At 35.9% G+C, this 72089-nt stretch overlaps 2 long non-coding RNA genes across 5 annotated transcripts; both read left to right on the top strand.

Annotated features, from left to right (window-relative positions):
• Nucleotides 1-17370: 17370 nt before the first annotated feature.
• LOC131651741 (uncharacterized) lies at nucleotides 17371-18216 on the top strand. Of its 3 annotated transcripts, XR_009298489.1 has the most exons (4): nucleotides 17371-17536; nucleotides 17627-17746; nucleotides 17860-17906; nucleotides 17993-18216. It is a non-coding gene; the product is annotated as an uncharacterized LOC131651741 (long non-coding RNA). The 3 variants fall into 3 exon arrangements; XR_009298487.1 differs by having other exon boundaries at nucleotides 17371-17746; XR_009298488.1 differs by having other exon boundaries at nucleotides 17371-17746; nucleotides 17857-17906.
• A 464-nt stretch (nucleotides 18217-18680) lies between these two features.
• On the top strand, nucleotides 18681-57667 carry LOC131651740 (uncharacterized). 2 transcript variants are annotated; one of them, XR_009298486.1, is made up of 8 exons: nucleotides 18681-18819; nucleotides 18954-19032; nucleotides 19319-19428; nucleotides 19592-19653; nucleotides 19760-19859; nucleotides 20050-20181; nucleotides 21206-21350; nucleotides 57461-57667. It is a non-coding gene; the product is annotated as an uncharacterized LOC131651740 (long non-coding RNA). The 2 variants fall into 2 exon arrangements; XR_009298485.1 differs by having other exon boundaries at nucleotides 19569-19653.
• The last annotated feature ends 14422 nt before the right edge of the window (nucleotides 57668-72089 follow it).

The raw sequence follows: 72089 nt of genomic DNA, 5'->3' as shown, positions 1-72089 counted from the left end.
GATAAATCCATTAATTATATAACACAAAAATAAAAATTATAAAATATACATTTAATATATAACATATTATGAATATAATCTATAATTGTCACATATACTTATTATCAAAATATAAAGAAAACCTCATTGGTAGATAGACCATATATGCCAATAATACACTAATCCACTTATAATTTTCCTTTCAATTGTCTACCATATAAATATAAAATAATTCTTACATCCATTTCTTTCAATTGAGTCCTCTTACTTTACCATTGCAATTATATGCTCCATCTCTTCTTTATTTTCTTCCAATCTTTAATCGACTGTCAAGAGTATAGTTAAATATCAATTGTATAATATAGGCTAGCTAAAAAAATAAACTAATCAAATGTAATAATTTAAATATACTAAAATTAATTTTTGTCAAAAAAAAATATACTAAAATTAATCTTCTCAAAAAGCTGATGCCACATTTTTATTTACAAAATAAAAATGCTTCTGTTTTGACAAAAACTTGTGATAATTCAATGCTCATATGTGATGTTATACAATATTAAAAATTTATTATAGTAATATTAGACATTTTAAAAATATATATTTTTATTCTTTTACCATTTATTATTTATTTGGAAGACATCTAAATCTCTCACATTATCTATTACTCTCTCCGTCCCAAATTATTTGTCGCAATGGTCCACTTCACACAGATTAAGAAACAGTAATAAATGAAAGAAAAAAAATGGTGATTTTACCAAATTATCCTGATTAACTAATGGTGTATTTGAAATAACATTAATATTAAATGTAAAAATAATAAATTAAAAATATTTATTAGAGGATACAATTGAAATATTAAATATAAAAGAGCAATGTTATATATTACGAAAATAACAGCTCGCGAATATCACGAATAGTACTTGTTTCTTAAATTGATATTATCAAAATCAGTACTAGCTACTAAATATCCAGATTATTTGACACGTTAAACAAAAAACAAAAAAAAACATCATTTCTATATCACAAACACCTAATAAAAAAGCACCATACTAAATACACCTTTTCAACCACGATGGTCATATATACTCAGTCAAATAATTCAATATTCTCCAATCTAAAAGCATGAGAAATAGATTTAGTTTTATAAAGCTTTGAGAAACATTTTATTTGAGCAAGTTACATGAGAGGTGAAGTTAATTTTGTTGACAAAGGTAGTAGTTGCAATGAAATCATTGCTAAAGTGGTAGTAGATCTAAAACACAGTTAATATAATATTGAGAAATGTAAAGTGACAAGTATTTTGGGACAATTTTTTTTATTGAAATGTAACATTTATTTTAGGAAAGAGGGGATATCTATTAGTCCATAATATTGAGAAAAAAAACAGACCATTATTAATATAATATAATTCTCTTTAATATTAATATATTAACTTAAAATATGAATTAAAATATTTAAATTAATATAATATAAACACATTTAATACTAAGAGTTTATAAAGATATTATAATTTTTTACTCATTATATTAATTTACACCAAATCAATATTTCCATGAGTCGTTGTCACCTTCCCAATTGGATTTAAATTAATAATAAATTGAATTACATCTTATCAATAATATAAATACAATCTAAATTAACAAAAAAAATATATATAATAAAATTACAATAGTGGGAGGGCAAGACCTAACTAACTAAATTAACAAATGAAATAAAAATAAATGACAAAAACAAAACAAAACAATTAAAAATTGAAAACATAAATTATAAATAAGAAAATATAAATTTGGGAGGTCAAAATGGTTCTGGAGAAGTTCTTGAAAATAAAATGTGATTGTGTCTTTTTAAAAGCGGATTGTTTTACCAATTAATAAAAAAATAGTAACTGATAAACAAAAATAAAATATTGTATTAAAATAGAATTTTACGGCACCTTTAATGAAGAGTTAAAACAATTAGAAAAAATTGAAAAATAAAAGGTAGTAGGTGGTTATGGAATAGAAAAGAGATTATTATATATTTATAATAATAATTGATGACAATTTTATCGCTTTATAAAAGTTGATTATTCTATCAATTAGTGAGTCCTATCCTTTGAGGAAGCCACGTGGGAGCTCGAATCAGAGATGCGGGAGTCCTATCCTCACTTGTTTTGGTAAGTTCAAATTCGAGGATGAATTCTATTTAAGGGGAAGAATGTAATACTCGATATTATAACTGTCCAATTATTGTTATTACTGACTTGATTTGTTATAAGTAATGGATAAATATAATACACACTCTTACTAATATGCTCATTATATTAATTAAGCCAATTAGTGACAATGGGGGTAGTTTGGACAATTCCCACTTAATTAATAATAAGGACTTAGCTTGTGGTCCCTCACTCTCACTACTCTTGCCAATTCAGAATTTGAAGGAGAAAAAGAAAGAAACATGAGGAAGGAGGAGAGCAAGAGAAAAGCACCCATTCTCATCAACCATTGCATGCACCCAAGACCGACTCCAAGCTTTGAATTTCGCTCCTCTCATCTTTGTCCCAGCCTTCTCATCCTCCATTAGGTGAGTCCTTAGAGTAGAAGATGGGGAAATTACATGTGGGGAACTTTGGGATTTAGGGTTGAGTGATTTTAGTATGATTAATGATATTAAGTTGCTTAAATTGTTTATCCATGATAATGCATGTGTTAAATCCTGTTGTTTACTGATATAATGAGCTTTGCTTATGAATTAGATGGTCTAAAATTCTATGGTACAGGTCTAGTGCGTTCAGCATAAAACTCAGAATTCGCTACCTCGCTAAGCGGACTTAGGTCGCTAAGCGGGTGCTGTTTGCATTTCGAGAAAATCGCGAGTCCGCTAAGCGAGATTGCATAGACGTGCGCTTCTGGATTTAGTTGTAATTAGCACGCTAGGAGCCCGCTAAGCGGACCCTACTACGCAGAATTTTATTAGTGATTCCCCTGAGTGCAGTTTGGTACCGGAAGCGTAGCCGAGCTCCTCCCCGACTTTTATGATATGCGTAGGGGCTATAATACATGTGATAATGTTATGTAACATGAAACTAAATGCGTATGATCTATTTTGTAATATTAGAATGATGTTAAAGAGTTGGATTTCATAGGTATGCCATGATAGTGAAACTCCAATTATGAATATGAATACGGCTTATTATGCTTGTGTGATACATACGGAGTGCCGTGATTGATCATTGATTGTTTTATCCGCTTGTTTCGGTTGTATGCTCTTTTGCGTATGGATTGTGTGTGGTATGCTAGAATCGAAGTAGTCCAAACTACTAAGTGGTAAGGCACCATTATGTACGGACTAGTTCCGATGATACTATTGAAATGTGCTTGTGAGAGTCTTTACGGTGTGTCTCACCTGGCTATACACACTTGCCATGATTTGGAATGATAAACACACTTGGGCTACCATTGCACGTGTACTTCTGAGAGTCCTTGAGGCGTGTCTCACTTGTGGAATACACCTGGCGTTCTTGGTATGGTGGAGTTGTGATGCCAATTAGGCGATATCACCTGGATAACTCACCTCTAGTGGTGCCATGTAGGCTACATCACTAGACTCCTACCCAGATGGGCTTGTGCAGTCAATTAGGCGTTTTCGCACTTGTGGAAACCATAATGCGTATGGATGTTGATGGGGCCGTGACGCCACATAGGCAGTGTCGCCGCTGTAACTCGTAACAAATGAAATTCCATGTAGGACTCGTCCGGTTAATCTAGCGATGGTCTTGTGCGCGTCTTTTTGACGACAGACACTTGGTGACTCACTGAGGGTGTGTGGTGCAACCTAGGTAGACCGGTTGTTACTACTTCTGGATTCCTCGTACATGGGTATGGGTTTTCATAATTGGTTGTTGTATTATTTCTGTACTAGTGATATGATGAATCCTATGGTGGATGAATCACGTGTTTGTTCCGTACTTGTACCGGATGTGAGGATAAACCCCGGATCAATGTTGGATTCGGTTTTGTGATATATGTTCCCTATAGAACCGAGTGGATCCATAGGATAGGCGGACTCACTGAGATTTAGTAATCTCATCCCATTCCAATTCTTATTTTTCAGGTGGTTCGAGCCAAGACCGAGGTAAAGTCAAGATGGATTAGTCGCTTGATGACTCTTATATGGATGTTCTTATCTTTTGTTCTATTTCGTGTTTCCCAGCTCGTGTATTTTAGATGTTGTACTAGCATGTGATGTATTATTTTGTCCATGATACATTCGGCTTTTGTACGTTGTATCGATGATGTATACTTTCTATTCCACTGCTTATATCTATATGATGATGTTAAGTACCATTATTAGCATTACACGCATATTATTCTAAATACGTATGTGTGGGGTGTTACAGTGTAACTAATTTAGAAATATCTTTTTTATTTTTGTTTAAAATTTTGTTGAGTAGTAATTATAAATACAATTTTGTTTTTGTTTTTAATGTTTATATATTATCAGCAATATAGGGTATTATTTACAATTTTAATATTCATTAAAATAAAAATTAAATTAAATAGAATTAAAAAAGTAAAAATTAAAGTTATGAGACACAAAGAAAAATATTTTATGAGAAAAAATTTATCTAAATAATAACATAAAAAAGAAATATTATGTCAAATTAACAAATAAAATTCCATATCAAGATATTGCAAATAACCAATTCATTTTAATTGAGTTATATAGAGATCAAATTCTTTTATTTGAATTTTATAGAGATCAAATTCTACTAATTCAACTTTCAAATGACCAATTCATTAAATATTTTCAATCCATCTCAAGATAAACATTTCAGTCAACACTCACCTTACTCTCACAACTCTCGTTTTAATACTAAAATCAAATAGACAATGTCAAATATTTTTACAAATCACCTATTACTCCAAAGGTGTAATACCTTACTAATATGCGTCTAGAATTATATCAGTAAAATACTAAATATTGGTACTGGGTACATACAAAAGACAGGAATAATAACATAAACTGTACACATTTCAAAACAATATTGATGATGGATACAATAAGTATGTCTACACAGTGGAAGAAAGATTAGATACGGTTTTCGCGTCAACCGACCATGACGTTCTCGAATCAAGCAACTAGCGAAACCTAAAAACTTGCATAGTACCTGAAAAATAATAAGATGAATTAAATGAGATTACTAAATCCCAATGAGTTCTACTATTTTATGGGTCCACTCGGATCTACAAGGTCTTATGCTAACATTGCTAATGAGAATCCTAATTCCTACCGGTTCCGAAGCATCCCACTCCAACCTGCGAGGAATTCTTATTTCAATCTACAAATGATAAATTAGCATGGACTATAGAGAACCCTGGAATTGACATTGAATCGCATATCATGATTCAACTCCTCAAACCCATGGAATTCAACTTCGAACCGCATTACACGATTCGACTCATCACTAGCACGAGCCATAGGGAAACATGGATCTACATCGAATCGCATATCACGATTTGACTTCACTAAACCCATGGAATCAACATCGAATCGCCTCACACAATTCGACTCCTCCATAATGAGAACGTTAAAGGGGAGGTATTGGTTCACATCCCCGAGAGTTCATCCCCGTATGAATACTCCTGAACTACAGAGCACCATTCAATCCCGAGCGTCACACCCGAGAAGGACCTTCATATGTGGCCTGGGAGTATCCTTGGACATTGCACCTCAAGGACGACCATATATAAGTAACAAATATCGCACTAATTACTACCCTTATACTCATTATGTAACTCTTGTCTATGACACAACCTTGTTAGCTAATCTCTTTTAGTCCTTCAAAATAGGTACCCTAAGGTTTACCTCACTAAGTTTTACTTTTATTAAACAAGATACAAGACATGCTAAGGTTATGGGACCTTATGCATCTCATATCCCTTTCCGTTAGCTTTCCAACGATATAAATTTTGCGTCAATCGGATATACGGAACTCAAGTTATGAATTTCCGAAGTATTTGAAAAACGGCCCAAACAATGATGTAATCGGTTACATGAATCATGTAACGGGTTACATGACCCCAAAAGTGCATTTTTCACCTTTTTTCACACATGTAACCGGTTACATCACTGACAGATCCAAAAATTCTGCAATTTAAAGGTACTAACTCCAATCCAACTTTAATCCAAAAGCTCCCAACATCCCAATATCAATTAAAACATGTTCATACACTAATATAGCAGGATTTTCAACAAGAAGAGCATAGATTAACAACATGCAATAACAATTATCACCAAAATTCCCAAAACCCCATTTCATGCAATTTTCCCCAAAACCTGCATTATATTAGTTCCAATATATTTAAGTTCAATCCCACAAGACCCAACCATGGTAGAATCATACATAGCATAATTTCACAGGTTTCACACATAAGGATTCAACATGCATGTTCATGTAATCAATGATCAAGTAAATTCATGCTTCACACTAACATGCAACATAGAATCGTCAATTCAAATAAGAACATACAATCAATTATCAAAAACCCCGTCCCTTATTCATGTGAAACCCTAACCCTCTACCCAAGAATCTACCTAGAACCCACCTAAAGAGCAAATTGTGAATTGATGGTGGAGATGGAACAAGGATGATGATGATGATTTCTTCAAGAGTTCTCACATGCAAGCTTTGATGATGGTGGACTTGTACTTTTTCTTCCTTTCTCTCTTCATCCACATTTTCCCTTGTTTCTTTCTATCCTCTATTCTCTTTCAAATTCTGATTTTTGAGAGGTGAAAGAAGGTAGAAGTGGAAAAATGAGAGAGTATAGCATGACTTGGGTGGATATAAGGCATAGCACAATCACCAAAATACCCTTATCACTTAACTTTAATTCCTAATCTATGCCACTTCTAGATTCACCCTTGGATTAAGACTTAATCCTCATATGCTAATCATGTTATCTTCACTTGACCAAGTCATTACCTTCTTAATTATACCACTTCAATATAAACAAGATCATTAATATACTAATCAAGGTTACAACTTGCTAACCTTCTCTTAAATCACACTAATATTCCATTAGTAGGTTGATTGTTTAGTGTGTAGGAAGTTGGGGTATTAAAAAAGGGCTTACCTTATTTTTGAATAAAAACTACTTCCGTTGTACGCAATAAAATATTAATAAATGAGACATTTTTTATTCCTAAATTCTTCTCACACTCTCAGTTTTGTTTATCGAAAATCTATAATAATTAAATAAATTAATTTAAATCAAATACACAATTCTCTCAAAGATTGTTGTTAAAATTATACTTACATGAGCTGCGATTTTTCTCAAAATTTTTAAGTAGGAGGGATGTAAAAGTAGAAACAATAAGAGTTTTCTTTATCCTCTTTTTCTCATTCACATAACAAAAATAGTTATACTCAAATAAACAATATAGAGAAGAGAAAATTATAAAAGTAAATAACGAAATAATATATTGATTCTCAAAACAAATTAAACTATTGATAAAAAATTTAAGAATGAAGGCCCATTTTGGTCTCTCACAAAAGTTTTAGAACCCAAATTAGTGCCTTAGAAAAAAAACTCTGTTTACTCCCTTATAAAATAAAACCAGCCAAATTAGTCCCTAAATCATTGAACTATTTCTAAACCTATGACGTGTACGGTTAATTTGTCTATGTGGCATTATATTTTTTTTTCACAAAATAGAAACAGGGAATTAGGGTTTTCTCTTTAGTCTCTCTTCAATCTCCCACAGGGTTTTCTCTTTAGTCTCTCTTCAATCTCCCACTTTCATACAGCAAAATCAATTTTTGACGGGGACGATAATGACAAATAATTCCACCAAAAAAGATGACATACGGCATACCAGAGACAGAGACAAATGTAAGTTTATTTGTTATTATAATCTTAACTTTAATATCAACGTGCAATTCGTTTGAAAGTAAAAAACATCACTACAAGAAAAAAGGTCTACGACCACGCTAAATTTTTCCACAACTCAAAAACTGTGGCCACATATAAGCTTTGGCCAGGGTTTCCAAATCGTAGATATATGTTTAGAAATATTGAATCTGGAGTGTGAAACTGTGGCCTTTTCATCATTTGCCACGGTTAACAAACTGCGGATAGTTTAAGCCGCAATAGTAAAACTGCGGCATTATAATTTTCACTTCAAATTGTGGTCCAAACCCAAAAAAATATAGCCCGCCAGAATTTCCCCCTTTTTTTTTTAGTTTCCCTCCCCTTAATTTTTTTTAGATTAAAAAAAAAGTTGAAAATGTAAATACAATTTCAATGTTAGTTTTCGTTCACAAATGGAAATAGGGTTAGAGATAGTTGTTAGAACAAGATTTGTTCTGATCAATTATCTTAGTTTTGATGATAACAATAATATGAATTTTGCTTAAGATAATATGGTACTCTAATCCAATGCAATTTCCCTTTCAGGAAATATATATAAAGAGTACGCATAATTCAGCGCTCAGAAGCTTTGTCTCAAAGGGTTCAGCATGCAACATCAGAACATGGTCTGGCAAGACATCAGAAGATGGTCGAAGCAGAATCAGAACATGGGTCTATGGAAGCATCAGAAGAACAAGAGATCAGAAGCACTGAAGCTCAGAAGATGGTATCACGCTCAGAAGCACTTCAAGGTCAGAAGATCAGAAGATGCTATGCACCAAGCTGTTTGACTCTGATGATATTCAAATGTTGTATTCACAAACATCAGATCAGAAGGAAGTACAAGTGGCAAGCTACGCTGACTGACAAAAGGAACGTTAAAAGCTACTAAAGGCTACGTCAGTAGACACAGCGTGAACAAGGCTCGAGGTAGTTGACAAAAGCGTATAACATTAAATGCGATGCTGTACGGAACACGCAAAGCATTAAATGCATTCAACGGTCATCTTCTCCCACGCCTATAAATATGAAGTTCTGATGAGAAGCAAGGTTAACTATCCTGAACAATATAATTCAAATTAACTTGCTGAAACTCTGTTCAAATCCAAAACTCAGAATCTTCATCTTCATCAAAGCTCACTACATTGCTTTTGTAATATATTAGTGAGATTAAGCTTAAACGATTAAGAGAAATATCACAGTTGTGATTATCGCTTTTAAGAAGCATTTGTAAACTCTTAGAATTGATTACATTAAGTTGTAAGGAACTAGAGTGATCGTGTTGATCAGAATACTCTAGGAAGTCTTAGGAGTGAACTAAGCAGATTGTAACTAGAGTGATCGTGTTGATCAGTAGACTCTAGAAAAGTCTTAGAGGGTATCTAAGCAGTTGTTCCTGGAGTGATCAGTGTGTGATCAGAAGACTCTGGAAGACTTAGTTGCGGACTAAGTGGAAAACCATTGTAATCCGTGCGATTAGTGGATTAAATCCTCAGTTGAGGTAAATCATCTCTGCGGGGGTGGACTGGAGTAGTTTAGTTAACAACGAACCAGGATAAAAATAACTGTGCAATTTATTTTTATCTGTCAAGTTTTAAAGCTACACTTATTCAAACCCCCCCCTTTCTAAGTGTTTTTCTATCCTTCAATTGGTATCAGAGCGCCGGTTCTAAGGTGCAAGCACTTAACCGTGTTTAGAAAAGATTCAGGAAGAGAAAAACGCTTCAGTAAAAGATGGTTGATGAAAGTGAAAAGACTACACCTACACCTGCATCTACATCTGGCTCTGCTGAGCAATACAACGGTAACAATGGTTATACTAGACCGCCGGTATTTGATGGTGAAAACTTTGAATACTGGAAAGATAAACTGGAAAGTTACTTTCTTGGTCTAGATGGTGATCTATGGGATCTTCTGATGGATGGTTACAAACATCCTGTAAATGCCAGAGGCGTAAAGCTAACAAGGCAAGAAATGGATGATGATCAGAAAAAGCTTTTCAGGAATCATCATAAATGCAGAACTGTTTTGCTGAATGCTATCTCTCATGCTGAGTATGAGAAGATATCTAACAGGGAAACGGCCTATGACATATATGAGTCCTTGAAAATGACTCATGAAGGAAATGCTCAAGTCAAGGAGACTAAAGCTCTAGCTTTAATCCAGAAGTATGAAGCCTTCAAGATGGAGGATGATGAAGACATTGAAAAGATGTTTTCAAGATTTCAAACTCTTACTGCTGGATTGAGAGTTCTTGACAAGGGATACACCAAGGCTGATCACGTAAAGAAGATCATCAGAAGCTTACCCAGAAGATGGGGTCCTATGGTGACTGCATTCAAGATTGCAAAGAATCTGAATGAAGTTTCTCTGGAAGAGCTCATAAGTGCCTTGAGAAGTCATGAAATAGAGCTGGATGCAAATGAGCCTCAAAAGAAAGGTAAGTCTATTGCATTAAAATCCAATATCAAGAAATGCACTAACGCTTTTCAGGCTAGAGAAGAAGATCCTGAAGAATCAGAATCTGAAGAAGAAGATGAACTGTCCCTGATCTCCAGAAGGCTAAATCAACTCTGGAAGACCAAGCAAAGGAAGTTCAGAGGCTTCAGAAGTTCAAAGAAATTTGAACGTGGAGAATCTTCCGATGACAGAAGATTTGACAAGAAGAAGGTCATGTGCTATGAATGCAATGAGCCTGGACACTACAAGAATGAATGTCCAAATCTTCAGAAGGAAAATCCCAAGAAGAAGTTTCATAAGAAGAAAAGTCTTATGGCAACCTGGGATGAGTCAGAAGATGATTCAGACTCTGAAGATGAGCAGGCCAACTGTGCGCTGATGGCGACAGAAGATGACGAATCAGAATCTACATCAGAATCAGATTCTGAAGAGGTATTTTCTGAACTTACTTGAGATGAGTTAGTTTCCGGTCTAACTGAACTTCTGGAACTCAAGTCTCAGATTAGTCTCAAATACAAAAAGCTGAAAAAGCAATTTGAATTTGAAACAAAGAAGCTTGAGTTGGAGAATTCTGAATTAAAAGAAAAACTTTTAAAATTATCCAATAATGTTGGATCTCCTTCTGATTCAGAAAAATCCATTCCCAGTCTAAACCATATTCTGAAAGAATATGATTTAAGTTTCAGGAAGTTCTTGTCTAGAAGTATTGGCAGAAGTCAGCTAGCTTCTATGATATATGCTGTGTCTGGAAACAAAAGAGTTGGCATTGGTTTTGAGGGTGAAACCCCATACAAACTTGAACCTGTTGATGAAATGAAAATCACATACAAGCCATTGTATGATCAGTTCAAGTATGGCCACTCCCATGATATTAGGCACACTTCACATGCTCAAAGTTTTCACATAACACACACCAAAAAGCATGTGACACAACCTAGGAAATATCATGAAACTCACATTAAGAATTATCATGCTGTTCCTCCTATTGCTTACAATGTTAAACCCAAGTTCAATCAGAACTTGAGAAAATCTAACAAGAAAGGACCCAAGAAAATGTGGGTACCTAAGGATAAGATTATTCCTATTGCAGATATCCTTGACTGCAAAAAGGACAAAGCACAACATGTCATGGTACCTGGACTCTGGATGCTCGCGACACATGACAGGAAGAAGGTCTATGTTCCAAGACCTGGTGCTTAAGTCTGGAGGAGAAGTCAAGTTTGGAGGAGATCAGAAGGGCAAGATAATTGGCTCTGGAACTATAAAGTCTGATTGTGATATTGATATATCAGAAGTTGTTGAGCCAAGAAGCAACGCATCAGAAGCAGAGCTTCTCAGAAGCAAAGAATCTGAAGATCAAGTATCAGCTTCTCTGGAGGATCTAAGCATTTCTGAAGAACCATCTGTCAGAAGATCATCCAGACTCATCTCTGGTCACTCAGAAGATGTCATTCTTGGAAAGAAGGATGATCCAATTAGAACAAGAGCATTCCTTAAGAACAATGCAGATTGTCAATTAGGTCTTGTATCTTTGATCGAGCCAACTTCTGTTGATCATGCTCTAGAAGATCCAGACTGGATAATTGCTATGCAAGAAGAACTGAATCAGTTTACAAGGAATGATGTTTGGGATCTTGTTCCTAGACCAGATGGATTCAATATAATTGGTACAAAATGGGTCTTCAGAAACAAGCTCAGTGAGAAAGGTGAAGTGGTAAGGAACAAAGCCAGACTGGTGGCTCAGGGTTATAGTCAGCAAGAAGGGATTGATTATACAGAAACCTTTGCACCAGTGGCCAGGTTAGAATCTATTCGTCTATTAATTTCTTTTGCCACTCAACATAACATCACTCTTTATCAGATGGATGTTAAGAGTGCCTTCTTAAATGGTTATATAGATGAAGAAGTATATGTCCATCAACCTCCTGGTTTTGAAGACTCTATGTCTCCTAATCATGTTTTTAAACTTAAGAAATCATTGTATGGATTGAAACAGGCTCCCAGAGCTTGGTATGAACGCTTAAGTTCTTTCCTTCTAGATAATGGTTTCACTAGAGGAAAAGTGGACACTACTCTCTTTTGTAAAACCTTTAAAAGGGATATTTTAATTTGTCAAATATATGTAGATGATATTATTTTTGGAACATCTAATGCTACACTTGGAAAGGAGTTTGCTGAGTCTATGCAGGCTGAGTTTGAAATGAGCATGATGGGAGAACTCAAGTATTTCCTCGGAATACAAATAAATCAAACATCAGAAGGAACGTATGTTCACCAAACCAAGTATGTGAAGGAACTTCTGAAGAAGTTTAATCTTCTAGATTGCAAAGAAGCCAAAACTCCTATGCATCCAACATGCATCCTAGGTAAGGATGAGGTAAGTAAGAAGGTAGATCAGAAGTTATACAGAGGTATGATTGGATCTCTTCTATATCTAACTGCTTCTAGACCTGACATTCTGTTCAGTGTTTGCTTGTGTGCTAGATTCCAATCAGATCCTAGAGAATCTCATTTAACTGCTGTTAAGAGAATTCTAAGGTATCTGAAAGGTACTACTAATGTTGGCTTAGTTTACAGAAAATCTAAAGAATACAACTTAGTAGGATTCTGCGATGCTGACTATGCTGGAGACAGAATTGAAAGAAAAAGTACTTCAGGAAGTTGCCAATTTCTTGGAAGTCATTTGATCTCTTGGTATAGCAAGAAGCAAGCAACTATTGCTCTATCAACAATAGAAGCAGAATATGTCGCTGCTGCTGGTTGTAGTACACAGATGCTCTGGATGAAGAGTCAGTTAGAAGATTATCAGATATTTGAGAGTAACATTCCTATATTCTGTGATAATACTTCTGCTATATGTTTATCTAAGAATCCTATTCTTCATTCAAAAGCTAAACATATTGAGATAAAACATCATTTCATAAGGGACTATGTTCAGAAGGGTGTTATATCTTTAAACTTTGTTGATACAGACCATCAATGGGCTGATATCTTTACAAAACCCCTGGCTGAAGATAGGTTTAAGTTCATTCTGAAGAACATCAGTATGGATTTATGCCCAGAATGAGAAGATGAGAAGTTCTTATGTATGAGTAACTTCTGAAATGAAAATGGATTATTTTTTATATATCAGAAGTTCTGATTGAAATCTTTTAGAAATTATGATTCGGTTATTACTAACGTTTCAGTGTCTAAGTTGATTCAGAATCTCTATAAAAGCAAAACAGCTGTAACTGGCTATCCAGATGGTAAACACGTGTTCACTATTCCTGGACAAGCATGCGTGCAGTTGAGGGGACGTCTACTTAGGTAACTGTGCAAATCACGTCTTTTGTCATTATTATCTCTCCTCATGTCACGTAACATTAAATGCTTTTCATCATTTACTCTCTTTCAGTTTTCTTTTTATACTCTTCAAACGTTTCTTTTCCCTCTCATATTTCTCTCTCTCTGCATTCGGTTTCTTTTTCGTCTCTCTCTCTTTTCATATCATAAACCCTAGCAGTCTCCAATATCTGAAAATTCATCATGAATCCATCGTCAAGCTCTAGGAATCAAGACAATGATAGGAAACAAAAGAGAAAGGCATCTGCTGAACCAGAAACCAAACCTAAAAGAGTTAGGATCTCCTATGACCCTCTCAAAGTGTATCAACCCCTTGACGGTTCCCCTCAATCACCCCCCTCTTCAAAGACCTCCACCACCTCTTCCTCCTCATTCATCCTCTCGGAACCACCTTCTTCACCATCTGATATCTCCTCTCCTTCAACCCTTCCATCAGATATTTCTTCATCTCTCTCATACCCTTTTCCCACCAGAACACCTAATCCCTATAGTGTTGTTCTTCCCGACTCAAGGTTCACTGTCAACCCTCCAACCCCTACCACTCAAACATATCTGGAGCTTTTACATGCTGATGTAAATGGCTGGTTGGAGATTCTAGGTGCTGCTCACCTTAATCATCTGGATGAGTATGCTACAAACAACCTTTGGAATACCTTTCGTCAGGATTTTCTGGATAAGGCTACAGACACTCAGAGAAGGATTATGTCTGAAGCTCCTGGTGTTCGTGGTCTCCGGTTGGAAGTTGGTGAGAGCAGCCATCACCATCTCATCAGGAACAGAAATGTTCTTGAAAGGAAGATACCAGCAGATGAGTTGGAAGAAGAAAATCTCTGCAGAGACATCGTGGTGTGGAGACCATGGTTTCCTGTGCTGACTGGAGATTTTCAGTGGCTGTTCAACTGGTTCAGAATGAACCCTTCTGAAAAAGCACCTCACATGGTCTTTCCAGTAGTGGTTTATCGTGCTGAAGTTGCTGGTCCTACTCCTCCAACAAACCTAGCAGCTATTCTTCAAGCATTGGAAGATGGAACTTCTGAGCTGCCTGAACCAGAATATGCTAAGGCTACTTCTGAGTCAGACTCAGATGAGGAAATGGAAGATGCACAAGCTGAAGATCTTCCAGAAGATCACCCTGCTGAGATTGCTGTCCCTCTGGGCATAAATACTGGTGCTTCTTCTTCTGGTGAAACCTCAGCTCTGATGGAGACCTTGGAAACTCTTCATCAGAATCAAGCTATGCTGGCTTCTCGTTTGGACGCGCAAGAAGCAGCCAATGCTGAGTTTCGTTCCTTCATGACAAGGCAAGCTACAAGCACTGACGGGATTCATGATGTTCTGGCGCGGATTTTGCGTAGGCTAGGATCTTAGTCTTTTGGTCTTTGTAGTTTCCTTTCCTTGTTGCATCTGTTTTCCTGCATTCCTTTCTTGTAATCCTTTTTTTGATTATCAATGAAAAAGTTTCTTTGCTTTTCCATTCCAGTGACTCTATTTGTCGTTTTATGCATCTGAATCTTTTGAAATATTCTTTTTGATGTTATGACAAAAAGGGGGAGAAAGATAAATGATAAATGATTTGATTTAATCAGTTGCTCTCACTAACAAGAACTGCAAGTTCTACATGGTTTAAGTGTTTTGCAGGTATAAAGAAGTGAAGAGAATCTTCAAAGCAAACACAAGAAGCAAAACCATGGAAACTGAAGCAAGCTGAGTGCTGTCAAGCTTCAGGAATCAGAAGCACTGATAATAGAATTTGATCTATATTTGTCTATTTATTCTGACAAAATTCTATTTGCTCTGATACATATAATGTTATGGCTCTGATACATTATTTGCTCTGATACATTATTTCAGCCTATATGGCTCTGATTCATATAATGTGTTCAAACATGCATTTTATGTTCTAACTCGTTCATGCTGACTTTTGTCGTTTAGTTTTTGTTCTGTAACATTTCAGGATGTAGAGATGCTCAGATGATGCTCTGGTACATTCAACAATGTTCTGATACAAATCTAGCATGAAGTGATGTTGGTAGAAATTCAAAGCTCTGAAGCTATCCAAAGGAAGCAGAAATCAGAAGCTGCGAATGTTCAGAAGATCAAAGAAATTCAAGTTCTGAAGCTGTCCTAGATGGAAGCAGGAATCAGAAGCTGTGAGTGTTCTAGGGATCTAAGGAAATTCTAGTTCTGAAGCTGTCCTATGGAAGCAGAAGTCAGAAGCTATGAATTCTCTGAAGACAAGAAGCTTATATGATCGTCTCTACCGAAATAATCAGGGAAGTCTTTTATTAAAGTTCTTCGAGTATTTATTTCAGGGGGAGATTATTTATCTCAGGGGGAGATTGTTAATCTCAGGGGGAGACATATTCATATGCTTATGCTATAGCTGTGTAATTTGTCTTTTGCCTTCTATTCTTTCTGATCGCAAATTCATATCATTTATATATGTTTTTGTCATCATCAAAAAGGGGGAGATTGTTAGAACAAGATTTGTTCTGATCAATTATCTTAGTTTTGATGATAACAATAATATGAATTTTGCTTAAGATAATATGGTACTCTAATCCAATGCAATTTCCCTTTCAGGAAATATATATAAAGAGTACGCATAATTCAGCGCTCAGAAGCTTTGTCTCAAAGGGTTCAGCATGCAACATCAGAACATGGTCTGGCAAGACATCAGAAGATGGTCGAAGCAGAATCAGAACATGGGTCTATGGAAGCATCAGAAGAACAAGAGATCAGAAGCACTGAAGCTCAGAAGATGGTATCACGCTCAGAAGCACTTCAAGGTCAGAAGATCAGAAGATGCTATGCACCAAGCTGTTTGACTCTGATGATATTCAAATGTTGTATTCACAAACATCAGATCAGAAGGAAGTACAAGTGGCAAGCTACGCTGACTGACAAAAGGAACGTTAAAAGCTACTAAAGGCTACGTCAGTAGACACAGCGTGAACAAGGCTCGAGGTAGTTGACAAAAGCGTATAACATTAAATGCGATGCTGTACGGAACACGCAAAGCATTAAATGCATTCAACGGTCATCTTCTCCCACGCCTATAAATATGAAGTTCTGATGAGAAGCAAGGTTAACTATCCTGAACAATATAATTCAAATTAACTTGCTGAAACTCTGTTCAAATCCAAAACTCAGAATCTTCATCTTCATCAAAGCTCACTACATTGCTTTTGTAATATATTAGTGAGATTAAGCTTAAACGATTAAGAGAAATATCACAGTTGTGATTATCGCTTTTAAGAAGCATTTGTAAACTCTTAGAATTGATTACATTAAGTTGTAAGGAACTAGAGTGATCGTGTTGATCAGAATACTCTAGGAAGTCTTAGGAGTGAACTAAGCAGATTGTAACTAGAGTGATCGTGTTGATCAGTAGACTCTAGAAAAGTCTTAGAGGGTATCTAAGCAGTTGTTCCTGGAGTGATCAGTGTGTGATCAGAAGACTCTGGAAGACTTAGTTGCGGACTAAGTGGAAAACCATTGTAATCCGTGCGATTAGTGGATTAAATCCTCAGTTGAGGTAAATCATCTCTGCGGGGGTGGACTGGAGTAGTTTAGTTAACAACGAACCAGGATAAAAATAACTGTGCAATTTATTTTTATCTGTCAAGTTTTAAAGCTACACTTATTCAAACCCCCCCCTTTCTAAGTGTTTTTCTATCCTTCAATAGTGAAATCCAAAACTCTCTCCCTCCTTCAAGAGAAGATCGTGAATGGTGATGGTGGTGCGGCCAATTCCTCTCCTCCGATCGACAACAACAACTAACATTGCCTTCTTCTCTTTTCATCACAAATGGCAGCGCGACCTCCATCTCCAGTGATATCTCCTTTTCGTCCCCGTTTGATCCTCTCCGTCTCCGATTTTTTCGATTCATGTTAGTTTTTGTTTAATATCATGTTTTAGTAACCTAATTTGTTTGATTTTACAGAGATTAACACAAATTCTAAAAGGGAAAACGAAACCCTAGTTGTAAGCAGAATAGGGTTCGAGAAGAAGAAAGTCGCACTGTAGAGAGAACTAAGGGATTGGGTAGCGCGCCATCTCCCGTGTACGATTCTTCTCCCCAACCTTCACCTTTCTCTTTTCTCTGCGTACAAATCTATCCCTTCTTCGCCTTTTACTTGAATCTTGTGGACTGGTCCTCATAAAATACTCTAGCAGTGGGGCTTGGCACTTGTGTTTATCTATGGAGTGCTTCAAACAGCAAAGTGAGTATGAACCTAAATTGCCAACAATATCACCTATTCCAAACATGTGAAATCATAGTTAACATGTATATTTGTGTGGCTTTCAGGTGACTAAGCTTTGTGACTTGGAGCCTTATGATGGTGTTTGTTTTGTCCAGTGGACCAAGGAGGGTTCTTTCATATCTATTGGTATAAACCTTGGTCAAGTTCAGGTACCTTGTTAGCGATTAGCTTCATTAGATTTTGTTTTATCCATCCATGTATTTGAAATAACAGATTTTGTTTCCAAGAAATCGCCGAAAGGGGTGTCTGGAATCGAGAAAGATTCGTGCGTGATTGATATGAAGTGCAGTAGTCACAAAGGGTTTTCTGAGAATTCACAAGGTGAGAGGATTTGTAGGATTTGTCATCTGGCTTTTGGACCTGCTTCAGATGCAGCAATTGTCGTAAGTGCGAGCGCTACGAGTGGAGATTTTATTCAACTTGGTTGCGTGTGTAAAGACGAGCTCGACATTGCTCATGTTTATTGTGCTGAAGTGTGGTTCAAGCTAAAGGGAAGCAGGTATATATATTTCTGGCCAATTTCAATTTATAGATCAATTATGATAGTTTTGCATCAGCAAATTATTGCATTTGATTGTCATGTTCATGTTTGTTCATATTATTCGAAACCATGCCCTTGTGATTGTCCCGGTGAAGATTCTTGGTTGTTGATATCATCAAATCGATTGTTCATTAGGTGCATTTCTTTTTCTTTAACAGATTATGTGAAATATGTGGCGAGACTGCAAAAAATGTCTCGGGTGTTACTACTAACGGAGTTATGGAAGAGTGGAATGATAGAAGATTCATGGACAACAGCGGTAACTCATCGCGCAGGTTTGGTGGATGCTGGCGAGCACAGTCGTATTGTAATTTCTTGATGGTGTGCCTGGTAATAGCTTTCATTATGCCATGGTTTTTTCATGTAAACATGTTCTAGCATCGGAATCAAACACTTATATATTTTAATGTGAGTTGCTGAACTTTTCTATTCATGTAATGGTTGTATTTTAATGTGAGTTGCAGGAGACTTAGGGAGAAGAAGGAAGCTGTAGAGCTTGAGGCAGATCCAGAAAGGGATCAAAGAATTGTTTCTGCCTATCAGGTAATTTGGTTGGCTCTGTTCTGTTTTTGTCTTGGATTATATTTGAACTACTACTAGAGTTGTATTGTATCAAGTATGAATGACTAATATGCAAATGCTGATGATAGAGATGTTGGTTAACTAACAAAATCATGCAAGTTTTTTCATTAGATTTAGTTTGATTATGCTACTACCTGTTGGTATATATTAATATTACATCTTCGGTGGTGCTTTGCAATTTTCTTGTAATTTTCTTAGTTTATTTGCAATTTCTATTGAGATTTATTATTGATTATCATGATTTCAGGATTTGAATTCAACCTTATTGAAGAGTAGAGGACTTTCTCCGGAGATATTGCTGCTCAAATTAAGCACAATAACAAATCTCTTCATTTCAAAGTTGATACTAAATCAAATGTACATACTCTCTCGATTTTCGAGTGCGATTTTCGAGTGTGATTTTTGATTTTGTTGATTTTAAGTTAAGTTATATATATTTTTCTGCTTTGCTTAGTTGTGTTGTAATGTTGTAATATGTATATGTATATGTTCTTCAGGTGTTGACGATATTTACTCTCAGATTTCGTGACTTCTGCTAAAGCCGTTGCTTTTATTCGATTACCTGATTACAAATCCGGCAAGGTACAGAGGACTGTTTTGTATATGAGATTGGATTTCGTATTTGAAAAATAATCATAGGATTTTATACTTTTGGAGTTTTGATGATTGTGTATTTTGTTTCATGTAGATTGAAGTTCAATATCTTCATGATCATGCTGGTTTTACTACTGCTGTTGATTTGAGTCGCAACCCTGCTATTGATTTTTCTGCGACAATTGGTACTCCTGGTATTCAATTTACATGTTCTGAGTTATGGAATCATGAGTAGTTTATTTAGTACTCTATTCAGTTTGTAACTTGAGTGTTATGATTTATACTGAATAATTGAATGATAATAGATCTTGTATTGTTTTACCGGAGTCCGAACTGAGACTGATGACATTTTTTAATTTGTTGGTATCCTTTTATCTGATCTAGATCTTCAGGACGACTGTGAAGATAGGGATTTATTGAATGGATTTAGTGAAGATATCTTAGAGCTTTCATCGTCTGGTTGAAGAGCTCGTTGTAACTTTAACTGAGTCCAACATTCAAGCAGCAAGCATGAAGGTTAGTCCACTAATCAACCATTTCTAAACATTCTTTTCTAAGGTTTTTGGATACTTGTTTCAAAGAACCTGTGAGAATTGAGACACTAGTAATTTTGTAACCAGGGCAGAATAACATTCCCATTGAAGTCAGAATATATTAATGTCATATAATAATAATTTTAGCTATATTTTCCATTTACATGGTTTTGATCCCAAGCTTCAAGCTTTCCCATGTGGCTCTGTATTAATGTTAAGCTTTGGTTCATAAAGTTACAAAATAAGTGCAGTTTTTTTAAACTTTGGTTCTAAAAGTTGAAAAGAGTTCTGAATCTTAGTTTCTCGAGAATTACCATATTGCATTATCTCTTGCTTTACTTGAAGTATTAAAGAAAACACATGTTTTTATGGAGAAACTTTTGGTGATGGTAAGTTCCTGAAAAATTAAATTTGTTATTATGTTAATTCCAATGTGAATGAACTCTTCTGTGTCTTCTTACATTGTGCATAAAGTCATTTGTGTTAGTTAGTGTTTTAGTGAAATAAATGAAAGCAAGTTCAACCTGTAGAGGATAGAGAATTTTAGGTTCATGAATTTAAAAAAAATAAAGTCACAAATATGGTGTCTTTGTGATTGATTATTTATATGCTACAAGAAAATATGATGAAGTATATAACAATTGTAAAATAAGGATGCTCAACACCTCATAAATCGTGTCAGCTCGCACATTCGGTTTAGTGGTGAATCCTCATGATTGATGCTTTATTTTTAATCAGGTGTTCTTAGACTAGATCTTAGTGTGTGTGCATGTAATTGGGGTTTGAATTGAGGTTCTTCATTTTTTCACATTGTTTGTGTTATAAATAATTTGCATGTGGCTCTAAAGTTTGAGCATAAAAGTAGTAAAGGGTGTAATTATGGACCTCATTTTGAGTGGCAGGTTTACAAGTGAGTGTGCACTAATTTTTTTCCTTTCAAGGTTCAGTAGATTTATTACAGTTGTATGTAACTAAAGTCATGTTTTTGTTTGTTTGTTTGTATGTAGTGTATTAGGTGGTAGTCATGGTGTCCCACGAGTTCATTACAAAGGACGACAAGGTGATTTCTATATTATGTGTTGTGAAAGTTTTTTTTAGAGAGGGGTATGGGTTTATCTCTTGATGTTTTTGTAACCTGGAATTGTTTGGCAGGTGTGGACCTCCGTTTTTTATCTCGGGCCATACCTCTGTTCGGGAGAGATACGTGAACTGACTCTTTTTTATCGCTTAATGCTTTCGCATTTTTGAAAATTCACAGAGTCGCCACCGACCTTTTATTTTATCCAATTAAGGAAAGGTTTATAAAAGAAACAGAAAAAAGACCTTTAAGAAATTCTGGGTAAGGGGGTAGGTTATACAAAGGGAAGGTGTTAGCACCCTTTGTATCCATGGTTATCCATGGGCTCTTAAGTTTGCTTAGCTCACTTGTTTTTCGATCACTTTTCAATTGCTCTGAAATTGCTCATATGTGGTTTCAAATACTTTTGTAAATTGAATTTTGTAATGATCCGTGTGTGGATGTATACAAAATGCTTGTTTATCTTTCGAAAGATGTTTTGAAAAGAACGTTAACTTTGTAATAATCCGTGTTTGGATGTATACAAAGTATTGTCTTTTTTGAAAGTTTTGTTTTGAAAAACAACAGTGTATGAGAATTTTGTTTGTTTTGATTTGAGCAAGCAAACTAGGAGGTCTACCTTGAGTTGTAAGGTCTTTATCCTATTTCCTTTAAAAATCTATCCTTTCACCGGATATAAACGCAAGGTTCGATTTTGTACTCAAAATAGTAGAATTTTGACTTTGATTTTGAAAAGAATGAGAAGGGATTACCTTAAGAGGTGCAAGTGTGATTGTGTTTGAATTCAGATATTTTATCTTTGAAGTTAGTGATCTAACGGTTCAATTTTATCTTTGACATACACGCAGTTTATATTTGCTGGAAATTAAAATGCGGAAATGTAAAGTGCGGAAAGTAAATCTACGCTATTATATCGATTGTGCAGGAAATGTAAACTAGCCTATTTACATGAATTTGACATCCTATACACTTATCTAGGAATTTAAATTGCAAGAAAAATAAAAGGCATGTTTTTGGATTTTTTTATGATTGATTTTAATTATAATTAATGCATGATTAATTAAATTAAAATGAAGAAAAAAGATGAAAATAGATTCAAACCTAGAAATTAAGTTTAAAATATGTACAAAATATTTGTTAATTAATTTTAAAACAAAACTAAATTTTTTTGGATTTTTGAAATTGATTTGAAATTGATTAAGCTAATTAATACATAATTATACAAATAATTAAAACTTAAACAGAAAATTATTCAAAATATGCACAAAATTAGTTTATAATATATAAACAATATTTAACATTAAGAACAATTTTTTTTATGATTTTTTGATTGGTTAGAATAATTAAGAAGCAAATATATAAATATATACTAATTAATTATGCAAAATATTGAAATTTTGAAAGAAAATAAAATATTTTTATTTCAGAAAATAATATATTAATTTGGAAGTCTAAAAATATTTTTTGTATATTTTTTGGATTTTTAAAACTATTTTTAATTAATTTTGTAAAGAAATTAAAATAAAATAGAAAATAAAAGGATACCTGATTAGGTGTGGTATGCATGAGGGAGTATGATGTTCATGCAAAACTTACGACTCTCATGGGACCAAACAAAGAGCTTATTCTTACTCTATGTTGCTTTAAGAGATGATTGGAAGTGATTGTTTTGTATTGATATTGATTGGAAATATGAAAATGAAAATTACATAGTTTGGAGATTTTTGTGAGAATTTTGAGGTTTCTATGCTATGCTTCCTTTTCTATTTCGTTCCCCCCTTGTTTGTGAAGTATGATAAGCTATTTATAAGCCATGGAGTGCTTAAAAACTAAGCTAAGAAGCCTTAATTGTCTTTGTTGAATTTTTGTCTTTCAAGCTTAAAATTTAAGCAACCTTTGCTTAATTCTTCCACACCTCTTGCCATAGACTTTCCTTGCACCTTCCTTGCTGCATAATTAAGTCAATTGTGGAGGCTTTAGCTTAAGATTAAAGCTATGTATTATTCTTCCATTTTTCCTTTTTAATTTAATCTTATATGTGATAAAATTAAACCAAAAATGAATAAAAATGGTGTGGGCTTTGTCTTGGTCGTGGGAGGCCCATAATAACATGGCAAAGATGTTTGAACCATGAAAACTTGGCCCCATTTGGAAAAAATACATTTTTGAGCAATGTTGATTTCATGCATTTTCCCAAAATTTAGCCAACTTCAACAAGGTGTAGATCCCTCAATTTTTGTCATATGAAGGAGATCTTGCACTTTTTGGAAACCTCAAAGAGTCCTCTAACCAATGCCTTTGGTCTTATGTCAAAATTATTTTTGAAGCTCCTTGTGTGTCCTTTGGTTTCATTTTTGACTGTCTGTTGACTTTTTTGGTCAAACGAGTCGTCTGTTGACTGTTTGAGCTGCTGACGGTGCGTCTGAGTGAATTGAAGTTTGAAAATTTGTATGATGGTACTTTGAGATATATGGATGTGTATGAAATCAATTTGAGCTCTCAAAAACTTGTTTCTCCTGTAAAAACAAGAAAACCCTAGTCAGGGACTGTTTATGTAGGAGACAGTTAAGCGTACCTGATTTTTGTGCAGTGTTGAGTCTCTGCTAATCGCGTGATATTCAGAAGACTTCTAGAACAAAAATCTTGGAATTTGGAATTGTAAAAGATTGATTTGATTGATGGTACAAAACACTGAGAATTGTACTGCCAGCAGTTTGGCTGTCAACTGACTGTTCAGGTATTGACGTAGCAGTTAGAGTGAAAAATCAACAGTCAAAGTTAATTTTCTTTTTTGTTGTTTTTTGTTTTATGTTTTATGTGAAAAATGAAAGTTTATTTTCATGACTTGTTAGAAAAACACAGACATAATAAATAACTAATATTTACTGTATGCGGGCAAAATTACCGATAATAACCCTGAAAATCATTTAATGCACAGAAATAGGAATATTTGACTGGCAGAAAACACACAAAATATTATCTTAGTAATTAAGCAATATTATGACAAATAGTACAACATTTAATACTGACAGTACAAATATTACATACTATATTGAACAGTACGACGAATAAACGGTACATTTAAGAAATAAGAAATACTGCAAATTTTAAGAATGACGATTAATGACCCATGCTATGAACAATAACATGTAGATGATTGGGAGTGCAACCATTGCAGGTCAACACTCTTCAGGACTATGCAGGCAGAAGAAAGTCATGATCACCGTAGCAATGGTGATGACTGTAAGAGACAGTGTCTCTATCCACTTTGCCATTCTTGTCAGGGAAGAAGAAAGGATGGATTATGAAGTGGAAATTTGAGAGATGAATTAGAATTTGATGTGAGATTTTATGGAAGAAAATGGGAGGTATTTATAGAATGGAAAGAAGGATAGAGACGTTGGGGAATGATGTGATTCCGTACAAAAGGAAAATTTGAGTGGAAATAAGATTTGAAAGAAAGTGGAGATAGTGTTGGGAAAAAGAGAGATTTGATTTTTGAAAAAGAGATTTGAAAAGATTTTTGAAAATAATGGAATATAGTACAAAATTTAGTGGGAAACAAAAGATAATAATAATCTACTTGTTACCAGTACAGTCTGAGTTTCCTGATTCTGCGCATGCAAAAAGATTTAACTCTGTACCAATTGTGTCAGTACTATTTATCTGTAAATAAATAAATAGCATGTGTGAAGTAATAAACAGTATTTGGCGTTTGCGTAAGAATAAATTCAACTGCAGGCCAAATTACTGTATAAGGAAAATTCTAAAAACTAAGTGTTTCATATGTTAGGATATTTGTTGAAATAATCCATAATTATATGAGACTCTTAATTTTTCAGATTGGAGTTTTCTTGAAAAATAATGCGGGCAAATTTTGGGGTATAACAGTTGCCCCTATTCAATCTTCTTAAACCTGAAGAGATTGTCTGAAATCTGAAGGTAGAAGATGATTGAATATTTAGATGCCCTGAAAATTTGCACTTACCTTGATCAGAAGAGATGTTGGAAGTTGCATTTGAATGTCGTCTGCGAAGTGTTGTTGGCAGATTGGAACATTACCTGAGATGGGCTTTCAGATGCCACCTGGTAAATGGGTTGAGGGTTTGTTCATCAGAATGAATCCATTGATTATATCTTGATGAAGGATTTGAAAGTTTTTGTGTTGACTGTTTCGGAACCGTCCAAGGTTACCGCTTTAAGTCTTGGAGGATGATTGCTACGGAACTTGTCCAAAGTTTTTTCTGCTTTAGATTTTGAAAGTTGATCATTGTGGAACCGTCTGAGGTATCGCTTTAGATCTGCAATGTTAGATCGTTCTGGAACCGTCTGAGGTATCGCTTTAGATCTGCAATGTTAGATCGTTCTGGAACCGTCTGAGGTATCGCTTTAGATCTGCAATGTTAGATCGTTCTGGAACCGTCTGAGGTATCGCTTTAGATATGCAATGTTAGATCGTTCTGGAACCGTCTGAGGTATCGCTTTAGATCTGTAATGCTAGATCGTTCTGGAACCGTCTGAGGTATCGCTTTAGATCTGTAATGCTAGATCGTTCTGGAACCGTCTGAGGTATCGCTTTAGATCTGTAATGCTAGATCGTTCTGGAACCGTCTGAGGTATCAACTTTAGATCTGCAACATCTGTTTTTGAGTTGGTAAGTAATCAGAATGAATCTTCGGCTTGATTATATCTGAGAGAACCGTTCATGGAATTTAGGTGAACACTGCATGTGATTGAGAACATCTTTGTTGAAGATATCCGTCTACCTGAAAAATCAAGTTAGTGATATGCAATGTTTATGATACATGTAAATGTGAGATATTCCCGGAGAAATATGCATGTTATGTTGTGTATGAATATGTGTATGAATATGCGCATGATGCATGATGTATGATGTATGAATATGATGTATGAATGTGATGTATGAATGTGAATATGTGATGTATGAATATGATGCGTGTCAAGCTTCTAGTTGGAAAAATAAATTCCCACTAGTCATCTGGACATGAATGTATTGTGATCGTTGATGATCTTTTGTCTTGTTTGAGTATCCTCGGCTGGGGAAATTCTTTGAGAACCCTGGTACTCTGTTGAAGGATCTTTGAATATCTCTTGAGAATGAAAGGTAGGTGGAAGTTCTGATGCCCTTTCAAATGGGAATGAGGAAGATGCATAATCCTCCGATGCACTATCTGACCAAGTCCGGGTGCGGGGATCACACCTTCTGAAGATAGTAATCTGGAACAACCCTGCTGGGGGATAAGACTTCTTTTGAAGAGAAAATCTTTTTGAGGAATTTGCTGAGAAATGCATTTCTCTTGGGGATTTTCTTCTGATGTGATGGTGTCCGGATAATTGGGACATTTCCTGAATGCTATCCTGTTTTTCCTGGTAAACATCAATCATATTCAAATGCACATGTTCATTCAAAATTATCATGGGGACGTTTACGTATTTAAAACAGAAAAAGTGAAAATGGTGATTTTTGAGCCTAAGCTGCATTGATTTTTGAAAAAGAGCCATGATAGGCTGGTTAGCACAGGGAGACAACAATCCTAGAAGTAGGAAACTGTCAGAAAGTTTTGGAAAATATTTATAAGGATAAATAGCTATGTGAAAACGATCCAGTCAAGTTTCAACTCTGCTATTGCCAATCTGTCCTCGAGCATCTCATCCCTCACTTGTTGGAAGAAAGTGATTGGACTGATCGGTGTCTTTGAGGTGTTGAATCTTGATGGTGAGTAGGCAGCTGAACGGAACACAGTTGTATGCTTCATTCCCTAACTTTTGCCTAGGCTGCCCCTTCAGGTTTTCAGCCTACCGGGATAGTATTTGTTTAGTCTCTAATTTTTGCCTGGACCGCCCTTTCGGGTTTTCAATCCACCGAGACGCTCATATTTTGCCTAAGTTGCCCTTTCAGGTTTTCAACTTAGCGAGCTGTTTTTTTTCTTTTTAAGAGAAGTATTTTTTGACTATGTCAGCATTCACAGGGTGTGGGAAATCCTCGCCATCCATGGTGGTAAGCAACATGGCGCCGCCGGAGAATATTTTCTTGATTATGAATGGTCCCTCGTAGGTGGGAGCCCATTTGCCTCTGGGATCACCTTGTGGTAAGATGATGCGTTTGACAACCAAGCCACCAGTTTGGTATGCTTGACTTTTGACTTTTTTGTTGAAGGCTTTGATCATACGCTTTTGGTATAGCTGACCATGACAAATAGCTGCGAGCCTTTTCTCATCAATCAAGTTTATCTGGTCCAACCGTGTTTGAATCCAATCGTCTTCGTCTAGATTGGCTTCTTTCATAATCCTTAGGGAAGGAATCTGAACTTCAATTGGAAAAACTGCCTCCATACCATAGACTAAGGAGAATGGAGTTGCCCCTGTTGAAGTACGCGCAGATGTGCGATAACCATGAAGAGCAAAAGGTAACATCTCATGCCAGTCTTTGTAGGTTACTGTCATTTTTTGTATGATTTTCTTGATGTTCTTGTTGGCAGCTTCCACCGCGCCGTTCATCTTTGGTCGATATGGAGAAGAATTATGATGTTTGATCTTGAACTGTGTGCAAAGTTCAGTAATCATTCTGTTGTTTAGATTTGTGCCATTGTCCGTGATAATCCGTTCAGGGATGCCGTACCGACAAATGAGATTGTATTTGATGAACCGGGCCACCACATTCTTGGTGACAGAAGCAAATGAAGCTGCTTCTACCCACTTTGTGAAGTAGTCAATAGCGACCAGGATAAAGCGATGTCCGTTGGAGGCAGTAGGTTTGATTTCTCCAATCATATCAATACCCCACATTGCAAAAGGCCAAGGAGCCGTCAGGACGCTTAATGGAACTGGAGGTACATGTACTTTGTCAGCGTATATCTGGCATTTGTGACATGTTCGGGAGTGATGATGGCAGTCTGTTTCCATGGTAGACCAGTAATAACCTGTTCTCAGGATCTTTTTAGCCATTGTATGTCCACTGGAATGAGTACCGAAGGTACCATTGTGTATTTCTTCCATGATCTGTTCCGCTTCCTTCTTGTTTACACAGCGAAGTAAAGTCGAGTCATGGTTGCGTTTGTATAGGGTTCCATTGCTTAGAAAGAATTTGGCAGCAAATCTCCTTAGAAATTTTCTGTCATTAATGGATGCCCCTTCAGGGTACTCCTGAGCTTCGAGATATCTTTTTACTTCATGGAACCATGGTTTTTCCTCAGTTCCTTCGGTATTGATCTCATTGCAATAGGATGGTTCATCTTGCCTGTAAATGATGATCATAGGCGCCTCGTTGTCCCACCTGACTTTGAACATAGATGACATGGTAGCTAAAGCATCAGCTAGTTGATTTTCCTCGCGTGGGATGTGTTCGAAAGTGATTTCTTCGAAGTAAGGAATCAAACTCAGCACATATTCTTTGTAAGGAATTAGATTTGGGTGCTTTGTGTCCCATTCCCCTTTGACTTGGTAGATTACCAAGGCCGAGTCTCCGTAGACTTCCAAGAATTTGATTCTTAGATCGATTGCAGCTTTAAGACCCAGAATACATGCTTCGTATTCGGCTATATTGTTAGTGCAATTGAAGCATAATCTGGCAGTGAACGGTGTGTAACTTCCTGCGGGGGAAATGATCACAGCTCCGATGCCATTGCCAAGTGCATTAGAAGCTCCGTCAAAAACCATAGTCCACCGGGATCCTGGCTCGGGTCCTTCTTCTGGTCCTGGTTGTTTGTAGTCATTGACTAGCATAATGTCTTCGTCTGGGAAGTCAAAGTTCAATGCTTGATAATCATCCACTGCTTGATGAGCCAGATGATTAGCTACCACACTTCCTTTGATTGCTTTTTGTGAAGTGTATTGAATGTCATATTCTGTTAAGATCATTTGCCATCTCGCTATTCTTCCAGAGAGAGCAGGTTTTTCGAACACGTATTTGATGGGATCCATCTTGGAGATTAGGAAAGTGGTGTGATTTAGCATGTACTGTCTTAGTCGGCGAGCCGCCCAAGCTAAGGCACAACAAGTTTTTTCGAGTAGTGAGTATCTTGTTTCACAATCGGTAAACTTGTTTCTCCTGTAAAAACAAGAAAACTCTAGTCAGGGACTGTTTATGTAGGAGACAGTTAAGCGTACCTGATTTTTGTGCAGTGTTGAGTCTCTGCTAATCGCGTGATATTCAGAAGACTTCTAGAACAAAAATCTTGGAATTTGGAATTGTAAAAGATTGATTTGATTGATGGTACAAAACACTGAGAATTGTACTGCCAGCAGTTTGGCTGTCAACTGACTGTTCAGGTATTGACGTAGCAGTTAGAGTGAAAAATCAACAGTCAAAGTTAATTTTCTTTTTTGTTGTTTTTTGTTTTATGTTTTATGTGAAAAATGAAAGTTTATTTTCATGACTTGTTAGAAAAACACAGACATAATAAATAACTAATATTTACTGTATGCGGGCAAAATTACCGATAATAACCCTGAAAATCATTTAATGCACAGAAACAGGAATATTTGACTGGCAGAAAACACACAAAATATTATCTTAGTAATTAAGCAATATTATGACAAATAGTACAACATTTAATACTGACAGTACAAATATTACATACTATATTGAACAGTACGACGAATAAACGGTACATTTAAGAAATAAGAAATACTGCAAATTTTAAGAATGACGATTAATGACCCATGCTATGAACAATAACATGTAGATGATTGGGAGTGCAACCATTGCAGGTCCACACTCTTCAGGACTATGCAGGCAGAAGAAAGTCATGATCACCGTAGCAATGGTGATGACTGTAAGAGACAGTGTCTCTATCCACTTTGCCATTCTTGTCAGGGAAGAAGAAAGGATGGATTATGAAGTGGAAATTTGAGAGATGAATTAGAATTTGATGTGAGATTTTATGGAAGAAAATGGGAGGTATTTATAGAATGGAAAGAAGGATAGAGACGTTGGGGAATGATGTGATTCCGTACAAAAGGAAAATTTGAGTGGAAATAAGATTTGAAAGAAAGTGGAGATAGTGTTGGGAAAAAGAGAGATTTGATTTTTGAAAAAGAGATTTGAAAAGATTTTTGAAAATAATGGAATATAGTACAAAATTTAGTGGGAAACAAAAGATAATAATAATCTACTTGTTACCAGTACAGTCTGAGTTTCCTGATTCTGCGCATGCAAAAAAGATTTAACTCTGTACCAATTGTGTCAGTACTATTTATCTGTAAATAAATAAATAGCATGTGTGAAGTAATAAACAGTATTTGGCGTTTGCGTAAGAATAAATTCAACTGCAGGCCAAATTACTGTATAAGGAAAATTCTAAAAACTAAGTGTTTCATATGTTAGGATATTTGTTGAAATAATCCATAATTATATGAGACTCTTAATTTTTCAGATTGGAGTTTTCTTGAAAAATAATGCGGGCAAATTTTGGGGTATAACAGTTGCCCCTATTCAATCTTCTTAAACCTGAAGAGATTGTCTGAAATCTGAAGGTAGAAGATGATTGAATATTTAGATGCCCTGAAAATTTGCACTTACCTTGATCAGAAGAGATGTTGGAAGTTGCATTTGAATGTCGTCTGCGAAGTGTTGTTGGCAGATTGGAACATTACCTGAGATGGGCTTTCAGATGCCACCTGGTAAATGGGTTGAGGGTTTGTTCATCAGAATGAATCCATTGATTATATCTTGATGAAGGATTTGAAAGTTTTTGTGTTGACTGTTTCGGAACCGTCCAAGGTTACCGCTTTAAGTCTTGGAGGATGATTGCTACGGAACTTGTCCAAAGTTTTTTCTGCTTTAGATTTTGAAAGTTGATCATTGTGGAACCGTCTGAGGTATCGCTTTAGATCTGCAATGTTAGATCGTTCTGGAACCGTCTGAGGTATCGCTTTAGATCTGCAATGTTAGATCGTTCTGGAACCGTCTGAGGTATCGCTTTAGATCTGCAATGTTAGATCGTTCTGGAACCGTCTGAGGTATCGCTTTAGATATGCAATGTTAGATCGTTCTGGAACCGTCTGAGGTATCGCTTTAGATCTGTAATGCTAGATCGTTCTGGAACCGTCTGAGGTATCGCTTTAGATCTGTAATGCTAGATCGTTCTGGAACCGTCTGAGGTATCGCTTTAGATCTGTAATGCTAGATCGTTCTGGAACCGTCTGAGGTATCAACTTTAGATCTGCAACATCTGTTTTTGAGTTGGTAAGTAATCAGAATGAATCTTCGGCTTGATTATATCTGAGAGAACCGTTCATGGAATTTAGGTGAACACTGCATGTGATTGAGAACATCTTTGTTGAAGATATCCGTCTACCTGAAAAATCAAGTTAGTGATATGCAATGTTTATGATACATGTAAATGTGAGATATTCCCGGAGAAATATGCATGTTATGTTGTGTATGAATATGTGTATGAATATGCGCATGATGCATGATGTATGATGTATGAATATGATGTATGAATGTGATGTATGAATGTGAATATGTGATGTATGAATATGATGCGTGTCAAGCTTCTAGTTGGAAAAATAAATTCCCACTAGTCATCTGGACATGAATGTATTGTGATCGTTGATGATCTTTTGTCTTGTTTGAGTATCCTCGGCTGGGGAAATTCTTTGAGAACCCTGGTACTCTGTTGAAGGATCTTTGAATATCTCTTGAGAATGAAAGGTAGGTGGAAGTTCTGATGCCCTTTCAAATGGGAATGAGGAAGATGCATAATCCTCCGATGCACTATCTGACCAAGTCCGGGTGCGGGGATCACACCTTCTGAAGATAGTAATCTGGAACAACCCTGCTGGGGGATAAGACTTCTTTTGAAGAGAAAATCTTTTTGAGGAATTTGCTGAGAAATGCGTTTCTCTTGGGGATTTTCTTCTGATGGGATGATGTCCGGATAATTGGGACATTTCCTGAATGCTATCCTGTTTTTCCTGGTAAACATCAATCATATTCAAATGCACATGTTCATTCAAAATTATCATGGGGACGTTTACGTATTTAAAACAGAAAAAGTGAAAATGGTGATTTTTGAGCCTAAGCTGCATTGATTTTTGAAAAATAGCCATGATAGGCTGGTTAGCACAGGGAGACAACAATCCTAGAAGTAGGAAACTGTCAGAAAGTTTTGGAAAATATTTATAAGGATAAATAGCTATGTGAAAACGATCCAGTCAAGTTTCAACTCTGCTATTGCCAATCTGTCCTCGAGCATCTCATCCCTCACTTGTTGGAAGAAAGTGATTGGACTGATCGGTGTCTTTGAGGTGTTGAATCTTGATGGTGAGTAGGCAGCTGAACGGAACACAGTTGTATGCTTCATTCCCTAACTTTTGCCTAGGCTGCCCCTTCAGGTTTTCAGCCTACCGGGATAGTATTTGTTTAGTCTCTAATTTTTGCCTGGACCGCCCTTTCGGGTTTTCAATCCACCGAGACGCTCATTTTTTGCCTAAGTTGCCCTTTCAGGTTTTCAACTTAGCGAGCTGTTTTTTTTCTTTTTAAGAGAAGTATTTTTTGACTATGTCAGCATTCACAGGGTGTGGGAAATCCTCGCCATCCATGGTGGTAAGCAACATGGCGCCGCCGGAGAATATTTTCTTGATTATGAATGGTCCCTCGTAGGTGGGAGCCCATTTGCCTCTGGGATCACCTTGTGGTAAGATGATGCGTTTGACAACCAAGCCACCAGTTTGGTATGCTTGACTTTTGACTTTTTTGTTGAAGGCTTTGATCATACGCTTTTGGTATAGCTGACCATGACAAATAGCTGCGAGCCTTTTCTCATCAATCAAGTTTATCTGGTCCAACCGTGTTTGAATCCAATCGTCTTCGTCTAGATTGGCTTCTTTCATAATCCTTAGGGAAGGAATCTGAACTTCAATTGGAAAAACTGCCTCCATACCATAGACTAAGGAGAATGGAGTTGCCCCTGTTGAAGTACGCGCAGATGTGCGATAACCATGAAGAGCAAAAGGTAACATCTCATGCCAGTCTTTGTAGGTTACTGTCATTTTTTGTATGATTTTCTTGATGTTCTTGTTGGCAGCTTCCACCGCGCCGTTCATCTTTGGTCGATATGGAGAAGAATTATGATGTTTGATCTTGAACTGTGTGCAAAGTTCAGTAATCATTCTGTTGTTTAGATTTGTGCCATTGTCCGTGATAATCCGTTCAGGGATGCCGTACCGACAAATGAGATTGTATTTGATGAACCGGGCCACCACATTCTTGGTGACAGAAGCAAATGAAGCTGCTTCTACCCACTTTGTGAAGTAGTCAATAGCGACCAGGATAAAGCGATGTCCGTTGGAGGCAGTAGGTTTGATTTCTCCAATCATATCAATACCCCACATTGCAAAAGGCCAAGGAGCCGTCAGGACGCTTAATGGAACTGGAGGTACATGTACTTTGTCAGCGTATATCTGGCATTTGTGACATGTTCGGGAGTGATGATGGCAGTCTGTTTCCATGGTAGACCAGTAATAACCTGTTCTCAGGATCTTTTTAGCCATTGTATGTCCACTGGAATGAGTACCGAAGGTACCATTGTGTATTTCTTCCATGATCTGTTCCGCTTCCTTCTTGTTTACACAGCGAAGTAAAGTCGAGTCATGGTTGCGTTTGTATAGGGTTCCATTGCTTAGAAAGAATTTGGCAGCAAATCTCCTTAGAAATTTTCTGTCATTAATGGATGCCCCTTCAGGGTACTCCTGAGCTTCGAGATATCTTTTTACTTCATGGAACCATGGTTTTTCCTCAGTTCCTTCGGTATTGATCTCATTGCAATAGGATGGTTCATCTTGCCTGTAAATGGTGATCATAGGCGCCTCGTTGTCCCACCTGACTTTGAACATAGATGACATGGTAGCTAAAGCATCAGCTAGTTGATTTTCCTCGCGTGGGATGTGTTCGAAAGTGATTTCTTCGAAGTAAGGAATCAAACTCAGCACATATTCTTTGTAAGGAATTAGATTTGGGTGCTTTGTGTCCCATTCCCCTTTGACTTGGTAGATTACCAAGGCCGAGTCTCCGTAGACTTCCAGGAATTTGATTCTTAGATCGATTGCAGCTTTAAGACCCAGAATACATGCTTCGTATTCGGCTATATTGTTAGTGCAATTGAAGCATAATCTGGCAGTGAACGGTGTGTAACTTCCTGCGGGGGAAATGATCACAGCTCCGATGCCATTGCCAAGTGCATTAGAAGCTCCGTCAAAAACCATAGTCCACCGGGATCCTGGCTCGGGTCCTTCTTCTGGTCCTGGTTGTTTGTAGTCATTGACTAGCATAATGTCTTCGTCTGGGAAGTCAAAGTTCAATGCTTGATAATCATCCACTGCTTGATGAGCCAGATGATTAGCTACCACACTTCCTTTGATTGCTTTTTGTGAAGTGTATTGAATGTCATATTCTGTTAAGATCATTTGCCATCTCGCTATTCTTCCAGAGAGAGTAGGTTTTTCGAACACGTATTTGATGGGATCCATCTTGGAGATTACGAAAGTGGTGTGATTTAGCATGTACTGTCTTAGTCGGCGAGCCGCCCAAGCTAAGGCACAACAAGTTTTTTCGAGTAGTGAGTATCTTGTTTCACAATCGGTAAACTTTTTGCTAAGATAGTAGATTGCGTGCTCCTTTCGGCCGGATTCGTCATGTTGTCCTAGTACACACCCCATTGAGTCTTCTAACACAGCTAGGTACATTATCAGAGGTCTGCCTTCCACAGGTGGCAACAAGATTGGAGGTTTTTGGAGGTATTTTTTGATTTTATCAAAGGCTAACTGGCATTTGTCATTCCACCTTTCCACTTGATCTTTCTTCAACAGTTTGAAGATCGGCACACAAGTAGTAGTCATGTGGGCAATAAATCGGGCGATGTAATTTAGACGTCCCAAGAATCCTCTGACTTGTTTCTCGGTACGAGGTATAGGCATTTCTTGAATGGCTTTAACCTTGGCGGGATCAACCTCAATACCTTTGCTGCTGACGATGAAACCTAAGAGTTTGCCGGATCTTACTCCAAAGGTACACTTATTTGGGTTCAGTCGCAACTTGTATTTCTTGAGTCTGTCAAACAACTTGTGTAAGTGACCCAGATGCTCTTCCTCGGTGTTGGATTTTGCAATCATGTCATCGACATACACCTCTATTTCTTGATGAATCATATCATGAAATAGCGCTACCATTGCACGTTGATAGGTTGCTCCTGCGTTTTTCAGGCCAAAGGGCATTACTTTGTAACAAAAGGTTCCCCAGGGTGTTGTGAAGGTTGTTTTTTCCATGTCTTCGGGTGCCATCTTGATTTGATTGTACCCTGAGAATCCGTCCATAAAGGAGAATACCTTGCATTGTGCGGTATTGTCAACCAGTACATCGATGTGTGGTAAAGGGAAATCATCTTTGGGGCTTGCCCGGTTCAGATCTCTGTAGTCCACGCACATTCTGACTTTCCCGTCTTTTTTAGGTACAGGCACGATGTTAGCTATCCAAGGAGGATAACTTACAACTTTTAGGAATCCGGCATTAAACTGTTTTTCAACCTCGTCTTTGATCTTTTTTGACATATCAGGCCTACTCCTTCGTAGTTTCTGTTTGACTGGAATGCTACCTTCTTTGATTGGTAGGCGATGAACTACGATGTCCGTGTCAAGGCCTGGCATATCCTCATAGGACCAGGCGAATATCTCGACGTAGTCTCGCAGCATTTGAATCAGTCTTTGCTTGATGCTGTGTTCTAAATCAGCCCCTATTTTGACTTCTTTCTTTTCTTCGTTGCTGCCCAAGTTGATGACCTCAATTGGCTCCTCGTGAGGCTGTATGGCCTTGTCTTCTTGTTCTAGCAGCCTTGCAATTTCTCTTGGCACTTCACAATCTTCCTCACTTTCGTCCTCAGTTTGGTAGATCGGATTTTCAAAGTCATGACGGGCAATAGCAGAATCGTTGTTGACTGGATCCAGAGTGTATGTGAATCTGCATGTTAATTATGTGAGTGTGTGTGAAGAAAAAACATAGCTATTAGAAAGCGAAGAAAGAAAGAAAAAGGATCACAAAATTTAAATATGCAAGCGTCCCATGATTTTATTGAATGCACATGATCATGATATGATAAGCCCTTATAGAAGGACCAATGTGCTAAGGCACACGGCTTTTCAAGCTCATGGTTCGATTGTTCAGGAACCATTTTTATCTTTGCACAATATACACAAAGAAAACAGGAAATGGCATTTACTCCTGGTCAAAGGAGATCACATCCTCAGCTTTCCAGTTGTTCAATCCACTGTTGCGAGCAAGGGGTACCCAGCTGTTCCAGTTGCAGTTGTCTTTTTCATCTTCCACAGCATTGATTTCATTAGTGGGAAAATGAGCCGGTGATCCTTCGGGATAAGGGATATACTCTGCTGGATACGAGAGCCCAGGCTGAGATATCTCTGTTGGCTGAGCGAGATGCTCGATAAGGCCGTCCCATGCAGTCGGGATGATGTTTTGAATAGAGACTTGTGCATCCTGATGAGGAGTGTATGCTGACAGAAAGCAACCCTCGTTATTTGGTATTTCCCTGGCTTTTTCAAGAGCGAAATTGTCATCGTAATGTTCATCCCATCCGGTTGGGACAATGTCCTCCATAGCAATTTGTGAGCTCGGAGGAGCGGAGTATTTCACCATATAGTCATATTTGCCGCTGGGTTCTCCTAGCGTGTCCCATACTTCTTTGGGTGGATTTTGATATTGCTCAGTGACAGGACTTGTGAAAATTTGATCATTTCCAATTTGATCACCCCATCCAGTCGGGGTAAGGTCCTCCATAGCAATATAAGAATTCTGAGGTGCGGCATACTGATAATTATACCCGCCGTTTGGTTCTCCCACAGCATCCCACATTCCCATGGAAATAGGTGGAATTTCATCTGGATATGGCTGAATGATATGGTTCAGGAACGCTCCTTCATCTTCAATAGCGTTTACTTCTTGGCTGACGAAGTGTGACCTCAATCCTTCAGAACGAGGACTTTGATCATTCTTTTGATTTTCACTATCATAGCCCAGGCCTAGCTTGTCAGACTTGTAGGGTATATCGGGAAGCTGTCCCCATACTGTGCAATCACCCTGTTCAATCATGGCTTTGGCATCTTTGAGAGAAGCCATAGTTGTAGTTGGAGTAGCAGGAATATGCTTGGTGGTAGAGACATCTGGAGAGACTACCTCAAATGATTGGCATGGAGTTTCGATGAATTCGTCCTCCAACTCAACATATTTGGAATTGCTTAGGTGACTAACCACATATTCCTCTTCTCCATAGACTGTGACAATCTTTCCTTTTACTGGATATTTTAACTTCTGATGCAGGGTAGAAGTTACAGCGTTTGCCCCATGTATCCAAGGGCGTCCAAGTAAACAGGAGTAGGCTGGGTGAATTTCCATTACGTAAAAGATAGAATCAAAGATCTGAGAACCCACTCTGATTGGGAGATTCACTTTTCCGTATACCGTTCTGGTTGACCCGTCAAAGGCTCTTACCACAACATCACTTGGTTGTAACACAATTCCTTCGAAGTCAAGCTTTTCTAGTACTGTTTTCGGTAACACGTTCAGAGAAGAACCGTTATCTACTAGCACATGAGATAGAGTGGTGCCATTACATTCAATGGAGATATGTAAGGCTTTGTTGTGATTTTTTCCAGCAGGGGTTAGATCCACATCGGAGAAACCGAGACCATTGCTCACGGTTAGATTGGCAACACAATTCTCAAATTGGTCGACTGAGATCTCTTGAGGCACATGCGCAGCTTTCAGGAACTTCATCAGAGCTTTGGCATGAGCTTCTGAATATTTTAGCAGAGATAGCATTGAGATTTTTGAAGCGGTGTGCCCCAGTTGCTCAACAATATTGTAATCACTTTTGCAGATGATTTTCAATATTTCCTCCATTTCTTGCTTTGATGGATCCTCAGCAGTGATCTCCACCGGGGTTTGAACTTGTTCAACTTGTGGCTCTTTGCCTCGAGCGTTGTTATCTTGATTAGGAACTGGGACTCGGACTGGACCAGCAGCAACATTTGGAGAAATTTCTGGTGAAAAGATTCTTCCACTTCTCGTGATCTTGCTGGTACCCACAATATTACCCACAGTTGGAGTAGTTAACTTTGCGGCCTCTTCAGTCGAGGTACTCTGCTTAACTCCATGAACGTAAACATTAGTGTCGTATCCCCATGGGACAGCTTTGTGTGAGGAGTATGGAAATGGAGTTGGACTAGCAATGACTACTGATGCCACTTTGAGTGTAGCAGAAATTTTGAATGGAGCCTTGGCAGAGATTTTGAATGGTAAGCTGGAGATCACTGAGGCATCCTTTATTCTCATCCTGTTTGCAAAGACTTCGCACAGCACGTCCATAGAAGGGAGTCTCTCAAACATAATGATACGGCGATCCATCCACTTTTGAATTCCCATCCTCAGATTTTCACAACCATTGGGCAGGCAGGAGCAGTAAAAGCAGTCGGGGTCACATCCTGGGAAGTAACTAGCTCGGATTAGCTTTCCTTTGACTTCGCAGAGTGGAGTTGATAATTCGTTCACATCATAGATGTAAACAGTGTCCAGGATAGCGTTGACAGTTTTGTCATGCTTTGGCATAGGTGCTGTGATGACATTTGGAGTTTCTGGAGGATCGAACTCAATTTCACCAGCATCTATCATATCTTGTATTTTATTTTTCAGGGCCCAGCAGTGATCTGCGTCATGTCCTGGACAGTTTGAGTGATAGGCACATGTTGCATCAGGGCGATAATTTGGAGAGGAAGTGTTGACATTCTTTGGAGGACCTCTTAAGGTGATAAGATCTGCTTTTAGCAAGTGCTGCAATGCCTGAGAGATTGGCATGTTAATTTTGGTGAAATTTCTTCTTGGTGCATCTGGTCGATGCGTATATTTTGGCTGTTGATCTTTTGGAGGTGCAGATGCGGAGATCAGAACTGCCCCTACAGATTGATGCTGCTCACTTTTGCGACTTTTCTGAATTTGTGTTGCATTGACCTCATTTCTCCCGCTGATGGGCCTTTTTGTAGTACCAGAGGAGGAACCTATTTGAATTTTTCCATTTTGAATGCCACTTTCGACACGTTCTCCGGTCAGTATCAGGTCAGTGAAACCTGATGATGAGCTTCCCAGCAAATGGCTATAGAAAGGGCCAGTTAAAGTGCCCATAAACATGTTGACTAGTTCGCGATCAGATAAGGGTGGTTGAACCCTTCCAGCCATATCTCTCCACTTTTGTGCATATCCTTTGAAACTTTCTTTTGGTCCCATAGACATGCCCCTTAGTTGAGTACGGGTTGGCGCAAGATCAGCATTGTATTGGTACTGTTTGTAAAAAGCAGCAGCTAATTCTTCCCAAGTATGAACCTTGGTATTTTCCAGCTGATAGTACCATTCGAGTTGTGTACCCGACAGAATTTCTTGGAAGAAGTGAATCCACAATTTGTTATCCGTTGTATGAGGTTGTATCTTCCTTACATAGGATCTCAGATGTAGTTTCGGGCAAGAAACTCCATCATATTTTGCAAAGACAGGAACTTTGAATTTTGGAGGGATAACAACATCCGAGATGAGCCCTAGATCATTGAAGTCTAAGCCAGGTATTTTTTGTATCTCCATAGCTTTCATACGGTCTTCCAGCTGTTGGTATTTTTCATCATCCGGTTCGTCCCCAGAATGATCATTTTCTTCATTTGAAGAGAGAGAGGGTTTAGCAGAACCCTGGTTGCTTTGATTGTCTTCTTGTTCACCATCACCGACTGTTTCAGGGATCGGTGGCTTTTTGAACTTTTTGACTGGGACTTTGATCTTCCTTTTTAGGTGACTCACGCCTACAGATCCTTTGGGCTTCTTTTTCTTCTAGATTATCAGGGCTTTCAGTTCTTGTTGCCCCTTTGCCAGTTCCAGAATTGCCACTTGAACTTGGGCATTTTGTGCTTCGAGATTCTTGATGCTTGTCTCGGATTCCATCTCTTCTGACTGAAATAAACAGCGAGGAGATGAGAAATCCGTCATGTGAACCTGTTATGAAATGTGTATGACTGGATGCCATGTGTATGCAATGTATGAAATGTATATGCAATGTATATGAATGCAATGTATGAAATGTATATGCAATGTATATGAATGCAATGTATGAAATGTATATGCAATGCATGAAGTGAAATGTGTGTGCAATGTTTCAAGGATCTTAGAGTTTAGATTTGTTAAAGAAGAAACAAACTTTAGTTAATCAATTTATTTCTTTTTTTTTTTTGCTTCTTTTTTCTTTGCCTCATTTGGGCTTACAAGACAGAAATAAAATAAATGATCCTTCAGGTCTCCCGTGGACGCTTTCTCTTTGCCCCCAGGAATGTGTTGATCTGCTGTTCTTCTTGAAGCTGTCCGGTGAGCTCCAATATCCTTCTCTCATAGTCTTGACAGTATGATTTGAAGGTGTCTCTTTCCTCTTTGAGTTGAACCCAAGATTTTTGCAACTCTTCTAGGTCAGTTGGCATGTCCGGGTGTAGAATAACTTGAGGTTCATATCCTTCGACCTCTGGTTCAATAGTCACAGGTAGAACAGCAAGATATGGCATAAGGAGTTTCTGAGCATGAGTGCGGACCCATCTGAGGTAGGGTTCCATAGGAATAGAATTCCATTGCCCCAAAGTTTTGCTTTCTATTCTATAGACACTGCCCCATGCATGTATGAACCTTCGCCGGTGTCTATGAGAATCATTCTCGTAATCAAACACAATGCCACGGATAATCATGTCATGGGGACCGTTGCTCCTTGCATATCCGAATTGGCGTAGAGCTAAAGAGGGATTGTAAGTGATGCCTCCTTTGATGCCAAGGAGTGGCACATTAGGGTACTCTCCACAATGATCAATGATAGTAATGTCTCTTTGAAAGAAGTTGTTCCACCGGAATCTGAATGAGACAAAGACATAATCCTGCGAGACCATTGCATTCTTTGTTCATTTCTCAACACTGATCGGGGAAGATGAAATGTAAACCACCTAGCCAGTAGTGGTATACAGCACATGAGAGTTCCTCGTTTCTTCATGGTACGAGTGTGTAGAGAATGTAGAATGTCTCCCAGCAATGTTGGTACCGGGTTACGGATTAGGAAAAGGTTGATGATGTGTACACTTATGAACTGGTCGGGATTTGGGAATAAAACCAACCCATAGATCAAAAGTGCCATAACTTCCTCAAAAGCTGGATAACTTTTGTTTTCTAGCAGTAGTCGAGCCTTTTCCAATAAGAACTTGGCAAGTAAACCCTTAACTCCACTCTTTGTTTCCCAATTGGACTCGATTTCTGATTTTCGCAGATGTAAAGCAGCAGCAATGACTTCAGGTTTTGGAATCCTTTCTAAACCAGTGAAAGGTAATTGATTTCGAACAGGCAATCCCATTAGTTCAGAGAATTCTTCCAAAGTGGGTACTGTCGCACCCCAATTTTTGACCCACATATTTCATTCATTTGATATTATCGTATTCGTATTCCATTTGCATTATATCATCGCATCGTTGCATATTTTAGAAAAAAAATTGACTTTTTACTAAAGTCAACAAAAAAAATAGCTTTAGACAGTTTAAATTAATCTTAGTTTTAATATTATTTTATTTTTAGTTTAGATTTAATTTAGATTAATTTTTAGTCTTTAATATTTTTTTTATATTTTAGTTTAAATTTATTTTAGATTAATTTTTATTTCATTTTTATTTATTTATTATTATTATTAACTTCTTTTTTGTTGTTATTATTATTATTATTATTATTCCATTATTCCTTTTGCAAGTCAAACAAACAAAAAAGACAAAAAATCCTGCTATCTCTGCTATCTCAAAGCTTGCCCAAAGGTTCAAAATCGCTGCTGACCATGCCAAACACCACAGTCCAAAATTCTGCACAAATCCCTGCTATCTCAAAACAAGCAAATATGTCCAAAAACACTCTGCAACCTGATGTTCGAAACATGCCAAGAATTGCACCTAAATGGACAAGCACAAAAGCTAGCAAGAAGGTCCATGAAACTGATTCCAAATTCATTTCAAAAACTCTTCAGATTTCACTTTACAAACCCTAATGCTTGGGTATATAATGAGGCATTCAGCATAGCAAGAAAGGGGGACAGATCCAAAGAAAACTCTAACAAAAAAACTATGCAAGAAACCTGAAACTCTTCCTCCAAATTTCTATACAAACTGCACAGCTTCATTTCTCCATTGCAACTTATCTTCATTGTAAAAAAACTCATCCATTGCTCAGCCTGCATCTTCATACAGCGAAACACAAACCTAAGCCAAACTTCATCAAACTTCCATAAACCTTCAGATTTCATTCATTCACTTCATACACAAAAACCTCCATTCATAATCCTCAGAACCTCGGCTTCACCCACCTTCACCAAGACAACATCATCATCCTCACGCAACATTCATCACGTCATCAAAACCTCATCACAACTCCACTTCACAACTTGCAGAAACGGAACACTGATGTTCACTTAACAACAACCGACAGATTCACGCGAAGGAGATGTTTTAGATCGAAGAAGAGGTAGAGTCAAAAGTCACAACAAAACTGCAGCACCTGAACAAACCTCTTTGTTTTTGAAACCGGCACCAGAGAAACTTCTTCGATAGGTACCGTTTATCGCTATTTCATTTCAACTGATGGTGTTGTTTTTGTATGATATTTAAAGTTTAGTCTGGTACTTTGAACGACTCTTTGTGTGTTGCTCTTGAGGATTCCAGTCAGAGAGGGATGATCCGAGAGAGTGAGGTTCGATTAAGAGAGAAAAACAGTGTGAGAACAGAGGAGCGATTAAGAGAGAAACCAGAGAATTTTTTTAGGGTTTTCTAATGAAACCCGATTTTGAATGGCATGGGTCTGACCCGGTCCGCCAAAAGGTTTTTATTTTATTTTTTTAGATTTATTTGGGCCTTACACCTATAGTCCAGGTTTTTGCACCCCATGTTTATATTTTAGCTTATGTTTTTTTTATGGTTTTGTTTAATTGTTTTAGTTTTATTTTAGTTATTGTTTAACTGTTGCTTTATTATTAATTATTTAAAAATACAAAAAAACATTGCTTTTGATTTTAGACTTACATTTTTATATTAAAAATACCAAAAATATCAGATTAATTTCAATCTAAAAATCAATAAACCTTGGTCCAACGCCAAGTCGTTACAAATAATTTCTCGATCCAACGTCGAGTCTTCATTACAAAAAATTCTTTAAACCATACCGAAAGATCGTGTGACAAGAAGTGTACACCTCTTGAATACCTCAATTCTTTTGGATTAACACCCTTTTTTTGAACTTTTCACTAATTAAATCAAAGTGATTAAGTGACAAGGGGTGCACACCTCTTGAATACCTTGATCTTTTGAATTCAAACACATTAAGCAAATCGAAAGATCGAGTGACAAGGGGTGCACACCTCTTGAATACCTTGATCTTTTGAACTAAAACACTTTAATCAAACCAAGAGATTAAGTGACAAGGGGTGAACACCTCTTGAATACCTTGATCTTTTGAATCAAAACATTTTAATCAAACCAAAAGGTTAAGTGACAAGGAGTGCACACCTCTTGAATACCTTAATCTTTTGAATCAAAACACCTTAATCAAATCAAAGTGATCAAGTGACAAGAAGTGCACACCTCTTGAATACCTTGATCCTTTGAATCAAAACACATTAATAAAATCAAAGTGATCAAGTGACAAGAAGTGCACACCTCTTGAATACCTTGATCTTTTGAATCCAAACACATTAATCAAATCAAAGTGATCCTGTGACAAGAAGTGCACACCTCTTGAATACCTTGATCCTTTGAATCAAAACACATTAATCAAACTGAAGGATCCTGTGACAAGAAGTGCACACCTCTTGAATACCTTGATCTTTTGAATTAAAACAAATTAATTAACTTGGACAACAAGTGATAATGGGGCTCGCTCCTGTTCAATACCTTGGGTAAAGACGCGCTAGGTGAACACCTATGCTCAATCCTTTGCTAAATGTCCCTTTAAAACACAACTTCAATTTCATTCAACCTTTTTGCCTTATGGCTTTTAAAACTCTTTTCATAAATGAGACACTTATCCAATTTTCAATACGAACATACTTCCACATGCGAAGTTCGAACATCTTCCACTCGAATGCGATGATGGCCAAAATCATGTCTTATCTTGATTTAGTCATCCATTCTTGTAGTGATATCATATCCATGTGCGCGTAGTATTTCCATTTGAAAGCGATCGAGTACCTCTCGCTAAAATCAACCAACAAAACTTTTCGTGGTTCTTCGTCCGAACTACGATTGCTCTGACTTTCCCATTGCACTAGGGAATACGTAGGCACAAGATACAAACGTCTTGGCGAGCATAATAATAAAAAAATCTTTTCTTTTTCTTCACAATAATAAAAAAAAACTTAAAACATTTCTTTTATCTTTTATCAATTAATAAGCTAAAGAACACAAACATTACACTAACACTCAAACACGAAATTAACTAAATGGGTCCCATCGAGTACGATGGAGGTGAGGGGTGCTAACACCTTCCCCTTGCTTAACCGACTCCCGAACCCTAATTTGGTTACGAACGACCGTCTTATCCGATTTCTTTTTATTCGTGGGTTTTATCGATATTTTCCCTTTCCTTCTTGGAATAAATAAAGCTCGGTGGCGACTCTGTTGTACTTCGAGCGCGCGAAAACGCTCGAGTCACATTTTTACCGCTACAGAAAGTGGCGACTCTGCTGGGGATATACAATCCTAAGAGGGTCAACCCTAGTTTAGTTTGTTTTATGTTTGAGTGTTTGCTTTTGTTTGTTTATTCTTATGTTCTTTATGCTTATTCTTATATTCTTTATGTTTACTCTTTTGTTGTTTATGTTTCTTTACTCTTGCTTTATCGCTTTTTATTTATTTCTGTATATACTCAACTGTGGGTATGGGAATGATATTTGAGTGAAGCTCTCAACCCGAGCTTTGAAAAACAAGAGAAAAAACATAAGTTAGGAGGTGGTTGTGTAGTGCTAGTCCCCAAGGTGAACACCTTGAATGGCTAATACGAGAACCCCACTTGGAGGAGACTTAGTTATGAAATTTGTCATAAGATGGTTCGCCCATCGCATGGCAGAAATCTGATTTCGTCGTTAACTCCAAGGACCTTTAGAACCCGTTCCATCTGTAAAGGTTATGTTATATCCAAAAACTATAGAGATAACCTTGTGAGGGGATTCTTGGGTAAAAGAACCTAGAACTGTCTTATTATAAGAAGCTTTCCTCAGTAAGTTCTGTTATCCATTTACATTTATCATTTTAATTCAGTCTATGTATAACATCGTGTTGCATTCCCTATCATATGACATTGCATCATTCCTGCATGTAAAAAAAAAAATCATGCATCTGCATTCATACATTCAGATTGTCAAAAGACTCATTTCATCTGTCTTCACCCTCAAGTGGTCTATATACTGTCAAGTTGATTCCTCAACACATTGAACTGGAGGCATGAATCTGAAGACTATGGAAGAACTTCAACGAAGCCAAGATTTGCTAAGAGTGGAATTTATTCAGTTAAAGAGCCAGTATATCAGACAAGGCAACTCATCCTCGTCACTGATTAGTCACTAGGCCATGTTTTCTTACTGTTAGCAATTCCCTTGTTGGTATTGTGTGCTGCATTGAATGTTGTTTGTTTCAAAATGTTAATTTTAATGAAATGAGCATTGTATATTTGAATCAATCCATTTACATCCATTGTGTTTATCTTTATACTTTATCTTTCAAAAAAAACAAAAATATTTCCCTTGTTCACTTTCTTTATCAAACTTGTGTTTTATGCAAATATTGGAGGGAGGATGATGAAAACGAAATACCCAAGTTGTTGAATTGTGTGCTTTCAAATAAAACTTTGTTGATGATGTATAGGCATTGTTTTAATCCCCAAACACTGGAGAAATAAGGAAGTTAATCCCTAGTCAACCCCTTTGAGCCTTCGAAGTTGGAGTTTCTTTTTTAAACGAAAAAACCCTCAATTTTAACCTGGGGCAGGGTAGTTCTCAGTTTATTTGGTTGTGCATTCAATTTCAAGAAAATCATTAAGTACACCTTTTAATAAGGGTTCCAATCAAAAGTGACCAAGATGGTTATCATTAATCATTATCAAGGCAGTCACTATCTTTCCAATAACAAAAAATTCAATGAAGAGAGCCCGCTAAGTCAAAACCTACAAAGGAGACTTAGGCAAAGCTGGGGCATCCCGCTGACTGTAATCCTCAAAAAGAAATAGTTCAGGCAAAAGTTAGGGATATAAAGCAAAAAAAGAGAAGTCAATAAATTCACTGAACAACTATAAAACGTTGTGACTATCGAAAGGAAGAGGTGACTGCCATCTCAAAGATTCCCTTGGCCTTTAAACCATCATCATTATCATAGGTGCAATTCCAAAGCCTCTTGGAGCCTGAATGCATAATTTGAATTAACTGAGCGTAGGATTGGAGATCATCACGAAGAATGGGGTGGGTACAAATATACTTTGAGCCTATATCCTTTGTTTCAAAAACCGTGAACCAAGCCACGTTACAACCTTCAAAAGACCTAATTGAAGCAAGGTTTATTTTGAAAGCATACTAAAACAAGGTTGCGTTAACCTGACTCCTAAAGATCTTTGCAAATTGTTTGTTTTACCATACCTTTTGCTTTATCCATCACTTTGAACGTCTAGATCATTGTGTTTGGACTTTTGATTCTTTTTCTTTACACCAATAATATCATCCAATAAATGATTTTGATTTCAAAATATGTTTTGAACATCACATTAAAATTTCCATTTTTGAACGAACATTCTATTTGCAAGTAAGCACTCATCTTTCAAGGAAGTTCAAACAGTCAAGAGACTTGATCAGTGATCCTATCAAGGGCACGTTACTTCAAGGTCCTATTCTCCAAGAATTATACTGAGGCAAGTCTCCCCAACATTTATTTCAAGGACTGAAGCAACGATTAGGTAACAATCAGTGAATCAGGGGCAGTCTTCTTCAGCAATCCCCGAGCAGTTTAGCAGTCCTTCCCAAGAGGATCATCAGTGTGACATAACAGAGTTGGCAATGTTCTTGTGTTGAGGAATCAGAATTCCAATCTACCCTCACAAAAGAGTCTACCTCGGTTATCATAACCAATTGCATTGCATTCATCATTCATATATCATGCATTGAAAGAATCATATATCATGCATAGTCATGCGCATTTTCCCAAGTCTTGTTGTTTCCAAGATCTTACCTTATGGTTTAAATCCAACTTATTTGGCATTTATCAATTTTCTGTCTCGTTCATGTTTTATCTCGAATGTCCCTGACACTTTCTTCTCGAAGTCCAATCCTGTTTTATCTTGATCGTCTTTGATGTTGTCTTCATTCATGTTTTATCTTGAACGTCTCTGATATTTTCTTTTCAAAGTCCAACCATGTTTTACCTCGATTGTCTTTGTTGCTTTAATCATGTTTTATCTTGAATGTCTCTGATATTGTTTTTTTTTTTTTCAAAAAAAAAGGTCCAATCATGTTTTACCTTGATTGCCTTTGTTGCTTCAATCATGTTTTATCTTGCTATTCTTCAATCATGTTTTATCTTGATGTGCTTCAGTCATGTTTTATCTTGATGTTCTTCGGTCATGTTTTATCTTGAATGTCTTCGATCATGTTTTATCTTGATTCCCATCTAATACCCGAGTCAGTCATGTTTTATCTTGGTTGTCTTCGATCATGTTTTATCTTGATGCTCTTCAATCATGTTTTATCTTGATGCTCTTCAGTCATGTTTTATCTTGATGTTCTTCAGTCATGTTTTATCTTGATGTTCTCCAGTCATGTTTTATCTTGATGTTCTTCAGTCATGTTTTATTATGGTTGTCTTCGATCATGTTTTATCTTGATTTCCATATAATACTTGAGTCAGTCATGTTTTATCTTGGTTGTCTTCAGTCATGTTTTATCCTGATGTTCTTCAGTCATGTTTTATCTTGATGTTCTTCAGTCATGTTTTATCTTGATGTTCTTCAATCATGTTTTACCTTGATTGTCCTTCGAGGTTGTCTCATCCATGCTTTATCTTGAATGTCTTTAATATTTCCTTCTCAAAAGCCCGATCATGTTTTTATTTTGATTGATTGTCTTTGATGTTGCCCAATCAATGTTTTACCTTGATTGTCCTTTGATGTTCCTCATTCATGTTTTACCTTGATTGTCATTTAATACAGCCTCGTTCATGATTTATCTTGAACATCTTAGATATTCTCCTCCCGAAGCTCAATCATGCTTTACCCTGATTGCCTTTGTTGTTTATCCTCCTTTCCAGATTCATCTATGTTTTACTCATGAATGTATTTGGTGTGTTTGCTTGTTTCAAGTCTTATTCCCCACAGAATCTCTCATATCATATAAAAAAAGAGTTCATGCATTGCATTCCATTTGCATATGAAGGACAAAAATTGTGTACTTTGTATTTAAGTCTCTTCACAACTTCGATAGAAGAAACTTAAATAGGGGCATCTGTCGCACCCCAATTTTTGACCCACATATTTCATTCATTTGATATTATCGTATTCGTATTCCATTTGCATTATATCATCGCATCGTTGCATATTTTAGAAAAAAAATTGACTTTTTACTAAAGTCAACAAAAAAAATAGCTTTAGACAGTTTAAATTAATCTTAGTTTTAATATTATTTTATTTTTAGTTTAGATTTAATTTAGATTAATTTTTAGTCTTTAATATTTTTTTTATCTTTTAGTTTAAATTTATTTTAGATTAATTTTTATTTCATTTTTATTTATTTATTATTATTATTAACTTCTTTTTTGTTGTTATTATTATTATTATTATTATTATTATTATTATTATTCCATTATTCCTTTTGCAAGTCAAACAAACAAAAAAGACAAAAAATCCTGCTATCTCTGCTATCTCAAAGCTTGCCCAAAGGTTCAAAATCGCTGCTGACCATGCCAAACACCACAGTCCAAAACTCTGCACAAATCCCTGCTATCTCAAAACAAGCAAATATGTCCAAAAACACTCTGCAACCTGATGTTCGAAACATGCCAAGAATTGCACCTAAATGGACAAGCACAAAAGCTAGCAAGAAGGTCCATGAAACTGATTCCAAATTCATTTCAAAAACTCTTCAGATTTCACTTTACAAACCCTAATGCTTGGGTATATAATGAGGCATTCAGCATAGCAAGAAAGGGGGACAGATCCAAAGAAAACTCTAACAAAAAAACTATGCAAGAAACCTGAAACTCTTCCTCCAAATTTCTATACAAACTGCACAGCTTCATTTCTCCATTGCAACTTATCTTCATTGTAAAAAAACTCATCCATTGCTCAGCCTGCATCTTCATACAGCGAAACACAAACCTAAGCCAAACTTCATCAAACTTCCATAAACCTTCAGATTTCATTCATTCACTTCATACACAAAAACCTCCATTCATAATCCTCAGAACCTCGGCTTCACCCACCTTCACCAAGACAACATCATCATCCTCACGCAACATTCATCACGTCATCAAAACCTCATCACAACTCCACTTCACAACTTGCAGAAACGGAACACTGATGTTCACTTAACAACAACCGACAGATTCACGCGAAGGAGATGTTTTAGATCGAAGAAGAGGTAGAGTCAAAAGTCACAACAAAACTGCAGCACCTGAACAAACCTCTTTGTTTTTGAAACCGGCACCAGAGAAACTTCTTCGATAGGTACCGTTTATCGCTATTTCATTTCAACTGATGGTGTTGTTTTTGTATGATATTTAAAGTTTAGTCTGGTACTTTGAACGACTCTTTGTGTGTTGCTCTTGAGGATTCCAGTCAGAGAGGGATGATCCGAGAGAGTGAGGTTCGATTAAGAGAGAAAAACAGTGTGAGAACAGAGGAGCGATTAAGAGAGAAACCAGAGAATTTTTTTAGGGTTTTCTAATGAAACCCGATTTTGAATGGCATGGGTCTGACCCGGTCCGCCAAAAGGTTTTTATTTTATTTTTTTAGATTTATTTGGGCCTTACACCTATAGTCCAGGTTTTTGCACCCCATGTTTATATTTTAGCTTATGTTTTTTTTATGGTTTTGTTTAATTGTTTTAGTTTTATTTTAGTTATTGTTTAACTGTTGCTTTATTATTAATTATTTAAAAATACAAAAAAACATTGCTTTTGATTTTAGACTTACATTTTTATATTAAAAATACCAAAAATATCAGATTAATTTCAATCTAAAAATCAATAAACCTTGGTCCAACGCCAAGTCGTTACAAATAATTTCTCGATCCAACGTCGAGTCTTCATTACAAAAAATTCTTTAAACCATACCGAAAGATCGTGTGACAAGAAGTGTACACCTCTTGAATACCTCAATTCTTTTGGATTAACACCCTTTTTTTAAACTTTTCACTAATTAAATCAAAGTGATTAAGTGACAAGGGGTGCACACCTCTTGAATACCTTGATCTTTTGAATTCAAACACATTAAGCAAATCGAAAGATCGAGTGACAAGGGGTGCACACCTCTTGAATACCTTGATCTTTTGAACTAAAACACTTTAATCAAACCAAGAGATTAAGTGACAAGGGGTGAACACCTCTTGAATACCTTGATCTTTTGAATCAAAACATTTTAATCAAACCAAAAGGTTAAGTGACAAGGAGTGCACACCTCTTGAATACCTTAATCTTTTGAATCAAAACACCTTAATCAAATCAAAGTGATCAAGTGACAAGAAGTGCACACCTCTTGAATACCTTGATCCTTTGAATCAAAACACATTAATAAAATCAAAGTGATCAAGTGACAAGAAGTGCACACCTCTTGAATACCTTGATCTTTTGAATCCAAACACATTAATCAAATCAAAGTGATCCTGTGACAAGAAGTGCACACCTCTTGAATACCTTGATCCTTTGAATCAAAACACATTAATCAAACTGAAGGATCCTGTGACAAGAAGTGCACACCTCTTGAATACCTTGATCTTTTGAATTAAAACAAATTAATTAACTTGGACAACAAGTGATAATGGGGCTCGCTCCTGTTCAATACCTTGGGTAAAGACGCGCTAGGTGAACACCTATGCTCAATCCTTTGCTAAATGTCCCTTTAAAACACAACTTCAATTTCATTCAACCTTTTTGCCTTATGGCTTTTAAAACTCTTTTCATAAATGAGACACTTATCCAATTTTCAATACGAACATACTTCCACATGCGAAGTTCGAACATCTTCCACTCGAATGCGATGATGGCCAAAATCATGTCTTATCTTGATTTAGTCATCCATTCTTGTAGTGATATCATATCCATGTGCGCGTAGTATTTCCATTTGAAAGCGATCGAGTACCTCTCGCTAAAATCAACCAACAAAACTTTTCGTGGTTCTTCGTCCGAACTACGATTGCTCTGACTTTCCCATTGCACTAGGGAATACGTAGGCACAAGATACAAACGTCTTGGCGAGCATAATAATAAAAAAATCTTTTCTTTTTCTTCACAATAATTAAAAAAAAACTTAAAACATTTCTTTTATCTTTTATCAATTAATAAGCTAAAGAACACAAACATTACACTAACACTCAAACACGAAATTAACTAAATGGGTTCCATCGAGTACGATGGAGGTGAGGGGTGCTAACACCTTCCCCTTGCTTAACCGACTCCCGAACCCTAATTTGGTTACGAACGACCGTCTTATCCGATTTCTTTTTATTCGTGGATTTTATCGATATTTTCCCTTTCCTTCTTGGAATAAATAAAGCTCGGTGGCGACTCTGTTGTACTTCGAGCGCGCGAAAACGCTCGAGTCACATTTTTACCGCTACAGGTACCAACTGGTAATCAGGGAAGGTAAAGCAATGATGTTCAGGGTCAAAGAACTGGAACAGGACCCGTATCATGTCTTCTTCAAATTTTGAGGTAACCAAATGGAGTAGGTGACCATGCCTTTCGGTGAATTGAACATTCCTGGGGAATTCTGACACTAAGTCTTTTAGTTCAGATGGTACCGTTGAGATGTTGATTCGGATGTAATCTTTGGTGGCGGGAGCCATTACCTGCAAAAACAAAGGTAAACTCTTTGATCCTTGAAGTGTTTGGTGCAAAAATGATATGCTTATGATGCAAACATGTGGCACACAAAAACAAATCAAACAATAGCCTTAGGTTTAAAGGCTTGCATGGAGCTGATAGGTGATACCCTCCCCACTGAAGTTGAGTTGGTTAAAACCTGTCCTAGAATAGTATTCGGGTTCTATGATCCTTGGAAGTAACATCTCAATACGGCGCTCGAGCGGCCGATCAAAATATTCCTCGAGGATAACTAACTTCGATCAATTTCAAAGCTAACCACTTAATAGGCCACAAGTCAAGTTCAACTAAAAAGGTTCTAAGACAAATTAGTGTTTAATGACATTTCGGAAGCCTAATATACTCCTTGATCGTTTTCAAGGGACATCAGTATAAACCAAAGTATCGCACTAATGATGACTACCAGATCAACCGTATCGGTACATGCCGTACAGTTTCCTTGGTCTATTGTCATATACTTAAGGTATCTCGAGATTCGGGTTAGAATCTTTCACACAAGCAAAATACCCAAACAAACCTCTGAAAAATAGAGCAATCAAGTCAAACAATTGAAAACATCGAACTATTCTCTTAAGGTAACCCCTTTTGAAAACATTTTGTTTTTGAAAGTATCTCCCCAGCAGAGTCGCCAGTTCTGTGGACCTCCGTTTTTTATCTCGGGCCATACCTCTGTTCGGGAGAGATACGTGAACTGACTCTTTTTTATCGCTTAATGCTTTCGCATTTTTGAAAATTCACAGAGTCGCCACCGACCTTTTATTTTATCCAATTAAGGAAAGGTTTATAAAAGAAACAGAAAAAAGACCTTTAAGAAATTCTGGGTAAGGGGGTAGGTTATACAAAGGGAAGGTGTTAGCACCCTTTGTATCCATGGTTATCCATGGGCTCTTAAGTTTGCTTAGCTCACTTGTTTTTCGATCACTTTTCAATTGCTCTGAAATTGCTCATATGTGGTTTCAAATACTTTTGTAAATTGAATTTTGTAATGATCCGTGTGTGGATGTATACAAAATGCTTGTTTATCTTTCGAAAGATGTTTTGAAAAGAACGTTAACTTTGTAATAATCCGTGTTTGGATGTATACAAAGTATTGTCTTTTTTGAAAGTTTTGTTTTGAAAAACAACAGTGTATGAGAATTTTGTTTGTTTTGATTTGAGCAAGCAAACTAGGAGGTCTACCTTGAGTTGTAAGGTCTTTATCCTATTTCCTTTAAAAATCTATCCTTTCACCGGATATAAACGCAAGGTTCGATTTTGTACTCAAAATAGTAGAATTTTGACTTTGATTTTGAAAAGAATGAGAAGGGATTACCTTAAGAGGTGCAAGTTTGATTGTGTTTGAATTCAGATATTTTATCTTTGAAGTTAGTGATCTAACGGTTCAATTTTATCTTTGACATACACGCAGTTTATATTTGCTGGAAATTAAAATGCGGAAATGTAAAGTGCGGAAAGTAAATCTACGCTATTACATCGATTGTGCAGGAAATGTAAACTAGCCTATTTACATGAATTTGACATCCTATACACTTATCTAGGAATTTAAATTGCAAGAAAAATAAAAGGCATGTTTTTGGATTTTTTTATGATTGATTTTAATTATAATTAATGCATGATTAATTAAATTAAAATGAAGAAAAAAGATGAAAATAGATTTAAACCTAGAAATTAAGTTTAAAATATGTACAAAATATTTGTTAATTAATTTTAAAACAAAACTAATTTTTTTTGGATTTTTGAAATTGATTTGAAATTGATTAAGCTAATTAATACATAATTATACAAATAATTATACAAATAATTAAAACTTAAACAGAAAATTATTCAAAATATGCACAAAATTAGTTTATAATATATAAACAATATTTAACATTAAGAACAATTTTTTAATGATTTTTTGATTGGTTAGAATAATTAAGAAGCAAATATATAAATATATACTAATTAATTATGCAAAATATTGAAATTTTGAAAGAAAATAAAATATTTTTATTTCAGAAAATAATATATTATTTTAGAAGTCTAAAAATATTTTTTGTATATTTTTTGGATTTTTAAAACTATTTTTAATTAATTTTGTAAAGAAATTAAAATAAAATAGAAAATAAAAGGATACCTGATTAGGTGTGGTATGCATGAGGGAGTATGATGTTCATGCAAAACTTTATACACTTATTACGACTCTCATGGGACCAAACAAAGAGCTTATTCTTACTCTATGTTGCTTTAAGAGATGATTGGAAGTGATTGTTTTGTATTGATATTGATTGGAAATATGAAAATGAAAATTACATAGTTTGGAGATTTTTGTGAGAATTTTGAGGTTTCTATGCTATGCTTCCTTTTCTATTTCGTTCCCCCCTTGTTTGTGAAGTATGATAAGCTATTTATAAGCCATGGAGTGCTTAAAAACTAAGCTAAGAAGCCTTAATTGTCTTTGTTGAATTTTTGTCTTTCAAGCTTAAAATTTAAGCAACCTTTGCTTAATTCTTCCACACCTCTTGCCATAGACTTTCCTTGCACCTTCCTTGCTGCATAATTAAGTCAATTGTGGAGGCTTTAGCTTAAGATTAAAGCTATGTATTATTCTTCCATTTTTCCTTTTTAATTTAATCTTATATGTGATAAAATTAAACCAAAAATGAATAAAAATGGTGTGGGCTTTGTCTTGGTCGTGGGAGGCCCATAATAACATGGCAAAGATGTTTGAACCATGAAAACTTGGCCCCATTTGGAAAAAATACATTTTTGAGCAATGTTGATTTCATGCATTTTCCCAAAATTTAGCCAACTTCAACAAGGTGTAGATCCCTCAATTTTTGTCATATGAAGGAGATCTTGCACTTTTTGGAAACCTCAAAGAGTCCTCTAACCAATGCCTTTGGTCTCATGTCAAAATTATTTTTGAAGCTCCTTGTGTGTCCTTTTGAAAAAAGTGTCTTTTTGTTGACTTTGAAAATGACCTGTAATGTCTTTGATCATATTTTTCAAATGGTGAATCCAATGACCATGGGATCAATTGCATTTGAAAGATAATTGAATTTCCTTCAAAATAAGCTTTGGTTTGAATTTTTTGGATGAAGGATGAGAGAGTTATGATCAGTCAAAGTTGAGTTGACTTTTCAGGCAAAAACCCTAATTTTGAATCTTAGGGTTTTGTTGATTTTTGATCTTTCCTTGATGAATTATGATCATCCAATGATCAAATGATGAATCCTTTGACAAAATATGGACTTTGACAAAATATTTCATTTTTGACTGTCTGTTGACTTTTTTGGTCAAACGGGTCGTCTGTTGACTGTTTGAGCTGCTGACGGTGCGTCTGAGTGAATTGAAGTTTGAAAATTTGTATGATGGTACTTTGAGATATATGGATGTGTATGAAATCCATTTGATCTCTCAAAAACTTGTTTCTCCTGTAAAAACAAGAAAACCCTAGTCAGGGACTGTTTATGTAGGAGACAGTTAAGCGTACCTGATTTTTGTGCAGTGTTGAGTCTCTGCTAATCGCGTGATATTCAGAAGACTTCTAGAACAAAAATCTTGGAATTTGGAATTGTAAAAGATTGATTTGATTGATGGTACAAAACACTGAGAATTGTACTGCCAGCAGTTTGGCTGTCAACTGACTGTTCAGGTATTGACGTAGCAGTTAGAGTGAAAAATCAACAGTCAAAGTTAATTTTCTTTTTTGTTGTTTTTTGTTTTATGTTTTATGTGAAAAATGAAAGTTTATTTTCATGACTTGTTAGAAAAACACAGACATAATAAATAACTAATATTTACTGTATGCGGGCAAAATTACCGATAATAACCCTGAAAATCATTTAATGCACAGAAATAGGAATATTTGACTGGCAGAAAACACACAAAATATTATCTTAGTAATTAAGCAATATTATGACAAATAGTACAACATTTAATACTGACAGTACAAATATTACATACTATATTGAACAGTACGACGAATAAACGGTACATTTAAGAAATAAGAAATACTGCAAATTTTAAGAATGACGATTAATGACCCATGCTATGAACAATAACATGTAGATGATTGGGAGTGCAACCATTGCAGGTCCACACTCTTTAGGACTATGCAGGCAGAAGAAAGTCATGATCACCGTAGCAATGGTGATGACTGTAAGAGACAGTGTCTCTATCCACTTTGCCATTCTTGTCAGGGAAGAAGAAAGGATGGATTATGAAGTGGAAATTTGAGAGATGAATTAGAATTTGATGTGAGATTTTATGGAAGAAAATGGGAGGTATTTATAGAATGGAAAGAAGGATAGAGACGTTGGGGAATGATGTGATTCCGTACAAAAGGAAAATTTGAGTGGAAATAAGATTTGAAAGAAAGTGGAGATAGTGTTGGGAAAAAGAGAGATTTGATTTTTGAAAAAGAGATTTGAAAAGATTTTTGAAAATAATGGAATATAGTACAAAAATTAGTGGGAAACAAAAGATAATAATAATCTACTTGTTACCAGTACAGTCTGAGTTTCCTGATTCTGCGCCTGCAAAAAGATTTAACTCTGTACCAATTGTGTCAGTACTATTTATCTGTAAATAAATAAATAGCATGTGTGAAGTAATAAACAGTATTTGGCGTTTGCGTAAGAATAAATTCAACTGCAGGCCAAATTACTGTATAAGGAAAATTCTAAAAACTAAGTGTTTTATATGTTAGGATATTTGTTGAAATAATCCATAATTATATGAGACTCTTAATTTTTCAGATTGGAGTTTTCTTGAAAAATAATGCGGGCAAATTTTGGGGTATAACAGTTGCCCCTATTCAATCTTCTTAAACCTGAAGAGATTGTCTGAAATCTGAAGGTAGAAGATGATTGAATATTTAGATGCCCTGAAAATTTGCACTTACCTTGATCAGAAGAGATGTTGGAAGTTGCATTTGAATGTCGTCTGCGATTGGTTGTTGGCAGATTGAAAAATAATGCGGGCAAATTTTGGGGTATAACAGCAGGTCATGGATTTCTAGCAATTAGTTATCCTTCCTATAATTGTAATATGAGTGGAGCTGATCATTGTTAAGTCTCTTCATACATTTAGAAATCAAAATTCTAACAAGGAACATTTCATAATTGTTATGAAATTATGACAGTAGTTATTATGAATGTAATTATACAATGTGTCTTATATACTTTATTTTACAACTTCATTTTTTGTTTTCTGTTTATGACTACACAATGATATATATATATATATATATATATATATATATATATATATATATATATATATATATATATATATATATATATTAAATGACATATTTATGTAATGATACAAATAAACCGTGGCTAGATAAATGGTTTAGAAAGCATAACATATAACAACGGTTTTAAATAGGTGGTCATAACCAAACCGTGGCTATATCTTGAACTAATACTGTGTCGTAAACGTTAAAATGAAACCGTGGCTTTACCATATAGCCACAGTTTTGAAGTCATGGCAAATACAAACCGCGGCCTTAATCAAGCTACCTAAACCGTGGCCTAAAAAAGCCACGGTTGTAAAAAAGGCGTGGTCTATACCAAAAAACCGTGGACTTTACTTTAGGCCACGGCCGAATACTCCACAGTTGGATTTCCGTGGCCAAACCGTGGCCTCAGCGTTACGCCACGGTTATTTTGCATATAGCCTCGGTTTTCTAGTCGTGGCAGGAGACCTTTTTTTCTGTAGTGCATGTTAGTGTTTGACAATAAAACTCACCGAAAATTTAAAGCGTCACCGATTTAATTTTTAAAATTATCTTTTTTTACATATGTCACTAATATATTTATGTTTCATGATTCTTGAAACAAACTCTGCGGTGGGTGGGACCTTCAACATACAAACCAAAAGATGAAGCTATATACCCTGTTAACATGATACACGTTTGAAAACTGGCAATTGTCTTAAAAACTTAGGATACCATATTGTTTTAAAAGCTGAATTTGGACTACCAATTGTCTTAAAAACTTAAGCTATGAAGCAGAACTACCAATTGTATTAAAAACTTAAGCTAGGATACTATATCATAATGATAAAGGATGAAATTAGGATACCATGTTATAATACTATTAATTTTCCAAAAAACTTAAGTTAAAAGAACAAGGATTCATGATAATAACCAAGTTAATCATAGCCACTTGTTTAACTGTGAGGATCGAAAATTGCTAGTCTCCTCACATTGCTAGTTCAAAAATAAAAGTAGCCTTATTTTACTCTTCAAAAATAAAAGTACAGTAACTATTATATATATATATATATATATATATATATATATATTATGTTGATAATTGTGTTGTTTAACTGTATTGATATGCAGAAACGTTTGTAAGTAATTCTGAAAGTGACTTTGAGTCGGACAATGAAAGTGATGAAGACGATAATGTCAATAGTAAGCAAGGAAATATTGTTGAAAACTTGGTTGAGTCAAATGGAGAAGATAGTGACAACGCTTCATTTGAAGATGATGGGTATACATCATATCCTAGGCATATTAGGACTCCAAAATCCACAGACGATGAGGGAAGTTCAAAGTCAAAGTTTTCTGTTTTTAACTCTAATGCTATTTTTGGTGAAGTTAGAATAGAAGAAGGGATGGAATTTATAAAATTGGAGGATTTTAAGAATGTTGTGAAAGATGTGAACATTGCTCTTGGAAGATAAATTAAGTGGAAAAAGAATGATAAAATAAGGGATAGAGCTATCTGCCGTGTTAAGGAATGTTCATGGGTTGCCTTTTGTTCATGGAATAGCAGTAGTTTTACTTATCAGATTAAAACAATCAATCCAGAACATACATGTTGTAAAGTGTTTAGGAACAAGTCAGCTAGTAGAGATTGTGTTGCAAATAAGTTGAAGCAAAGATTGATGATTCAACTTGACCTTAAAAGGAGTCGGGCATATGAGATGATGAAGGAGGAATATTTTGTCCATATCAATAAAAAAAATTATCAAGTGTACTGAAAAATGCAAGATTAGTTGTAGAAGGTTGTGAGAAGGAGCAATATGGACGAACTTGGGATTACTTGGTTGAATTAAGGACAAGTAACCCCAGATCAATTGCAAAGATGGAACTGTTACCCATATTGGAATCTCCTCTGTTATTTAAGAGATTGTATGTTTGTTTGGATGCTTGCAAGAAAGGTTTTAAAGCTGGATGTAGGCCATTGATAGGTCTTGATGGGTGTTTTTGAAGGGATATTACGGGAGACAACTCCTTTCTGCTGTTGCTGAAGATGCAAATAACCAATTCTATGTTATTGCATATGCAGTGGTTGATTCTGAGACAAAAGATAATTTGAAGTGGTTTTTGACATTGCTTGAAAGTGACATAGGAGACCATGTGAGCCATGGCTGGAACTTCATATCTGATCAACAGAAGGTAATTTTATTTTGTTTGTAATTTACATGATTAGATTTTGTGATTTCTTTCAATACTGTTTTGTTCTCTTGTTATAGGAATTATTGCTTGCACTAAAGGAAGCAATGCCACTTGCCTATCATAGGAATTGTGTACTCCATATATGGAAGAACTTCATCAAGCAATATAAGAACAAAGAGTTACGAGGTATTGTGTGGCAATGTGCAAAAAGCACAACTGAACAGGATTCAATGCCCATATGGATAAATTAAAGACACTTATGAAAAATCATGGAGTTATCTCAACAACTTTGATAAAACAGCATGGGTGAAGGCATATTTCAGTAATTGGCCTAAGTTGGATAACATCACAAACATTATGTGTGAAGTTTGGATTGGCAAGATTGTGAAATATAGAGAAAAGCCTATTTTGACAATGATGGAAGAGTTGAGGTGTTACTTGATGAGGAGGATGGCCTCCCATAAAAGAGTCTTAGGCACATGCAAGAGTATATTACCACCTGTTTAACAAAGAAAGATTGAAAAATTAAAGGTAGAGAGCAATAAGTGGACACCTCAAATAACAGGTGATTATCAATATGAGCTTCGAAGACATGGCACAAGCCTTGGGGTGAACTTGGATTTGCAAACATGTACTTGTCAAAGGTGGCAATTAACTGGCATGCCTTGTATTCATGCCATTGCAGCTATATCACATAATTTTGAGAAGCTTGAGAATTATGTACATTAGTGGCTCACAATGGAAGCTTTAAATGCTACTTATGATCACTATATTCTACCGGTCAACAGCCAAGAATATTGGAAAATTACAGAGCATCCTAAGCCAGAACCACAAAAGTTGAAAAGACCTATCTGTAGACCAAAGAAGCATATAAGGAAAGATGCAATTTCAGAAGATATGCCAGGGAGAGGGACACGTAAGGTTAAAAGAAGATATGAAGTTATTTTCTCAAAGTGTGGTGAAGCTGGTCATTATGAAAAAACATGCAAGGGACCTCCAAAACCAGGATATGTGAAAAAGAACAAAAAGGTAGCAAAGAAAACAACAACTATGGATAGTTTGTCACAAACTCAACCTCAATCACAATGTTTGTCACAAGTAATAATTTTGTCACTTCTACTTTTACTTGTACTTTATTTCAATCTAATGTTATGTTAATATTTAATTTTGTAGCTGGAATCACCACAACCACCATTTGTAAGTCCTACTCCTGTTAGGCCATCGCCACCTCCTGTTACGCCATCACCTCCTCTGGTTAGGCTACCAACACCTTCTTTCATTGCACGTCCTTCAACAGTTGGAACTCCATCGATCCGACCTCCAACACCTCAATTTCTCTCTCCACGTTCATCTCAACCTCAAAAAATTGGGCCTAGTAGTCATGGATTCATGCCTACTCCTAGATTTACACAATGGCGACCAACTTGACGTTTCCTTCTATTTATTTAATTTGTCTTTTAGATTTTATGACATCATCACATGTTTTGTTTTTAAGTTATAATTGTTGGTACAATGTTCTTTGCAATTTTATGGTACTTTATTTGTTTTGTTGGTTTTATTTTGATGATACTAGATATTTTGGATTTTAAAGTTCTATTTGTCGATGCAATATTTTGAAATTGGATGATACTATAATATTTTGAATTATGAAGTAATTATATTATTATCACAATTATCTTTTGGATTTCATGGTTTTGTAATGTGCAAGCTAATTATTGTTTGTGATGGTACATCTATAATTATATGATAGTTGATAAGTGTCAATTTGTAGTGCTTTTGTATATATAGTTTTGTGGCACTTATCGTGTTTTAGTGTAAATTCCGTTGAATAATCACCTGTTTAGTGTGTAAATACATTTAGTTTGTTTATACTCGTGTGTTGATTCATTTGTGTACCTTTTGATAATTTTTTATTCATTTTGTAGGTATTGATGCGTATTTGGAGCATGAGCAATAAAGTGTCGAAGACACGACTTCAAACGCGCGATTTTGAGCGACAGAACCAACTCATCAACGAATAAGGATCACAATAAAAGAATAAAAATCATCAATTTGGTTGGTATTATGTCATTGTTAGATAGGAAATTGAATAAGCTTTCCAGCGCTTCAAACCGAGCGCAAATCGGAGTTACGGTTCTCAAGTTATGGTCAAAACAGTGATGTTGCTAATGGTGTCATTCGTCGGCGAATGACAGGCTCGCCCGGCGAATCTGGCAGGATAGAAATACGTTTTAAGGGCCAAAAACACATTTTTTAAATTATGATTTTGGGGTATTTGTTCCCAACTCCATCAACCTTCATTTTTTGGTAGAGGGAGGCTTAGAAACATGAAATGGGGTTGCATCTTGATGATTGGATGTTGAATTTCTCATCGATTGGTGTTGACAAAACAAGAAATGTTTGGTTCCTCTTTTTCTCTTCTCTTTGTATACTCTATTTTTTGGGTATGTTTGTATATTTACTTTGAACATATGTATATGTATTAATCATGGTGTTGTATAATATATGCTTTACAAATCAGTTTTGTGCTTTCCTTGATCTTTTTGCATTTATGTTTGGATTTGTGTTGTTGTAGAGATAGACCTCATAAAGCTTGATTAGGTAAGGAAATCTATTAGTTTCTAGATGCTAGAGATAAATTTAGAGATAATAATCACGTGGGTATCGAAGCTTAATGCTTCTGTGTTGTTTGAGTCGGTTGAGAGATCGTCGACAAGAGTAATACGGTTGTTCTCTCAGCTCAGTGTTGCAGAGATGAGCACTGTTGTGAGCGATATGTGATAATTTTGATGAGTATTGTATGTTGAGTGCGACTTATCGATATGTTTAAGTTTGTTTTGAATAGTGTAAATTCATGCTTGATAGTTTCTCCTCTCCAAAGAATGTATTCTTTCTTGCTCATATGTTTAATTTCAACATTTACTTTTTACCAATTCAATCCAAACTCATAACTTTGGAAACTGTTGAACGACAGTTCAATGTACTAGTCCCTGTGGAGACGATAATTTCCCGGATAAATATTTCTAAAACTTTTGTTGCTTGCCCCTTTACCGCTTCAAGGATTGGTGTTTTATTGACTTGTATCGCAATAGTCTCTTGGTTTCGAGTTTTGTATATATCTCGCATATTGTATTTTCTCACTTGTTTATATCGATACTTGTGTATGTTTACTATACTTGCACATGTTTTCTATAATTGTGAATTTTTTATATTATTGTTTGTTTCCTTTCTCGTTTGCTTGTGTGTGGTTAGGAATAGCCGGGCGGAAGTAACTTGGAGAAACGTTCTTAAATAACAGGCGTCGAGCTTACGACGTAAAACAAGCATGTTTATTCTTTTTAGTTTTTGTTTAGTTTAGGTAGATTAATGCAATTGTCTAAACAAATTTAGATCGGACCAGTTCTTAAATTTCAAATCTTCACTTTTAAATTTGTTTAGACAATTTCATCTGGTCTTTTAGTTTGTTAATATTAATATTTTTGTGTTTTCCTTTGAGCTTGTTTTAAGTAGCTTGAGGAATTTGAGGTGATTTTCCAAGTTTGATTGTTTCAACTTGCGAGTGTATGGTAATGATTTTGTTAAAGTTTTGTACACGTTCAAGGTATGTGTTAATCACTTTCTAGACTTTAGCATATTCTTGATACTTAGGCTTTTTACAACTTCTATGCCATTCATTTTTTCGTATACTTGTTCATTTATGAATCACTTTAGTTCCCACCTTTTCTGTGAGGTAGCTTTCCATTGTTCACATATGCTGGAGACCACAACTCTTGTTCTAACTGGATTTTATTATGCTTAATCTTTTATTTTTGTTGATTATATGAAAGCATGAAAATGATCAAGGCATTTTTGTTTCATTTTGAGCACAACTACCTAGCCAAATAGTAAATTCACCTTGTGAGTGTGTGATCATTAGTATCCCTTTTTAGCCTTTTTGTCAATGTCCATGTTGTTTTTGCTAAATGTTTGTCTATGAGTGTTTGGTTCTCATTTTTTTATGGATGTTAATTCTTTGTTTTATTGAACCTTCAATTATGATTTATAGTTTGAATTTTTGCCTTGCCTTAGAAAGTATGGAGTATTCATATTATGATGATGGTTGTATTCAAGTTGGGGAGAGAAATGTTTTGCTCATTTAGATTGTGGTTGCTATGAGGTTTAGAAAAGAAAAAGAAAAAAATGTGAAAAAGAAGTGAAAAGAAAAAGAAAGAAAAAAGAGAAAAGTTTTGAAAACAAAAAGAGTATGGAATAATGTTGTGTTAATAAGTATGTGACTGGTTTGAGAAATTTGGGATTATGAAGAAGTTTGATTGAAATTTTGTGTTTGAACTTTTGTGAGTTGATCACTCCCTTAGGTTTGGGCAAGTTTTTGTTTTGATTAGCCTTAGGAATTATCCCATGTTTGTTAATCAAGTCACATTACAACCTTGAAAAGTCTTTGTTATTCTTTCCTTTGTGTTTTCAACATGCCCAAGGGTTCAAATTCGCTCCAAATAACGTCAGGAATTCATGTGTATCAATAACTCACGTTAGAACTCAAAGTGATGTGAAACACGAAATTTGAAATATATCAAAAGTGATGAATATGGATTTGCAAAATAGTAAGTTAGTAATAAGAATTTCAAACCAAACAGAGATTCAAATCAAATTTAGAAAAAAGAGGACTTAGGGTTTCAACACAAAATCTAAAGTTTGTAAATTTCTTACTTAATATAAAAGCAAATGTAAGGTGAGAAAATTTTTGTAACAACATTTCATCAACAAAGCACAAATTCAGATTTTTGAACAAAGGGTTTTTTAACAACAATTAAGTTTGCGTTTTAACAGTCACAACCCAAAATGATAAAAAAAGGGACACTCACCATTGAGGAGATGAAGCTCGTGGTGGCTTGAGGAAATTCGGTACGTTGGTGATGACTGCTGGCGCGGTGGTGACAACTCCAAATAGTCCAGTTTTGTCGAAAAGAAGGAGAGTTATAAATCATCTTGCTTTCTACACTTGTTTTCGCGGTGGCCGAAGGGGAGAGGAAGAAGGTGATTCGACGGCAAGATTAGTCGAAACAATAAACCAATCGATTCATGAGAAAGACCATGAGGTAAGGATTAAGAATATGGCTTTTTTCGGTGGGATCATGTATTGATCGGAATAGGAAAATGTGACAAAAATGAGGGTGGCGGCGTTAGGGTTTTCGGATAGAGGAAGAACAAAGAACCGTGTTCTTTGATGTGAAGAAAGGAGAGATTGGGGAACAGATAAAAATATTTTTTTTCATCTCTCAACATGTATGTATACACATACATAAGGGTGGAAATAGACTAGGCTAGGCGTTAGAGGAAGAACAAAGAATCGTGTTCTCTAATATATATATATATATATATATATATATATATATATATATATATATATATATATATATATATTAAGGATATGTTAAATAGGTTGGCCCGTATATGCATATATATTAGGAAAAAAAAGGCTAAATAGACTAACATATATATATATATATATATATATATATATATATATATATATATATATATATATATATATATATATATATATATATATATATATATATTTATATATATATATATATATATATATATATATATATATATATATATATATATATATATATATATAGGTCGGCCTATAAGGCTTCATAGTCTTTTTCAATAGCCTAAGTCTATCCTATTTAATAAAATAAGCTTTTAAAAAAACCTAAGTCCGACCTCTTTATTAAATAGGCATGGCCTTAAGTAGGTTAAGCTATAGGCCCCTATAGGTCGGCCTGACCTATTCCCACGCCTACATATACGCATTAAAGTGTAACTTTAGCTTAACAAAAATTACCATATAATTATAATGAATTTTAATTTCAATTTTTCATATAAAATAATATATTAGGAAGAAAATATTTCCCTCACAAAAATATCACACATTTATGAAAAAATTTGTTACGGAAATATTGATAAAGAATTTATAAAATTTATTTTTATCAATTTTGTGAGGGATTTTACGAGGAAAAAATTACCTCGTTATCTCATAAATTTCTTTGTTAATTATTATTCATTAATGATTTATCATCTATATATCCTACCACAAGTACAACAACAATATGTTCCACCACAACCTTTTTTTTTTTTAATTTCAAATCATGGGCAATATTTGGGCATATATGCTCAAGTTGAAAGGTCAAAAAGAGGCACAATGCACATAAATGGTCAAGAAGCACTCCTAACAAAAGCATGGTGAATTTATTCGATCTGTTTCTAATCATGATTCATGCTTAGAAGTCCCATGCCCTATCCACATGCATTCTCTCGCTTGACCTTTTATGTTCGTTTTACTTTGAAAATTTAAAATTTTAAAAGTTAGTTGTATGGTGCAAGATGAAGGATGACCAATTTATTTGAAAGAAACAAATATTAATATATTACTTATCGTCACTGGCGCAAGAGATACCACGATTATATGTATGCTATGCTTGGAATATCAAATCGAAGGTTTGGAAGTGATCATATGTATAGGTAATATTTTCTATTTTAATTGTAATTTTATGAATTTTGCAAACATCCGAAGCATGTTTTACAATAATTTTTTTTTTTTAGGAAATTTTTTCTCTTCAAACTCTCTTTTCGGTGTTTTGTTACCGGGCACTACAACACAGAAGGGCTTCTAAAGCGCTTTTTTTGGCCTTTAACAGCGCTTTAAAGCGCTCTCATAGCCAGCGCTGACGTAGGTAACGAAAGCGCTTTTAAAAGCGCTCTGGTAGACCCCCCTATAAGAGCGCTTTTTACAGAAAAAGCGCTCTGGTAGACCCCCCTATAAGAGCGCTTTTTCTGGAAAAAGCGCTCTGGTAGACCCCCTATAAGCGTTTTTGCTGGAAAAAGCGCTCTGGTAGCTCCCCCCTACTAGAGCGCTTTTCCAAAAGCGCTTTGGTAGGTTGCGTATTTTTTTTTCTTATTTTTAATCTTTGGCAGCGCTTTTTGTAACAAAGCGCTTTCGTATGTGGACCTTTAAGAGCGCTTTTTAAAAGCGCTGTCGTTGCTAAATGAGATATTTTAAAGTGCAGCCTATAATTTCAGCCTCCCAGATCGACCTGTAATATTTTCGACCTGTAATATATTTTCAACCTGTAATATTTTCGACCTGTAATATATTTTCGACGATATATTTTCAACCATAGGTAGGTCTATATATATACTAATATAATACCATTATAATAATATCCAAAATTATATATATATACATCATTATGTCAATCAAACTAAATCTCTAACATCAACAATATTATACTTCAAATATTAATTGGCAACAATATGAACAAAGTTAGTAACCATATATCCTAGAGTACTATAATATTCTCTTCAAAACGACACAAATCCTACTACATGAATAGCTGATGAATATAAAATTGACACAATTCCTCTTTGATTTCTTCCAACTTAAGTCTCGTGTAAGTAGCAGCACGGAATTCGTCAAAGTACTACAGAATAAAAACATAATATGAATGATTTAGTTAAATGTAATAAATTATAAGAAGTTATCTAATTAAGTTATAAATCCATACCGTGGTTGGAATCTCTAATTGATTCATTTGAAGGATTTCTTTCATAAACCTCAAAACAAAGTATACGCAGTCTGAACTGTTCCGCTGTATCGGACACTACATAGAAAAACAAATAAGATTTTATAGTTGTCTTATTTTATCAAGTAGCATAAATATTATAAGCAAAATTGTGAAAAATAATGTACCTGCACTTTGATCCAAGTAATGTTGTTTGATTTAGTTCGGGATACCTGTGCGTCTCGTTGACTTCGGAACACTTGTATTGATCTAACAAATATATAAAAGCATATGTTTAGATCAATCTCACAAATAATTAAATATACACGAATATTTAGAACGATCCCACTTACAAATCAATGATTTCCTTCATAGCCGGATAATTGGTCCAGTCACCATTTACCGAATTCAGATAATACACCACTTCTCTTATAGGGTTGATAGCAAGCAACAACCAGTGTGCTCTATAAATTAAAACAATAGGTTATATGAAAATTTTGCTATACACAAAAGAAACAGAGATTAGATGAACCAAGAATGAGAAACTAACCATACTGGTCGGATATTATACGCCCAAAGAATCAGACTTTCTGTATTGCCGGATGACATGAATCTATCGACTAAGCGTTGTCTAACTGATTCCGGTTCCGAAGCAATTGTCATTCCGCTGCAATGGGCGGAAGACACGAAACGGAATCTGTTTGACAATGCAGTCCCGCGCAACACTCTGTCATGCAACAACCTTAAATAAAAACATTATAAACATATTAGCGGATGAGTGAATAACCAGATGTATGAGTGCATATTAGTGTATATTACCGGATGAGTGAAAAACATAATAAACATAATGTGTAAATAAATTGTTCGACTAATTAAATAATATATCGGATGAGTGAATATTACCGGATGTACGAGTGCATATTAGCGACGCCTAGTTGTTCTTGCGTAAGAATCTCTTCCAAGTCATCTATTGCAATATGTGACATGAATTCAACACCAAAGATACCTTCCTCCATATTGATTTGACGGAGAGCACCTTCCTTCAAATCGGACATATCAACAAGTGTTCCGAGAGTCGTCCGGTATCGAGCCACAAAAGCACCACCTTTTTTTGCCGCTTGCTTCGGAGGACCCTTAGGTGGTACGCTACGAACTTCCTGTGTCACTTGTTGTGACCCCCGAGCAGATGCCTAAAAATCATATAACGATCGATAAAATATAAAATCATGCAATTTAGATTCAAATTATATATTAACTCCTTAAATGTACCTCTTTTAGTGATGCAACAGACTCCTCCTCCTGTAAAATCCCTTTGCCCTTAATTGCGGGTTTTGTAGGAGCAGTCTAAAATTAAAATGTAAAAAATAATTAACGTAACGGTGCAGAATTGACATTCGAAAACTAAATGATTCATAATGGTTTTGAATATACCTCATCACCAATGATAATGAGCTCCGAGGGCCATGCAACAAATGACCCTATTGCATCTCGCATCAATGTTGTCTCTGAGACCATGTCAGGTACCGGTAGCACCGCATCATGATCTAATACAACATCAACTGATACTTTCAGGTGTCCATCCGGGAGTGGTCTATGGTGAAGTAAATCTCCCACAGTGTTGTGCACTTTTCCCTTGCCAACTAGGCGATAATACGGTGCCGATAAGTATAGTTGGCAAGAAGAAATGCCCTAAACCAATAGTAAATATAAAGTCATTATCGTTAATAAAATAGAACAGTTTGTAAGGAAAAGAAATTTATAATTACCTCAGGAAGTTTTCTTTGACAGTTGAAACTAGCTTTATCACTAGTTTCTTTCACCGATGCAGTATTGCACTTTTCTCTCATATACATATCTTTATCTCTTTGCAATTCAGAGACTTGTGCTTGCAATTCCTGCAATTTTTGCAACACTTCTTGATTGGTAGGATTTATTCTCCTAGGATGCTTGTAAAAAGAGGTTGGAGTCACACCATGACCCTTACCCCTCACCCGACCGGGATACTCAGGAGCATCTAGTGCTCTACTAAGTACGCTCCTATCATCCTGGTCCTCACCGGTGGACACCGATTGCGACAAGGTCTCCTGTAATTCATTTACATTTCAATAATGATTAGCGGAGATAAAAAATCATTTGTATATTATAAAACATTTGATTTAATTAAAGACACAGTATTATACTTACACATTCAGTATAAACTCTCTGAACATCGGGATCGACAGCTTGATTCTTGCCCACACGAGCTTCCTTCCACAACACATGTACAGGAAGTGAAGTTTCCTCACTTTTAGTCTCCTCTAACTATGCATTGACACAAATGATAAAATCGTCAAATAAAACACATTTAGACAATTAATTAAAACGCATTTCTATTTACTTACAATTTTATCCTCTAAGCGTGCATATCCCAAACGCCCTTTTTTGTATGGATACGCGGGTTTGGATGCTCTCGCACTATTCGTGGCACTCCTTTTCCGAAAATCTTCATCTCTTTGATTTACAAACTCAACCCAATCTTTTTCATCAATGAAGATCTCATACTTTTTTGGCCGTCCCGGTGCCTCTTCAAGAAAGTTTCCATCTTTATCCTTAAGATAGGTGTTTGTCAAAAAAGCTTTCCACCCTCTATATCTTTTTCCGGCCAAACTAAGTATGTAGCGTCTACGATCATCTGGTATCTCAAAAGTCCTCTGCAAAAAAACATACGCATAGTGTGTTAGTATAAGTAATTTAAACAATTTATCGTCAAGATAATAACAACAACCATATATGATATATACCTGAAGCTCGTCCCAAATCGCTTTTTTTTCGCATCCAACTCTTCGCTTTTCATATTCCATTTAGCTACGGAGACTAGAATATGCATACGAACAAGTGTACTAATATAGCTTGTCAACTTTGCAGAATTAGGACCAATTGGTTGGTTTTCAGAATTCCATTCCAAATGGTATACTAATCCTTGGTCTCTATGTCGAATGATTCCCTTCATAATGGTGATGCCTCGTGCAACTTCTCTTTCTTTTCTTGGTAGGATTGTGTTCTACGCGTCTCTTAGTAACGCGGACGGTTGGATTGATCCAAATACCCTCATTATGATCATTTCTAGTACAAGATTCATTCTCATTTTGATCGTTTCTTGTACAAGATTCAATGCCAACACCAATATCACCTTGATCTTCAATGTTTTCATCAACTATTTTGTTAGATAAAAGCACTATAGACCATTTCGTACTTGTCGGATCATTGACATAGAACACTTGTTTAGCTTGAGAGGCTAGAATGAAAGGTTCATCTTTGTACCCTACCCTATTGAGATCCACTTGCAAAAACCCTGACTTATCCATTCGTATGCCACTATTATTTTCAACCCACTTGCAACCAAATACAGGAATCTGAAACTTCGCGTAATCAAACACCAAAATGCGCTCGATAACCCCAAAATATGACAAATTTGCAAATTTCGGATTTAAGTCATTCGCACTTGATATGTGCATTGCTTCAGCTACCAAGGTAACACCACTATTTTGCATGGTACTTTTATCATCCTGTTCTTTGGTATAAAATGTGTATCCATTAATTGCGTATGCGCTATAAGAAAGCACAATTACACTTGGACCATAGGCTAAACATCTCAACCTTTCTGTTACTGAAGCAGGATCTGAACGATACTTTGAATAAATATGATCCCTAAACCACGGTATGAAACTTCGATTGTGCTCTCGTACTATCCAGTTCTCATGTCTATTTGGATTTAAATCTCGGAGAACAACCTTGTGCATTTCAACATACGGCTCAACCTCAATCTCATTGTGCAGAACATACAAGTGCGCTTGATCCCGTTCGACCATTGATACTGTCACAACTTTATTTCCAATTAGCCTTTTTCCTTCTTTTTTTTCGACAATATGAGATTTGGGGAGTCCAATTGATTGAACATTTGACAGATATTCAGTACAAAACTCAACCGCTTCTTCAACAACGTATCGTTCAGCAATACAACCCTCCGGTCGACTTCTGTTTTTCACGTACCCTTTTAATATTTTCATATAACGTTCAGCAGGGTACATCCATCTCATATAAGCTGGTCCGCACAATTGTGTCTTTTTCACAAGATGAACGACTAGATGAACCATTATGTCAAAAAACGAGGGAGGAAAATACATTTCAAGATCGCATAAAGTAACAACTATCTCTTTTTGCAATGTTGGTAAGATCGCGGGATCGACCACCTTACTGCAAATTGACCTGAAGAAGAAACACAGCTTAGTTATTGCGCTTCTTACTTTTTCTGGCAGAATAGAACATATACCTATTGGTAAAAAATGTTCCATTATAACATGGCAATCATGCGTCTTCAAACTCTTTAACTTGAGGTCTTTCATGGACACAAGTCTTCTAATATCTGAAGAGTAGCCTTCTGGAACTTTAACTTCACTGAGGAACTTACACAATGTTTTCTTCTCCTTTCTAGATAGAGTGTAAACAGCAGGTGGCAGATATGTTCGTCTTCCTTTCGTCACGGGTCCCAATTCAGTTCTCATTCCCATGTTTACCATGTCCTTCCTTATGTTAAGGCCATCCTTAGACTTTCCTTGTATATTGAGTAACGTACCTATGACGCTGTCAAATACATTTTTTTCAATATGCAT

This window comes from Vicia villosa, linkage group LG2 (assembly GCF_029867415.1).
Source record: "Vicia villosa cultivar HV-30 ecotype Madison, WI linkage group LG2, Vvil1.0, whole genome shotgun sequence".
Classification (NCBI taxonomy): domain Eukaryota; kingdom Viridiplantae; phylum Streptophyta; class Magnoliopsida; order Fabales; family Fabaceae; genus Vicia; species Vicia villosa.
This window is presented reverse-complemented; position numbering and strand designations above follow the sequence as displayed.